The following is a 61,252-nucleotide window of genomic DNA, read 5'->3' on the forward strand; positions in this document are numbered from 1 at the left end:
TGTGGATCCTCTTGTGAGAATTCAGATGACTGCTAGTAGCAAAGGTCTTTCCACACTCCATGCATTGATATGGTCTTTCTCCTTTGTGAATCCGTAGATGGATTGTAAGAGAACGATTATAACTAAAGGTCTTTCCGCATTCCACACAATGATATGGCTTCTCTATTATGTGGATCATCTTATGAGTCTTAAGATGACTGGTACAAGTAAAGCTCTTTCCACACTCCATGCATTTATAAGGTCTTTCTCCTTTGTGATTCATTTGATGCCTTATAAAAGACTTAGAATAACTGAAGGACTTTCCACACTCCATGCATTGATATGATTTCTCTGTTCTGTGGATCTTCTTATGGGAGGCAAGATGACTACTACTACTGAAAGCCTTTCCACACTCCATGCATTTATACGGTTTTTCTCCTTTGTGATTCCTATGATGGACTATAAGAGAGCTATAATAAGAGAAGGTCTTTCCACATTCCTTGCATTGATATGGCTTGTCCCCTGTGTGGATCCTCTTATGGGAATTAAGACGACTGCTACAAGGAAAGGTCTTTCCACACTCCATGCATTGATATGGTTTCTCTCCTGTGTGGATCCTCTTATGGGAATTGAGACTACTACTGCAAGTAAAAGTCTTTCCACACACCATGCATTTATAAGGTCTTTCTCCTTTGTGATTCCTTTGATGGATTTTAAAAGAGCTATTATAGGAGAAGGTCTTTCCACATTCCATACATTGATATAACTTCTCCTCTGTATGGATAGTTTTATGCTGAATCAGAACATTTTTCCTACTAAAGGTCTTTCCGCACTCCATGCATTGATATGGCTTTTCTCCTGTGTGAATCCTCTTATGAGAATGGAGACTACTGCTATGAGTAAACATTTTTCCACACTCCATGCATTGATATCGCTTCCTTTTCCCCTTTTTCGAATGGATCACTTGGCATTCCTCCTGCCCATTATAGCCTTAAAAAAGAAAAAGAATAGGAAAAGTAGCAAGAATAGGAGAAAAATCAAATCTTTTCTTCTGAAATTTAGCCAAAGAATCATCATTATATTTTGGCTGCTTTGGTGGCAAACATGAAGATTCCAAACTAAGGTTTTAGCAAACACCCATTTCCAAATGTATTCTTACTAATTCTCATCTAACAGGATTTGATTACATCACAATGAATATAAGACACACCCCTGATCTAATCTTTGACCTGGGACTATTCCATGGTGCCACAAGCTCCTGAAGTCCATTGGACACGCTATCATGCTGGGACAACAACATACCAACCAGCTCCCCAATTTCACTGGAAGTCTCATCCACACTTGTCTGCAGAGCAGAATCTTTGAAAACCAAGTGAAATTTCTGTATGGCAGTAGCTCCTGACCCTCATTAGGCTGATGACAAACTTGGTATATAAGTGGGCACATCTCAGAGAAGGGAACATCCCACTCTGGACCCATGCAGTCTTGGTTATAGCAGCTCAGGGCCACCAGGGACCTAGAGCAGAGATTTAGGAGTGAATACTAAACCCTGGTAGGCAGAACCTTGCTCAAGAGAGGTCCATACCTAGGTGCAGCCTACCTCTCAGATTCTTGCTAATATCTTCCGTGGCATGGAAATGAATATTTTATAGTTTATGAGCAGAAAGCATTAAAATTACATTTCATTTATGGGAAAGGAGAGGCCATGCAATTTCCAAGGTTTTCTTTTAATAAATTTCATTCTTCCATAATGTCAGTTTGGCCAAATGGTTAAAGGGTCAAGCAAAAAACAAGGTCAGTGAGTACTAGTTCATCCTTAGAATGAATGCTGGCTAGGTAATTTTGGGCCAGTCTCTCTCAGCTCAACCCGTGTCACAGGGAAAACCAGCACGAGGAAGGAATTTTAAGTTTGTCCACTGCCTTTGTTATTTTCAAAAAATAAAGGCAGGATATAAATAAATAAGTGATCTTTTTAATCACTTAATCTATTTTTAAATAACATCTAAGTCCTCTACCCCATATAAGGATTCTTACCCAGAGAAAACAGATTCCTGGAATTTTCCAGCATGACTTGTCCATGGAGCACTTTTTGGTCAGCATCCAGTTGAGACCACTCCTCCTTGGAGAAATACACGGCCACTTCTTCAAAAGACACAACAGCCTAAACAAGGAAACAAGTTTTCCTTTGAGCAGATAGCCCCAATTGAAGGAGAGAGAACCAGTGAACAGAATGTGCAGAGTTCAGAATTACATCTCACTGCTTTTGACTGACACACAAGTGAAGCACATTGGAAGTATTTGGAATGCCCTTCAGTGTAGACAACTAAAATAGTTTTCTTGCTCAATTGGTAGTTTGGTCTTAAATTCATTAGTTATCAGTATTCCAATTCTTCCTAGGGTGGGCAATTCCAAATAGTGGCAAAACCCACCTGATATTTTTGCCAATGACTTACTTTATCCACTGAGGAGCAAAAATAACCCAACTCCACACCTTCATGATGGTGTTGGAAGAGGTTTGAACGGGATATCTCTATGGAGATTCTCTGTCACCAGGTCATGCTTGACTCAAAGATGCTTTTCAAAAGGGAAAAAAAGGTATTTTTTGTAATGGTATGTGAGAATGACTTGGGGAGACCAGGAGAGAAAGAGACCCAGTGATGACAACAGTCCGATCAAAGAAATCTGACTGTGGAGCAGAAGTAAAGAAAGTGTCATCCAAAGGATCCCCTCAGAGGTGAAAGGACACACTAAGCAAAATATGAATTATGAATCAGATTCGTATTGCTTAGAAACAGCAATTTATTACACTCAACTCCAGAGGAAAATGAAACCCACCCAAGATTCATGGACCTTTTCTGATGTTTCTCCTCCTTACCCGACGTAGCGGTTCAGCTAATTCTTCAGCTCCAGCACAAAGAGGAGGTGATTCTAACATTTCCAAGGAGAGCCTTCTACTCTCTGTGAGAAAGAGAAAAATGGTGGAAGCGGATTAGTTTGAGACATTCTAATGAAGAGGAGCAAAAGAATGAGTTAAATGTTATTTCTTTATGTGTGTTGAAATCTCACGTCACACAGAAAGAAATTTTCTTACCTCGAGTGGTGTCCTGACTTTGATCTTTGTGTAAAGTCTCCCTGAAAAGCAGCTTTTGAAAAGATTTAAATGAATCCTTCCTGTTTTTGGGATAATCAGTCATAGCTTCCAAGGATTTCTGGACATGATGTGAGACAAGAAACAAAGAGTATCAGTGAATTATCATACTGCACTTTTAAACCAGAAGACCCCACTGCCCATTGCTGAAATTTGAAAGAGAATGGAAAAACTGACCCAAAAACATTTTCTGGAAGAAAAATGGAACAACTGGCCTTAGGTGTGAATAACCCCAGAAAACTCTGCAAAAATTCACAAATTCAGAGAGCTCCTCTTTAGAGCTGCTAAGACTACATTCACAGACCTGCAACTCTTCTTGCATCTTTTCCGACTCCTGAGCCAGGAGGAAGCCTTCGGCCAGGGCCACCGCCTGGGAGCTGCTCTCCGCTCCACACTCCCGCACCCATTGCTCCATCTCTGGGGGAAGAACAGCCAGGAACTGCTCCAGGAGCACCAGGTCCAGCATCTGAGCCTTGGTGTGTCTTTCCGGCTGCAGCCATTGATGGCAAAGGCGGTGAAGCTGACTGCAAACATCTCGGGGATTCTTCCCCTCCTGGAACTGCACTTTTCTGAAGTCACAGCATTGAACCTCTGAACTGTTGGCTTCTTGGCTCTTCTGTCCAAGAATTGCCCTATTCTTCCGACAGCCCCAAGGGTGAGCAACTGGAGGGCCTTTTCCAACTCCTGTATCTGCTGGGTGTTGTCCCTCCATCTTTTCTCTGGTCTCTAATCCAGCTTCAAAATGGATGGATGTATCTCCCATGTTTTACTAATCAGAGGATGTCTGACCATTCAACCCACTTCCCACAGAAGATACTTCGGACTGCAAGGGAACCAGGAAAGATTTCCAACATATATATCTGAAATGGAAAACAAAAGAAACTTCCAGAAATACAGGCTGACCAACTTACCAACAAAAAACCAAATAGGAATTCCTTGCTTTATGTAAAAAGGAAAGCTATAAAGGTTTCCAATTTTTCTTTCAATAAATTTTCTTCTTCTATAAATTCAGTTTGGTGAAACAGTTAAGGCACCAGGCTAGAAACTAAGAGACTGTGAGTATAGTTCAGCCTTAGGGATGAATGTTGGCTTGGCGACTTTGGGCCAGTCTCTCTCAGGTCAACCTATGTCATAAGGTTGTTGTAGGGAAAACAGCAGGAGGAGGGAATATTGGGTTTGTCCAGTGCCTTTATTATTTTAAATATATAAAGGCAGGATATAAATAAATGATTTTTTAAAAACCACTTATTTCACTTAACCTATTTTTTTAATAACATCTAAGCCTCCCTCACTGACTCCATGACTTTTCTGCTTCTGAGCACAGATAGGGATTATTACTCAGAGCATTTCTTGTAGACTTGGGTGTCCATGCCTTCTTCCTGGCCTCCCTTATCTTATGGAGCCTTCTTTGTAGCGTTGTGGACAAAACCTTCTTTCTTATCTATTTTGACTCAACACTGGGAAGCTCTTGCTCCTGCCTTCCTTATATATGGAGCGTTAAGTTCCTAGCCAGAAGCAAGAATACAGAAGAAAGGTAGCAAGAGTTAAACTAATTTCTGACTAAAGCAAAATAGCACCAAGGTTTAACTAATTCTTATTGCTATGTCCCTTCGGAATAAACCATCTACGGATGTGGAGGATCGTGTGATCTGCTGGAAGAACCAGTTGGTGGTGAAAGGCTGGAAATCAGGAAATCAAATCCCAGTCCTTGTACACCTTATATCCAATTTCTTGCACAAGGAGTTGCAGCCTTGCATGCAAAGGCAGCAGGAGCGACTTCGGCAGGTCGATTCTCTCAGCCTAGGAAAGAGGAGGCGAGGGAACCCCTTTCTGAAAACGGGGCCACCAAATATGCAGGAAATTGTCCAGGAGTCAAGACTGATTTGAAAGTAGAAATTTGTTTTGCAAAGCCGACCTCTCTCTCCCCCCGCCACCCCACTTGCAGGTTTTCCCCCAATGAAATGGAGGGTAAATGCATCCCTCGTTTCAGCGATCCTGATTCCCCCCCGCCCCCCAGGAGCAGCGCGAGGGTCCGGAGCTTTGCTTTCCCCCCTGCCTGGCCCGTGCATGCACAGGGGCGGCAGGGGAACATGGGACCACGGGGTCTCCCTTTCCCAAAACTCCGAACCTGATGAACTTTTGCAGGTCGCCACGCGCGCCTCCAATAACAGCGTCTGGATCTCCATCCGTGTAAGATTTCCCTGCAAACTCTTGGACTTCTGTAAAAAAACTCACCTTAAGGTTCAGAGCGAAGGGGAGTCGGATCGGACACGGTAGAAAAGCCAGATGGGCTCCCAGCCTTTTCGGGGGGTGGGGTGGGGGTTGGCCCGGAGAACGCTTGTGACGGGGAAAGAAAAAGGCGCATGCTCAGTTTTCTTCGAAAGCGGGAGGGGGAGGGATCTTTGCCCGGTTCTTCCAATGGCTACCGAGGACGCCCCCTGGAGGACCCTCCGAGCGATTCCAGAGGACACGGAGGGGATCACCATGTTCCATGTGTGACTCGGATGATGGGCATTGGACTAGCAGAAAAGTGCCCTTCTAACATTGCCTGCCTAGGAAGGCCGTGTCGTCTCCAGCAGGCGACAGTTTCCAGATTTTCCTCTTTTTAATGTCTAAGAACCATCTGTGTTCTTGCCAACCTTGAGGAAATCTCTGGGGAGACTCAAAAGCAGCTTTCCTCAAGAGCAGCTTCTCTGCTGAAGGGTCTCTAGGAGGCCTCAAAAAGGAGCAAAAATCCTGTCAGAAACGGCAGGGCTGTCAAAAGACAAGAAACAAAGCCTCTCTTTGAAAGACAAGCTTCAATATTGTGGCTGTTGGCAAACTCAACCCTGGAGTGATGGAAGACATGGGGGCTGGCAGAGACCCAGGGAGGAAAGATGAGTTAGGAAAGTTAAGATTTGTATTGACTTTCTTTAGTGAGTTCAATTATTACAGCTGCCTTTTCAAAGTCATGCCTCTGAGTGGCAAAGGAGAGTTGGAAGCACCAAGAGGAAGCCCACAATAATCAAAATAATCCCGAGGAAACAATCCTGAGGAAAAAAAGACGCCCAAAAGAAATCAAGTTGCAAAATGGAGAGAAAGCTGAAACTCATAGACCTTTTAGAAATTTTACCTCAAAACAGGTGACATGATGGAGAAATGGAGAATGAAAGATTGAAATCTCATGTGTGACTGGAGAAAAGCTGGTATTACAAAATTAGGAAAGGCAAATGTTGAAAAGTAAATATAAGGCTCAAATACCACTGGTTTGAAGAGATTAGTCTGGATTTAGATATGACAGTGCAAGAACAACAAAAAGATTTATCAATAAAATAAAGAAATGGGGAAATAGAGTAAAGAAACAATTTAAAAAGAATAGAATTAACCTCTCTCTTTCCAAAAGCCTGGTTCTTTTCAGCCCATTTTCTCTGAAGAAAAAATGATATTTAGTTACAATTATTGAAGAAAACATGTACATAGAGGGGAAATAGTGGTTAAGGAGCAGTTTTTTAAAAATGACCTTAACGTCTCATTCTTGCTCTTCTTTTTTCAGCCATTTCTTTATATAGCAAGGCTCCTTCTAAATACCTCCTGTTTAATTCTGTCAGTCTTCCATTATGAAAAAATTGACATGATTACAAAACCAAAATCGGTGCCCTTTCACCTGTTTGATCCAGAACCATTAGTCAACAATATGTAAATTCATCTGGTTGTGATATTCTCTATCCCATACTATTGTATCTTAACAAGAAGTAGGTTGTGGTCAACTTGATCAAATGCCTTACTAAAGTCCAAGTATACTATGTCCATAGCGTTTCCTGATTTAATCAGTTTGTCAAAGAGTTGGCTAGTTCAATCCTGAAGTTCAGGAGAGTTTCTTTTTCAAAAAATCTCCTGTACAACCAGTACGTCATAGGTAAAGATAAAAAATGGAAAGAACTTGGTTGAAGAGGTTGTGTGCAAATTGGAGCTTCCACATGGGATAAAGACACTGATATCTCAGGGATTTCCTATTTCAGTGGATGTGGCTGTCAGCAAATGTTCAGTTCTCGGGAGGTTAGACAGAGTCAAACAACTGATTTCAGAAAGACTGCCTAGGAATTTGTTCTGCATTCTGTCTTGATGAGATTGCCATATCCTCATCTCTTGTAAAGGGCTTCTGTGAGATCCTGGAGCTGTCTGTCTCTTCTATAGAAACATTTTGCTCTAAAAGCAACAAGATTTCCACAGTTGCACAATGTTGTGAAGCATCATTCAACTTTCCTAATTTGTAACCTGTGTACAAGCTAAAGCTGGCATTGACCTCCTGTTGTATTCTCAACAGGAACTAAACTAAGAAGTAACTTTCTGATTTCCCCTCTTAGGCCTGGGGTCTTTTCCTGCTTTTTAATTTTGGGAGTTCAAGCTAATGAAGCAGATGGCTAAATATTTAAGTGTGGCAGAAAAACGTATTAGGAAGGTGGTAACTACTGTCCCAAGATGAAGAACTCAATGAATGAATTAACATCCATCATCTTCATCTATTGTACACCAATCAAGCAAGCTGTCCCTGGGTGGGCTTGAACCAGCCATACATGTGCCATGGACACCTGACAAAAGACTTGACATCAGTTTTCCTTGGCTTGAGGATTCAAGATATCTTAAGTCATAAACTACAGTTTGTTTTACAAAGGGAACATGACTGAACCAAATTTAATTTTAATTTAATTTAATAGATTTATAGGCCGCCCAATCCCGGAGGGAATGTTTTCCCGGAGAAGTGTTTTCCAACGCAGGCTGCCACAGTGAGAAAAAGACTTGACTTGTAAGAATGAGGATGTAAGCATGAACACACAATCACAAGCATAAAAATCCCCATTCGTTGTGTTTTCACTCAATTACCTCACTACCCATGATGGGTTAAAAGAGGGATCAAGACAGTGAGCCACACAGGCAGGCCTTGGTCAAGGAATGGAATTTGGATGAGAATTTCCATCATTAAGTGATACAGTCATAAAGCAAAAAAAGCTATCCCAAAAGCCAATCCCAGAGTTGGGAAGTGCCAGCATTTCACCTGCTGTCCATTAACAAAGAAGAAAAACAACAGAGGAAATCCCAGAGAAGATTTAAAGACAGACCAGTGTTTGAAAGAGTAACAATATTGTTGTATACTAGTATGGTAGAAATATAGTAGCAATAGGAGAGGGAGGGAGGGAGAGGGAGGGAGGGAGGGAGGGAGAGAGGAGGAGATTGGGGGGGGGAGAGAGTGAGAAGTTTTTTTTATAAACTAAAACCTCAATATTTAGGTTAAATTGCAGTGTGAACACTTAGCGATAAATAAGTGAGTTTGGGGTTGTAGTTTGGGTACTCGGCCTCTAAAAGGTTCGCCATCACTGGCATAGATGGACAATAATATATAGTATTATATATAGTGGTGGGATTCAGCTAGTTGGCACCCGTTCAGTAGAACTGGTAGCTTAATTTTTTGTGGAATTCAGTGAACCAGCTGAATAGCCATAACCCTTTATCATATGAATAACAAAGATTGCAAGCCAAAGTAAATTGTAGGTTTTTATTTAAAGCATCTATGCATTTCCCTTCTACAGATTCTTACTCCTTTGTAAGTGATTTTTAAGTAAAGGAATTAATCATAACCACACCCAGCAAAGATATTCCATAGAAATCCCAACGATAATGGATGGATGCATGGTTACACATTAATGGAAAGAGACTGCCTCTCCTTAAAGGAGTGTAATTAAAACTTAATATTGGAATACAGTGAAAACCAAATGAACTATTTAAAAAATCTGAATTTCAGTTTATACTGAATAATAAAATCTCATTAAAAGGTTGTCAGGAATCAACTCCCATCATATTTGTTGCTTCTTTATTGTGATTGATTGAGTTAGATTGGAGAAATGTTACTGTCAATTCTCCATGGAGGAAAGCCCCCACATTTCCACACAATAATACATGAAGCCGATCACCAATTATAGGGAGCATTTCAGTACATTTATATAATTAAAGGTGACGTAATGCATTGCTGGATCTAAGAGGTTTATAGTATGGCAGAGCACATGCTATGAAATAAATGAAACTAGCACCAAACTTTGGTTTATTTGTTTATTCCAAGTCCTTTTAGGATGCAGATAATAAAGTCGAAAAAAGGTGATCAACGTTTTTACAGAACTATAGATTTGTTGAGGCCTTTGAGGTGACTGGCTGGGTGACGTGAGTGACATCAACTTGGCCACGCCCACCCAGTCACATGACCACCAGTCATGCCTACCCAGCCGGTCATTAAGGCAGAGAACCAGTTGTAAATTATCTGAATCCTACTACTGATTATATAGTATAATAGTATATTAATAATAGTATATTATAAAGAACATTGTACAGTACAAATATACAAAAAAACCTATTATAGGAAATCAAACATAGTTCCACATTGTTTGTATGTTTACTACACTATAGATCTAGTACAAGACAAAAAAACAAAGAAAATTTTTTCACATTATGTTTCACTTTTGTATCTTGGATATTTTTTCAAAATAAAACAGCTCTGTAATCCTTGTTGGCAACAGAGAATTTAAATTGTCTAGAATCCAGTACTTTTGAGGGATGTTTCAGCTGAAGTCAATCAAACTGGGCATGGTTTAAAAATAACCTCTGAGAAAGGGACTTGTTAAACACTGTGTATGAAAACAAATCTTAGCTGCTAAAGGAAGGTAATTTGGCTTTCACAGACTGCAAGACTTTGTAAGCAACAACTAACATCCTTGGTGCAGCAAATAGACTTCTCACTGAAACCTTCCTCAGACAAGCAGGGATGGAAAAAGTAGAACAGCCAGAAAAAGGGCTCGGTCAAGATACTCGGGCCAATATCAGAACAGAAATATTGAGGCAAGAGATATCAGATAACCTCTAATAATTTCATTTTCATTTATTTGGGATTTATAGGCCGCCCTTTTCCCTGAGAGGACTCAGGGCGGCTTACATTCATAGGAAAGGGGGGGTGCAATACAGAGACATAAACAATATGTGAATAAAATAAACAGTAAAAACACAACTTTCATTCAACACTCAACACTCGGGTGGGGCGAGTTAGAAACTTATCCCCAGGCCTGACGGGATAGCCAGGTCTTAAGGGCTGTGCGGAAGGTCTGGACGGTGGTGAGGGTGAGAATCTCGACGGGGAGGTCGTTCCACAGGGTCGGAGCTGCTACTGAAAAGGCTCTCCTCCGCGTAGTCGCCAGTCGGCATTGACTGGCGGATGGAATTCGGAGGAGGCCCAATCTGTGCGATCTAATTGGTCGGAGGGAGGTAATCGGCAGGAGGCGGTCTCTCAAGTACTCAGATCCACTACCATGGAGGGCTTTATAGGTGGTAAGTAATACCCTGAAGCGCACCCGGAGATCAACAGGTAGCCAGTGCAGCTCGCGGAGGATAGGTGTTATGTGGGCGAACCGCGGTGCGCCCACGATCACTCGCGCGGCTGCATTTTGGACTAGTTGCAGTCGCCGAATGCACTTCAAGGGCAGCCCCATGTAGAGCACATTGCAGTATTCCAGCCTAGAGATCACAAGGGCTCGAGTGACTGTTGCGAGGGCCTCCCGGTTCAGGTAGGGTCGCAAATGGCGGACCAGGCGAACCTGGGCAAATGCCCCCCTGGTCACAGCCGACAAATGATGTGGGATTTTTTTAAAAAAAAAACTAAAAGATAGCTGAAGAATAATGTGTTACTTCTGTTTGATATTTTGGAATATCTGAAACAATATAATGAAGAACAATCAGGAATATTTCTACATGCAAATAAGACCTTTGAACTATTTCAACTAGGAAAAACCACAAGCAGGATTAGTGATCCACCTTGTTCTGGTTTGCACTAGAAAGGCAATTTATGGAAGCACATCTAAGGAGGAGTCCAATTTATTTGGATTATTACTCAAATGGTCCTTCAATTTACAACAGTTCATTTAGTGATTGTTCAAAGTTACACAGCACTGAAAAAAGTGACTTATTACCATTTTTCACATTTATCACCGTTGCAGAATCCCCATGATCAACTAAAAAAACTTCAAATATTTGACAACTGACTCATATTTATGACAGTTGTCGTGTCCCAGGGTTGTGTGATCACTTTCTGCGATCTTCTCACAAGCAAAGTCAATGGGGAAGTCAGAGTCACTTAACAGTTTTACTAAGTTAACAAAGGATTCACTGAACAAAGATGGCAAGAAAAGTAGTAACATGGGGCAAAAGTCACAACTATCTTGCTTAGCAACAGAAATTTAGGGATCAGTTGCAATCATAATCTGAGGACTATCTGCATTTCTATTGAAGATCTTCTCACACTTCCTTTATTGATATGGGGGTCATTATTCGATGGCAAATAAGAGTGTTACTCCTTCCAAACTCTTCCATGCATTCATATGTTTTTTCTCCCGTATGGATTCTTTTATGAGAAGTGAGATCATAGCTCCTTCTAAAGCCTTTTCCACAGTGCACAGATTTATATGGCCTCTCACCTGTGTGGACCCTTTTGTGGGAATTAAGACTAGTGCTACTAGTAAAGGTCTTTCCAGAGCCAAGGTGGCGCAGTGGTTAAAAGCAGCACTGCAGGCTACTGCTAGATCAGCAGGTCAGCGGTTCAAATCTCACCGGCTCAGGGTTGACTCAGCCTTCCATCCTTCCGAGGTGGGTAAAATGAGGACCCAGATTGTTGGGGGCAATATGCTGACTCTCTGTAAACCGCTTAGAGAGGCCTGAAAGGCCTATGAAGCGGTATATAAGTCTACTGCTATTACTGCTATTGCTATTTCCACACTCCATGCGTTGATATGGCCTTTCTCCTGTGTGGATCCTTTTATGAGTGCTAAGAGCTGAATTCCACCTAAAGCCTTTTCCACATTCAACACATTTATGTGGCCTGTCTCTTGAGTGGATTCTCTTGTGAGAATCAAGATGCCTGCTGCAACTAAAACTCTTTCCACACCCTATGCATTGATAAGGTCTTTCTGTTTTGTGATTCCTTTGATGTCTTATAAGAGAGTCATAACAACAGGTCTTTCCACATTCCATGCATTGATATGGCTTATCCTCTGTATGGATAGCTTTATGGTGAATCAGAGCATATTTCCTACCAAAGCTTTTTCCACCCAACTGTCAACTTAATAACTGAGCCTCCACAAAATCCCAAATAAAAAAATTCTTATGAACCCAACTGTCACGAGGCTTTTTTTGTTTTGCCAGCTGTGCCTATAATCTAAGACATACGGTAGGCTGACTCTTCTCTGTAAGCCTACTACGCATGTCCTTTTGCTTTCTTCTTTCTCTTTCTGTTTTGCTTGCCAGGAGGAAGTAGGCTAGGAACTTTACCAAGATGTAGTTATTAGCCAGTATGTTTGTTATTTATTTTACAATAAAAATATGTTTTTTAGAATATACCTCGGGTTTATTGCTCTTAATTGAAAAGTATACTCCAAGGAAAAACCACGGTTCAACCTCCTCTTAAACACAGGGCTCAATTTCCAACCCTCACACCAACAATAAATGGAAAGCTTACTAGTTGGTAGACTAGCATATCTGTGTGTGGAAAAATTTATGTAGTAACCTTCTCGATCAACTTTGATCAAGGACTAAAAACTTTGGATACATATATTTAAAACATGTTTTTGTTTTCTAATTCCTACTTATTTATTCAAATAATTTTGATGGCTGCTTGCGACATTAAAAACCAACTCTGTACAATAATTCAGATAATAAATGTGTCCGGTCACAAACAGCCATTGTGATGAATGACTTTCCCAATCGATTTAACAGGTAAATTAATCAATATTTGACTTTCCAGTATAGCGTTACACTGGAAGTTCTGCTAATAGATACCCATTAAGCTCCTGGCCCAAACTTCTATGGGTAGCTGAGAAATCGCAATCAACAAATCACGATTCAATGCGTGAATAATAATACCGGAAGATAAACCAGCTACGATTTGATTCAGGCTTCTCCTGGAAAGAGGTTTCTCATTTTTCCCTTAATCCTGAATGGCTCCGATTTTTCTGGCGGTCCCGATTTTCCTCCTGGAGGGTTATGATGTCTTCCCTGCCTAGTCCGTGCATGCACAAGGGCGGCAGGGGAACATGGGACAAGGGGCTCCCCACTTTCCAAGACTCCGAACTTGATGTAGCTTTGCGTGTCTCCACGCACAGTCCAGCCCGTGGAAGAAAAACTCCTCCGCACTTACTGAACTCCGGAGTCAGATCTTGATCTCCCTCCGTGAAAGGCTTCCTTGCAGCCTCTTGGACTGCTGGAAAGGCTCAGCCTAAGGCTCGTAGCAAGGGAGGGACAGAAGGAGCGGGGGAGCAGAATCGGGCAGTGTAGAAAGGGCGGAAGCGCTTTCAGTTTTCTTTGCAAAATGCCTCGCGAGGGTCTCGGACCTGGTGAAAGAGTGCATGCTCAGTCCACCCCTCAGACGGGCGAGTGGCGCCCTGCCTTTCTAATGGCTACCTGGGGAGCCCCCTGGTGGATCCTGCGTGCAACGCCACATGGACCCTGACAGACAGATGGACCTTGCCAGGGCGTATGGCAGTTCATCATGTTCCATGCAGGCCTGGGATGATGGACCTTGGAGTAGAAGGAAGGGCTCCCTCTGACATTGCCTGACTGCAGTAGGCAGTAATTTCTAGACTTTCCTTTTTTTTAATGGTCTAAGAATGATCTGTGATCTTGTGAATATTGAGAAAATCAATAGGCAAAGTAGCAATAGCTATACCACCTCAACTTATATACCACTTCACAGTGCTTTACAACACCCCATAAACAGTTTACAGAATCGGCATGTTGCCCCCAACAATCTGGGTCCTCATTTTACCGGCCTCAGAAAAATGGAAAGTTGAATCAACCTTGAGCCAGTCAGAATCGAACTCCTGGCAGTAAGCAGAATTCGCTTGCAATACTGCATTCTAACCACTGCAGCATGATGGCTCTAATGCTTCAAAAAGTATTTTTGAACATGGATTTCACTTCTCATTCTGGTCTCTTTTGTGAGAGGAATCCTTCATCCTGAAATTTTTTCACACCAAACATTGATGTATATGTGATTTTGTTCTATTGCTCTTGCTTAAATTATGTCTAATTCCCAGACAAATAGTTGTCAACGTAGAACAGTTCATCTAGAGACCATTGGAAGTTACAATGGCATTGAAAAATGTGAGTTATGACCATTTTCACACTTATGACCATTGAAGCATGGTCACATGATTTACATGTGGATGTTTGACAAGTCACACTCACATTTATGATGGTTGCAGTGTCCTGGGGTCACTTTAGCGACAAGCAAAGTCAATGGAGAAGCCAGATTCACTAACCACCACAATACTAATTTAATAATTCCACTGATTTACTTAACAAATGTGACAAGAAGAGTTGTAAAATGGGGAAAACCTCACATCAAATTTCTCACTTAGCAACATAAATTCTGGCCTCAACTGTGGTCGAAAGTTGTGAACCGCCTGTAATTCTTGGTTAAGGAATGGAATTTGGATCAGAACTTCCATCACTAAATGATGTGATCATAAAGCGTGACATCACATAAGCCAAGCCCAATGTTGGTAAGGCGCCAGCGCTTTATCTGCTGTCCATTGATATAAAAGAAACATAATAGAGGAAACTCTTCTATTTAAAGACAGACCAGAGTTTGGAAGAGTAAAAATATTGTTGTATCGTACTACAATGTACATGGTTGCACAATGAGAGCTTATGCACCGGAGACAAATTTCTTATGTGCAAAATTACACTTGGCCAAGAAAGAATGCCATTCATTCCTTAAGTATAGTAGCAACAGTTAACAATATAGTTGCAATATAAATAGTATAACATGATAATAGGTAGAAAATCCATCTATCTTCTTCTATTATTATTTTATTATATTTATTTTATATTTATTTAAAAAGGCTGTATGTATGTATGTATGTTCCAGAACGCCTAGAGCAATTTGAACCAAACTTGTTACACAGATGACTTATCATCTGGAAACAAATACTGGTAGAGTAAGTCACCCCTTGTGTGTGTGTGTGTATCTGTGTGTTCCAGCATAACTCTGGAATGCCTGGTCCATTAAGGAGTGATTGCGGCATCCTAGAGTGGCAATTGTTTGTGATGTCAGTTCCTTCGCAGCTTCCTCTGGAAAGCCAGCTGTGATGTTTGCCCTCCAGTAGACTAATAGTGAAGGGCCTGATGGATTTGGGGCAGGTGGGAGCACATGGGAGGGGGAAGGGAGAGGGCAGGGATGATGGGCATGGGAGTAGGGGGAAGAAAGGCCCCTGTGAGACAAATGGCTCCCTGTCAGACAAAGACTTTGACGTCTATAAATACCTGGGCAACGCAGGTTATCAGTTAGTAATATATAATATAGTGATAGTATAATACAGAACGTCATATAGTATCAATATACTAAATATCTAGCAAAAGAGAACAAACATAGTAAGAACTTACGTGTGATTTGTATGTATCACTTTTGGATATATTTTTTAAATAGACATCTCCACAACTCTTATAGGAGACAGGTTTAAATTGTCTAAAGTTCATACTTTTGATGGATCTTTTGAGTTAAAGTCAATCAGATGGAGTATGGTTTAAAAAGAACCCATGGCAAATTGGTGGAAAAAATGGGATCGCTTCTGACTCATGGGACTCATCAAGTACCATGTATGAAAACAAATGTTAGCTGCTAAAAAGAAGGAATTTGGCACTCACAAGCAATAAGACGTGGCAAGCAAGAGCCAACATTCTGGATGCAGAAATCAGATTCCTCATACTAGCCTTCAAAAGACAAGCAGGGATAGAAAGATAGAATAGACAGAAAAAGAGCTAGCTCCAGATACTTGGCTGAATACCAGAACAGAAATACTGAGGCATCAGCAAGAGGTATTAGATTTTTTAAACCTAAAAGATACTTGAAGAATAATGTAATCATTGTGTTTGATATTTTGGAATATTTGGAACAATGTAATGAAAAACAATTAGGAATATTTCGACATGCACAAAAGTAATTGATTATTTGAACATGGCAAAAACCACAAGCAGGATTGAGAATCCACCTTGTTCTGGTTTGCACTAGAAAGGCAATTCATGCATACATATCTAAGGTCTACAATTTATTTGGATTATTGCTCAAATGGTCCTTGCATGGGATTTTACACAATTAAAGCTAATCATCAATTTACAACAGTTCATTTAGTGATTGTTAAAAGTTACAGCAGCCCTGAAAAAAGTGACCTTTTTTCAAACTTATGACTGTTGCAGCATCCCCATGGTCATCTGATCAAATTTCAGGTGCTTGGCAACAGACTCATGTTTGACAGTTGAAGTGTTCCTGGACATGTGATCACCTTTTGAGATTTTGTGACAAGTAAAGACAATAGGGAAGCCAGATTCATTTAGATTTTAGATTTTATTTATTATTTATAGGCCGCCCTTTTCCCTGAGGGGCTCAGGGCGGCTTACAATTCATGGGAGGGGGAGTGCAAGACAAAACATAAGACAATACGTGAGTGAAAAAAAAAATAAAACGATAAAACACAACTTTCATTCAGCATTCGGGTGGGGCAGATTAGGATCCTTATCCCCAGGCCTGACGGGATAGCCAGATCTTAAGGGCTGTGCGGAAGGTCTGGACGGTGGTGAGGGTGCGAATCTCCACGGGGAGGTCGTTCCAAAGGGTCGGAGCTGCTACTGAGAAGGCTCTCCTCCGCGTAGTCACCAGTCGGCACTGACTGGCGGATGGAACTCGGAGGAGGCCTAATCTGTGCGATCTAATTGGTCGAAGGGAGGTAATTGGCAGGAGGCGGTCTCTCAATTTCACAACAGAGTTACTAAGTTACCAACAGCAATTCACTGTGGCAAAAAAAAGTCACAAAATGGGGGCAAAACTCATTGTCTCCCAGCAACAGAAATGTTGGGTTCAATTGCAGTAATACGACAAGAACTTCCTGGATTTCTGTCAAAGCACTTCTCATTACGTCCCTTTATTGATATGGCTTCTCCACTGTATGGATCCTTTTATGTGTGGTAAGAGCAGAATTCCACTTAAAGCCCTTTCCACATTCCACACATTTATACTGTTTCTCTCTTGTGTGGACCGTCTTATGGGATTTGAGACTACTGCTACAAGTAAAGGTCTTTCCACATTCTTTGCACTGATATGGCTTCTCTCCTGTGTGGATCCTCTTGTGGGAATTAAGATTACTGCCAGAAGTAAAGGTCTTTCCACACTCCATGCATTGATATGGCCTTTCTCCTGAGTGGATCCTTTTATGCGTGGTAAGAGCAGAATTCCACCTAAAGCCCTTTCCACATTCAGCACACTTATATGGCTTCTCTCCTGAGTGCATCCTCATGTGGAAATTAAGGCTAACGATACAAGTAAAGGTCTTTCCACACTCCATGCATGTATAAGGTCTTTCTCCTTTGTGATTTGTTTGATGTCTTACAAGAGAGTTATAATAACAGAAGGTCTTTCCACACTCCATGCATTGATATGGCTTATCTTCTGTATGGATAGTTTTATGGTGAATCAGAGCATATTTCCTACTAAACCTCTTTCCACACTCCATGCATTGATATGGCTTCTCTCCTGTGTGGGTCTTCTTGTGGGAATTAAGACTACCAGTACAAGTAAACAACTTTCCACACTCCTCACACTGATATGGTGTCTCTCCTGTGTGGGTCTTCTTGTGGGAATCAAGATGATTGGTAAAAGTAAAGGTCTTTCCACACTCCATGCATTGATATGGCTTCTCTTCTGTGTGAATCCTTTTGTGTGAATTAAGACTACCGGTACAAGTAAACAACTTTCCACACTCCATGCATTGATATGGTCTTTCTCCTTTGTGAATCCTTTGATGGAGTATAAGAGAACGGTTATAACTGAAGGTCTTTCCGCACTCGACACAATGATATGGTTTCTTTTCTGTGTGGATCATCTTATGTGTATTAAGATGACTGGTACAAGTAAAGCTCTTTCCACACTCCATGCATTTATAAGGTCTTTCTCCTTTGTGATTCATTTGATGCCTTATAAAAGACTTAGAATAACAGAAGGTCTTTCCACACTCCATGCATTGATACGGTTTCTCGCCTGTGTGCATCCTCTTATGGGAGGTAAGGTGACTACTCCTGCTAAAACTCTTTCCACACTCTATGCATTGATATGGCTTCTCTCCTGTGTGGATCCTGTTGTGAAAATTGAGACTACTACTACAAGTAAAGCTCTTTCCACATTCCATGCATTTATAAGGTTTCTCTCCTTTGTGATTCCTATCATGGATTATAAGAGAGTAATTATGAGAGAAGGTCTTTCCACATTCCTCGCATTGATATGGTTTCTCTCCTGTGTGGATCCTCTTATGGGAATTGAGAGTACTGCTGCAAGTAAAGGTCTTTCCACACTCCTTGCATTGATATGGCTTCTCTCCTGTGTGAATCCTCATATGGGAATTGAGACTACTGCTACAAGTAAAGCTTTTTCCACACTTCATGCATTTATAAGGTCTTTCTCCTTTGTGATTCCTTTGATGGACTAGAAGGGAGCTATAATAAGAGAAGGTCTTTCCGCATTCCATGCATTGATGTAACTTCCCCTCTGTATGGATAGATTTATGCTGAATCAGAGCTCTTTTCCTGCTAAAGGCCTTTGCACACTCCATGCATTGATATCGCTTTCCTTTCCCCTCTTTCAAAAGGATTGCTTGGCATTCCTTCTTGCAATTCCTATTCTCCTGCCCATTATAGCCTTAAAAAAAGAAAAAGGAAAACTGTAGCAAGAATAGGAGAACAATCAAAACCTTTTCTTCTGAAATTTAGCCAAAGAATCATAAATATGTAGAGTTTGGCTGCTTTGGTGGCAACATGAAGATTCCAAACTAAGATTTTAGCAAGGATCCATTTCCAAAGTTTATCCCTACTGATTCTCATCTAAAAGGATGGGATCACATCAGAATGAAGGTACGACACAACCCAGATCTAATCTTTGACCTGGGACTATTCCATGGTGCCACAAAGTCCTGAAGTCCATTGGACACACTATCATGCTGGGTCAACAGCATACCTACCAGCTCCCCAACTTCATTGGAAGTCTCATCCCCCACCCGTCTACAAAGCAGAATCATTGAAAGCCCAGGGGAATTACTCGATGACAATAGCTCCCCACCCTCAATTAGGCGGATGCCAAATTTGGTACACAAATGGGCACATCTCAGAGAAGGGAACATCCCACTCAGGACCCATCCAGTCTTGGTTATAGCAGCTCAGGGCCATCGTGGTCCTAGAGCAGAGATTCAGGAATGAATACCAACCCTGGAAGGCAAGACCTTGGTAAAGAGAGGCCCATCCATAGGTATAGCTTATCTCTCAGATTCTTGCTAATATCTTCTGTGGAATGGAAATGAATATTTTGTAATTGATGAGCAAAAAGCATTAAAAAGCACATTTCATTTGTGTAAAAAGAGAGGCTATGCAGTTTGCAAAGGTTTCTTTCAATACATTTCATTCTTCCATAATGTCACTGGTTAAAGGATCAGGCTAGAAACTAGGTCAGTGAGTTTTAGTTCATCCTTAGGATGAATGCTGGCTAGGTAACTTTCGGCCAGTCTATCTCAGCTCAACCCACGTCACAGGATTTCTGTTGTAGAGAAAACCAGCACGAGGAAGAAATATTGAGTTTGTCCACTGCCTTTGTTATTTCTAAAAAATAAAGGCAGGATATAAATAAATAAGTGATCTTTTAAATCACTTATTTCACTTAATCTATTTTTTTTAATAACATCTAAGTCTTCCACCCCATGATTTTTCTGTGTTTCTGAGCAGAGATTGGGATTCTTACCCAGAGAAAACAGATTCCTGGAATTCTCCAGCATGACTTCTTCGTGGAGAGCTTTTTGGTCAGCATCCAGTTGAGACCACTCCTCCTCGGAGAAATACACGGCCACTTCCTCAAAAGACGCAACATCCTAAACAAGGAAACAAGTTTTCCTTTTAACAGATAATCCCAAGAATAATTTGACAGTTTTCTTCTACCAATTCAAGGAGAGAGATCCAGTAAACAAAATGGGCATCTTGTGCAGAGTTCAAAATGAGATCTCACTGCTTTTGATCTTCTGGCACGAATGAAACACATTGGATTATGTTGGAAGTATTTGGAATGCCCTTCAGTGTAGCCAATTCAAATAGTTTTCTTGGTCATTTGGTAGTTTGGTCTTAAATTCATTAGTTATCAGTGGCTCCAATTCTTTCTAGGGTGGGCAATTCCAAATAGTGGCAAAACCCACCTGATATTTTTGCCATTGACTTACTTTATCCACTGAGGGGCAAAAGTAAGCCAACTCCACACCTTCATGATGGTGTTGGAAGTGCTTGTAACAGGATATCTCTATGGAGATTCTCTGTCACCAGGTCACGGTTGTCCGAAAGATGCTCTTCAAAAGGCAAATAAAAAGTATTTTTTTGTAATGGTATGTGAGAATGACCCAGGAAGATCAGGGGAGGAAGAGGCCTGATGCTGACAACAGCCTGGTCAAACTAATCTGTGAAGCAGGAGGGGTGGAGAAAGTGCCTCACAAAGGATCCCTAAGAAGGGAAAGACACGCTAAGCTAAATATGAACTTTGGATCTAATATTAGATCCGTATTGCTTAGAAACAGCAGTTTATTGCAAAAAACTCTAGAACAAAATGAAATCCATCCAAGATTCATGGACCTTATCTGATGTTTCATCCTTACCTGAATTAGCGGTTCAGACAATTCTTCAGCTCCACCACAAAGAGGAGGTGATTCTAAAATTTCCAAGGACGTCTTTCTACTCTCTGTGAGAAAGAGAAAAATGGTGGAAGCAGATTAGTTAGAGACCTTCCAATCAAGAGGAGCAAAATAATTAGTTAAATGTTATTTCTTTGTGTGAATTGAGATCTCACATCACACAGAAATATCTTTTTTTACCTGGAGTGGTGTCCTGACTTTGATCTTTCTGTAAGGTCTCTCTGAAGAGCAGCTCTTGAGAAGATCTGAATGAATCTTTCCTTCCCTTGGAATACTCACTCATAGCTTCCAAGGACTTCTGGAGATGATGTGATATGAGAAACAAAGGAAGAGTGCTAAGGAATTATCATACAGCACCTTTAAACTAGCAAACCCCAATGTCTATTTAAGAAAGTTGAAAGAGAATGGAAGAATTGCCCAAAACACATGGAACAACTGTTCATAGGAATTAATAATCCCAGAAAACTCTTACCAAAAAGAATTTGACAAATTCAGAGAGATTTCTTTAGAGTGGAAATGATTACATTCTCACACCTGCATCTTTTCCGACTCCTGGGCCAGGAGGAAACCTTCGGCCAGGTCCACCGCCTGGGAACTGGTTCTTGCTCCACACTCCTGCACCCATTTCTCCATCTCTGGGGGAAGGACAGCCAGGAACTGCTCCAGGAGCACCAAGTCTAGCATCTGAGCCTTTGTGTGTTTTTCTGGCTGCAGCCATTGACAGCAAAGACGGTGAAGCTGACTGCAAACATCTCGGGGACTCTTCCCCTCCTGGAAATGCATTTTTCTGAAGTGACAACATCGAACCTCTGAATTGTTGGCTTCCTCTTCTTGGCTCTTCTGCCCAGAACTTGCCCCATTTTCCCCACAGTTCTGAGGCTGAGTAGCTGGAGGGCCTTTTCCAATTCCTGCATCTGCTGGATGTTGTCCCTCCATCTTCTCTCTGTTCTCTAATCCAGCTCCAAAATAGATGGATGGATCTCTGAAGTTTTACTAATCAGAAGACGTCTAGCCAAAACTCCTAAAGGCCATTCAGCCCTCTTCCCACACAAGATACTTTGGATTCCAAGGGAACCAGGAAAGATTTCCAATTTATATATCTGAAATGGAAAACAAAATAAACTTCCAATAATACAGGTTGATCAACTTAATAACTGAGCATCCACAAAATCCCAAATAAAATTTATTTTATTTTTTTTATTTTTATTTTATTTTATTAGGATTTATAGGCCGCCCTTTTCCCTGAGGGGACTCAGGGCGGCTTACAATCATAGGGAAGGGGGTGAAATGCAAAAACAAACAATATGTGAATAAAATAAAATGATAAAAACACAACTTGCATTCAACACTCAACACTCGGGCGGCGTGAAATTGGAAACCTATCCCCAGGCCTGTTGGGATAGCCAGGTCTTAAGGGCTGTGCGGAAGGCCTGGACGGTGGTGAGGGTGCGTATCTCGACGGGGAGGTCGTTCCACAGGGTCGGAGCTGCAACAGAAAAGGCTCTCCTCCGTGTAGTCGCCAGTCGGCATTGACTGGCGGATGGAATTCGGAGGAGGCCCAGTCTGTGCGATCTAATGGTCGAAGGGAGGTAATCGGCAGAAGGCGGTCTCTCAAAATTCTTATGAACCCAACAATATCTGGAAAGCTTACTAGTTGGTAGACTAGCATATCTGCGTGTGGAAAAAATTCTGTAGTAACCTTCTCGATCAATTATGATCAAGGACTAAGAACGTTGGATACATATTTTTAAAACAATATTCGACTTTCCAGTATAGTTACACTGGAAGTTCCGCCACTAGATACCCATTAACCTCCTGGCCCAAACCTCTATGGGTAGTTGAGAAATCGCAATCGACAAATCACGATTCAATGCGTGAATAATAATACCGGAAGATAAACCAGCTACGATTTGATTCAGGCTTCTTCTGGAAAGAGGTTTCTCATTTTTCCCTTAATCCTGAATGGCTCCGATTTTTCTGGCGGTCCCGATTTTCCTCTTGGAGGCTTTTGATGTCTTCCCTGCCTAGTCCGTGCATGCACAGGGGCGGAAGGGGAACATGGGACAAGGGGCTCTCCACTTTCCAGGACTCCGAACTTGATGAAGTTTTGCGTGTCTCCACGCACGGTCCAGCCCGTGGAAGAAAAACTCCTCCGCACTTACTGAACTCCGGAGTCAGATCTTGATCTCCCTCCGTGCAAGGCTTCCTTGCAGCCTCTTGGACTGCTGGAAAGGCTCAGCCTAAGGCTCGTAGCGCCGGAGGGGCGTGCAGGGTGTAGAATCGGGCAGTGTAGAAAGGGCGGACGCGCTTGCAGTCTTCTTTGCAAAATGCCCCGCGAGGGTCTCGGACCTAGTGAAAGAGCGCATGCTCAGTCCACCCCTGAAGCCGTGAGGCCTTTCCAACGGCTTCCTGGGGAGTCCCCTGGTGGATCCTGCGTGCAACGCCACATGGACCCTGACAGACAGACCCTGTCAGGGCGTAAGACCGATGGTCATGTTCCATGCGCGCCTGGGATGATGGGCATTAGAGTAGAAGGAAAGGCTCCCTCTGACATTGCCTGACTGCAGCAGGTAGGAATTTCTAGACTTTCCTTTTTTTCCAAATGTCTGTCATCTTGTGAATATTGAGAGAATCTCTGTGGAGGCTCAAAAGGAACAGGAGCCTCCCTTTGAAACCCGGGTTGTGTCATGTGGCTGTTGGCAAAGTCAGGCTTGAAGTGAGGGAAGATAAGAGGGCTGGCAGAGTCACAGGAAGGTTTAAGAAGTTCATTTAGTGACGGTCCAAATTTGCAATGGCACTGAAAAAAAGTGACTTATTACTGTTTTTCACAGTTACCACCTTTGTAGCATCCCCATGATCGTCTGGTTAAAATTCTGACGCTTGTCAACTGAGTTATATTTATGACAGCTCCAATGTCCAGGGACATGCCATCACCTTTTGCGGCCTTCTGACAAAGAAAATCCAGAAAACAAGTTTCAAAATGGAGAGAAAGCTGAAACTCAGCTGAAGTTTTACAAATTTTACCTCAGAACAAGGCGCCATGATGAATGGGAGAATGCAGTCTGATAGGTGACTGGAGGAAAAGTGGAATTACAAAATGCAGGAAGGCAAATCTTGCAAAGTACAGATAAAAGTTCCAATTCCATGAGGTAAAAAAGAAAAATGACTGAAAACCTGAAGTATTCTTCCCCCTCCCAATCCTTCCAAAAGTTTTCCTGTGTTTTTAATTTTTAATTCACTAGAAAAAACGTAAAAATGTCTCATGGACAACCATACCAATGATATTTAATTTTCCTTATATCTAAAATTAATTTTGTCCCATTATTAACTTATAACAGTTCGTCTACTGACTGTTCGAAGTTACAACGGTACTGATAAAGTGACTTACGATCATTTTTTACACTTATGACTGTTGAAACATGGTCACGTGATTTACAAGTGGATGTGTGACAAGTGACTCACATTTATGACAGTTGCAGTGTCCCGAGGTCACATGATCAGCTTTTGTGATCTTCTGATAAGCAAAGTCAATGGCGAAGCCAGATTCACTTAACAACCACATTACTAGTAATTCATTTAACAAACATGGCAATACTTCCGGGACCTTCAGAAGCCTCATCTGCAAGTTCTGCGGTCAGCTCCGACCTCTCCCTGTTGGAAGGTTCAATTTCGGACCATAGCCACCCTAAAGGGATGGTGAAGTAAGATGGGACAGGCTGGCAGGTTGAGGAGAACCCCATCTTTCCTCCCTGACTGGGAAAACCCCCTCATCTGAAGATGAGGAGCAGCTACCACCAAAATGGTCCCATGAAACCGGGGAGAGTCTGAATATCTGAATACCCAAGACTGTGCGGGATTGGAGAAAGTGAATGGAGTATGATCTGGCTGAGAAAATACTTTTTATTGGAAGTTGACCCCAAAAATCCAAGGGGGAAGCATATTTAAAGCTATTTGTTGAAGGTACGAATGAGCACACAGGAAAAATATTGGAGAATTGAAGAAGGAAAAAATGTGCTTTTTAAATAATAAATAGAAACTTGGTTCCTCAAAGCTAAAAGACATGGTATTGAGAGCATTTTAAAATGCTGGAATTAAAGTCCCAAATTTCTCTTTACAAACATTGCTCAATTACTGGATTCATAATTTAAAAATAATTTGAATAATTGAAAGAATAATTGAAATCAGAACTGTTAACAATATCGCAGAGATAGGAGCAGACAGAAGTGAGAGTACCATCTGCTGATGAAAAGGAAATGTGCAAACTTGGAAATAGCTATTCAAAAAGACTGGAAATATTGGTTAGATACACACCTACTCTAAGCAGTGATGGCTAACCTTTTTGCCACTGTGTGCAAAAGCAGAGGGGAACGCAGGGGGTCGTGCATGTGCATGCCCACACCCATAATTCTATGCACCCTCCCCCCATGCATGCATGCACGATCCCCCTCCTGGGCATGCATGAATGACCCCCTTCACTCCCCCTGCTTTTGATGCATGATGGCAGGGTGGACCCATTTTTCACCCTCCCCAGGTTCCAGAGGCTTGAGAGGGTAAAAATGACCTCTCCTGCCCCACCAGAGGTCAGAAACAACCTGTTTTCTGACTTCGGGTTTACATATTGGGTTGTTTTTCTCCCTCCGAAGGCTTTAGGGAAGCCTCCTGAAACCTCCAGAGTGCGAAAAACAGCTGAAAATGAAGGCCAAAATCAGGTGGCCAGCGCAACACCTCATGTGCCCCAAGAAATGGCTCCGCATGGTACCTGTAGCACACGTGGCATAGGTTCGCCATCTCAGCACTAGATATTTGATTATTAACTAAAGACTTCAGTTAAGAGCCCCTGAACATCATTGAATATTCTTGAACATATAAAGTAATTTGAAGAGACGTGGATAACCTCCTGGTGAATTTAAATTGTTTGGACTGACTATTGATCAGACATTTAAAATTGTGACTTGAACGTTTGACTTTTTGAATTAATGAACTCTGGACAGTGAACTAAAAAAGAGATTGAATAAACACAGAGACAACATAAGACGGAAGTGAGACCCTAAACAGAATGGAGCTTTTTCAATATTTTGAGAAAATATTTGATTGTATAGATCAAAAATTGGGAAATTTAATACAAATAATGGACTATGATCAGGATAAGGAAGAAAGAATGAAGCTACCAGAAGAAACAGAGGGGAAACTGGAGAGAAATCAGCAAGAGGATAATAAGGAGGAGATGTTGCCAAAAACCAATTGATTAAGGAACTAAAAAAGGAAGGAATGGAAAAGACCTAAAAAGGGAATTTATTTATTTATTAAATTTTGTATGCCGCCCACTCTCAAAAGAGACTCAGGGCGGCTTACAATAAAAAATGGGAGAATGGGAGAAACAGGAGGGGGACTGGAGAAAAGAGATAGGAGGTGGAATGGAGAGTTCTGGAATTAGACAGTGGGAAAGGGTAGAGTTGGGAGGAAAAGTTAGATTGCATAGTCAAATAAAGGTAATAAAAGACCCAAGAGACAAATATGGTAGGAAAACTAAAAGAAAACAAGATTAAATGTTGGATGCAGGTAAGAGATGAAGGATAAGGGGAAATAGAGTAAAAGAATATTTTTATGAATATATTTCAATAATGTGTATCAATATCAGAACTATATAGGTTGGATTATTATTTTAGCAGTGTGATAGGTATCAGAATAATATTGTAATATACATGGATATGAGGAATGGAAAAAATAGATTTTGAATGACTGTAATACTAAATATCTATAAAAATATGAAATATATATACACACATACATGTATACATATACATATACATACATACACACACACATACATGTGAATTAATAATAGAATTATATGGATTGAAGAACTGGAAAGAATATGAATAGAAATACCCTAAAGGTATAAATGATCGTGATTGATACTAAAACTGTATAAGGAGATATTGAAAAATGGAATAATAAAGGATGGAACTTTGATTTAACTAAGGAAATATAAAAAACAAAATAGGTGGAAAACAAGTCTTTGAATATTATAGTGATATGAAAGAGGTGAAAGTTAAAATAGGGATAGAAAATAGTGGGGGAAAATAATTATATATTAGTATGTTAAGATATACAAAAGGACAGAAAGATGGTTCAGAAAGGGCGGGCGATAATAAAAGACATGTATAAATAATATGAAATAATGGAAATGAAAGGTAATATTTAGGAATAATAAGACTATGTTTATGTGTATTGAAATGTATGTTACCCAGTTACCATACCATTCACGCAGTGATATGTACAAACAATATAAAAATTTGATTGAAAAAATAAGTGGCAAGAAGAGTCATAAAATGGGGACAACCTCATTTATAAAATTTCTCAATTAGTAACATAAATTCTGGGCTCAATTGTGGTCGAAAGTTGTGGACCACCTGTAGTCCTTGGTTAAGGAATAGAATTTGGATCAGAACTTCCATCGCTAAGTGATGTGGTCCTAAAGTGTGATATCGAATAAGCCACACTCAATGTTGGTCAGGTGCCAGCGCTTTACCTGCTGTCCATTTATAAAGAAGAAAAACAACAGAGGAAATCCCAGAGAGGAATTGAAGACAGTCCAGGGTCTCAATGGGCCAACCTCCCGACTGACCCAGTAGGAAAACTCCACATGGTGAGGAAACAAACCAGGTTTATTAAGCTGGACTCTGACACACACAATGAATTAAACAGCAGCAAAACAGTCAGTTAGCAGTCTGTTAGCAGTGTGTTAGATTCAAAGTCAACACTGGGAGCTTCTGTCTCCCAGAGTTCCTAAGTAGGTGAGCCGCGCCTCCTCTAAGCTCCGGCCTCGCTGCAGTGGCTGTCGTGTGTTGAAGCTCTGGCCCAGCTGATCGTCAGGCCGGAACAGCTGTTCCTCACGCCACCCTGCCTCTGCACCCCAAAGCTGATCCTTCTGCTGTCTTTGCTGCCACTGAGGCCATTGTGCCGATTGTGGCTAGAAGCGGCCGTCTTTGCCACGTCTCCCCTCCATCACTGCTGCAGCTGGCAACCCATCACAGGTGCTTCATAGCCACTATGCTGGCAGTCCTGACATCCTAACCATGTTCCATCCCACCCTGCTGTGGCAAGCCCAGGACACGGCACAGGGTTTATAAGAGTAATATTATTATTGTATATTAATACAGAGTACATCACTTGTATGTACATTGAGAGCTTATACACTGGAAATAAAATCCTTGTGTGTCCCATCACACTTGGCAAATAAAAAATTCCATTCCACAACTATAGTAGCAATAGTTAACAATATACTTGCAGTAAAAATAGTATAATATAGCATTGATGGACAATTGTATACGATATAGTAATAGTATATTAAAAAGAACATCATATAGTATCAATATACTAAATATTTAGCATAAGAGAACGAACATAGGAAGAACTTAAACATGGCTTCTTTCCTACGTGGATCCTTTTATAGAAATTAAGATTACTGCTATAACTAGAGCTCTTTCCACACTCCATGTATTTATAAGGTGTTTCTCCTTTGTGATTCCTTTGATATTTTATAAGAGTCATAATAACATAATGTCTTTCTACACACCACGCATTGATATGGCTTCCCCTCTTTATGGATAGTTTTATGGTGAATCACAGCATTTTTCCTAATAAACTTTTTCTGCACGCCATGCATTAATATGATTTCTCCACTGTGTGCATCTCCTTGTGGGAGTTATGACTATTGCTGCAAGTAAAGGCCTTTCCACACTCCATGTATTTCTAAAGTCTTCCTTCTAGGTGAATCCTTTGATGTTTTATAAGAGAACGATTATAACCAAAGGTCTTTCCGCATTGCACACAATGATATGGCTTTTCTTTTCTGTGGATGACCTTATGGCCATTAAGATGACTGGTACAAGTAAAGGTCTTTCCACACTCCATGCATTTATAAGGTCTTTCTCCTTTGTGATTCCTTTGATGAATTGTAAGCGATGTAGAATAACAGAAGGTCTTTCCACACTCCATGCATTCATATGGTTTCTCCCCTGTGTGGATCCTGTTATGGGAGGCAAGATCACTACTCTTCCTAAAACGCTTTCCGCACTCCATGCATTGATATGGTTTCTCCCCTGTGTGGATCCTTTTATGGATGGTAAGAACAGAATTCAACCTAAAGCTCTTTCCACATTCCACACATGTATATGGCTTCTCTCCTGTATGAATCGTCTTGTGGAAATTAAGCTTATTCCTACGAGTAAAGATTGTTCCACACTCCATGCATGGATAGAATTGTCCTCCTTTGTGATTCATTTCATGAGTTTTAAGTGAGTTATTATTACAGAAGGTCTTTCCACACTCCCTGCATTTATAAGGTTTTTCTCCTGTGAGATTCCTTTGATGTCTTATAAGAGTGTAATGATAACAGAAGGTCTTTCCACACTCCATGCATTGATAAGGGTTCTCCTCTGTGTGGATTCTCTTGTGGGAATTAAGATTACTCCTACCACTAAAGGTCTTTCCACACTCCATGCATTTATAAAGTTGTTCTCCTTTGTGTTTCATTTCATGAGTTCTAAGAGAGCGATTGTTACAGAAGGTCTTTCCACATTCCCCACATGTGTAAGGTTCTTCTCCTTTGAAATTCCTTTGATGTCTTATAAGAGAGTAATGATAACAGAAGGTCTTTCCACACACCCTGCAGGTATATGGCTTCTCTTCTGAATGTGTCTTTTTATGGGAAATGAGATGATCGGATTTATTAAAACTCTTTCCAGACTCCATGCATTGATATGGTCTTTCTCCTGTATCAATGTTTGTATGGTTAGAAAGCCAAAAGACCAGGGGAAAGCCTTTATTAATTCCACTTTGTGATTGCTTTGATTCATCACTGTTCGATTGCATCTGATATGCAAATCTCCCGTTTTCCTTTTTCAGATGGATGGCTTGGCATTCCTGTGTGCCATTCTTATTCTCTTGCACATTAAAGCCTTGGAAAAGAAAAATGAAAGCTGTAGCAAGAACTGGAAAACAAACACAGTCTTCTGAAATTTTGCCAACAAATCATCAATATATTTTTGCCGTTTTGTTGGCAAATATTAAGATTCCAAAGTAAGATTATAGCAAAGACCCATTCCCAAGTGTATCCCTACTGATCCTCATATAAGCAGGACAGGATCATATCACAATGAATCTAAGACCCAACCCAGATCTAATACTTGACTTGGGACAGTTCCATGGTGCCATTAGAATAATCCCATTCCTGAAGTCCATTGGACACTGTCATGCTGGGTAAGCCACATACCTGCCAGCTCTCCAACTTCACTGGAAGTCTCATTTCCAGTTTGTCTGCAGAGCAAAATCTTTGAAAGCCAAGGAGAATTTCTGGATGGCAGTATCTCCCCACCCTCAATTAGGCTGATGACAAACGTGGTATACAAGTGGGCATACCTCAGAGAAGGGAACATCAACACTTGGGACCCATCCAGTCTTACTTATATCAACTCAGCCCCATGGGGAGCCAGTGACCAGGGTCAGGGGTGAATACCGAACCCTGGTAGGCAGAACCTTGCTCAAGAGTGAACACACCATCTCTATCTGTAGTCTGTCCCTCAGATTCTCATTAATATCTGCTATGACCTGGAAATGAATATTTTGTATTTTAAGGGAAGACAGCATTTTTTAAAAAAAATTCCTTTATGTAAAAACGGAGGCAATGCAGTTTTCCAATGTTTCTTTCAATAAATTTCCTTGTTCCATAAATTCAGTTTGGTGAAATAATTAAAGCACCAGGCTAGTAACTAAGAGACTGTGAATATAGTTCAGCCTTAGGGATGAATGTTTGCTGGGGGACTTTGAGCTAGTCTCCCTCAGCTCAACCAATGACATAAGCAGGAGGAAGGAATATTGAGTATGTCTGCTTATTTAGATATAAATACATAAGTGTTTTTATCAGAAATAATATCTAAGCCCCCCACCCCATGACTTCTCTATATTTCTGAGCAAGACAGAGTTCTTACCCAGAGAAAACAGATTTCTGGAATTCTCCAGCATGACTTCTCCATGGAGCGCTCTTTGGTCAGGATCCAGCTGAGACCACTCCTCCTTGGAGAAATACACGGCCACGTCCTCAAAAGAAACAACATCCTGAAAAAGCAAAGACATTTTCCTTTTAATAGATAACCCAAAGTATAATTTGACAGTTTTCTTTCATCAGTTCAAAGAGAGAGATCCTGTGAACAAAATGGGCATCTTCTGCAGAATTCAGAATGAAGTCTTTGTTTTGGCTGATGGCACAAGTGAAGCACATTTGATTTAAGTTACAAATAGCTGGAATGCCAAATTAGTAGTTGGGTCTTAAATCCACTAGTTATTAGTGGCTTCAATTCTTCCTAGGGTGGGCATTGTGAAATAGTGGCGAAACACATTTTTGCCAATGGCTTACTTTATCCACTGAGGGGCAAATCCGATGGCGAAGCAGGAGAGGTGGAGAAAGCGTCTCACAAAGGATCCCCTCCGAAGGGAGAGATAGGCCAGGCTGCATATCAGTTTTGAATGACCAGATGTCAGCTTCGCATTGCTTAGAAACAGCAATTTATTACAATAAACTCTAGAACAAAATGAAGTCCATCCAAGATACATGGACCTTTTCTGATCTTTCTCCTTCTTACCTGAAGTAGTGGTTCAGCCAATCTTTCAGCCCCATCAAAAGGAGGAGGTGATTCTAAAATTTCCAAGAACCGCTTTCTACTCTCTGCAAGGGAAAAATGGAGGAAGCAGATTTGTTATAAAGAGAGAGAAGTTCCATTCAAGAGGAGCAAAACAATCAGCTAAATGTTGAAAGCTCACATCACAGCACAGTTTGACCTGGGGAAGAGAGGAGGGCCATTATGGTTGAACCAAAGCTGTGACAAGTGAAACGGAGAAGAAGGAAGAAAAGGTCCTGTAACAGTGTGGTTGACCCGGGTGAACATTTTCTAATTTTTGCCCTGGAATTTCCCCTAAAACACCCTTTGTAAAGTGGGACTCAATTGAGGTGGTGGTACCCCAAAGAATAGCAGAGACCAAAACCTGGAGCTGCTGACATATGCAGAAAAGAAAAAAGAAAATATAGAAAGAAGCAACCTTAAAAGATAAAGGATAGACAGGATTGGCTAGTTCTCAGCAATTTAAAGCAAACAGATTTGCTTCATGTTTCAGAACCAGTGAGTTAATATTACGAGGAAGGGGTTATGTGAGGATTGTGCTAATCACAAAGACTTTCGGCTTTTTGCCACTAAAAGATGCCACTAAACTCCTTCTGAAATAAGGTAATTCAGTCTATGTCTCACTCCCAGGTATTTGAATATCTGCAATGATGCAATCTCGCCCAGGTTTTTATATGAATAGTTCAGTCCGGCAAATGCTTTTATAGAAGCTGCATTAGCTTTGGGGTCCTGAATATTTTTGCCTTAAATCCTGATGAGAGCAGGTCACGAAAGGTGTCTCTGGGAGGCACACAACAGTGAGATAAAACTATATAAAAACTATAGATGTAAAACATAAAAATCCATATCAATAAATAAATTGCCCACGTCCACCCAGGCACATGACCGCCTAGCCACACCCATCCAGCCAGTTTGCTCCCTCTACAATCTGAGGGAGCATGAATTGGCCCCCTGTTTAAAAAGTTTGAGGACCCCTGTCTTAAGAAATCAAAATATAAAAGAGGATACACAGAAAGACATTCCTGAAGTGAGGAAAAAACCACTGAAGGATGTATTGAAGGCTCCACAAAGTGAAGATCCCAATGGAGGAGCATGGGAGATGTTTCAAGGAGTCAATAAGAGTTGAAATACGACAATGGGCAAGAGATAAGGGATAGATATGGAATACTTCCTAATACAGGAGTTGTTTTATTAAAAATTAGTATAGAGGTAGAAACTAGAAATGGGGAAGATATTACTATGTATATTCTTATATAACATTACATAACTATTATGAAAAGATTAGAAGTCTAAAGTGGACCTTGCGTGTTTTATCAATGGTTAGATAATAGAAGCAAAAGTTAGAAACTAAAAGATTAAGAGAATGATTAATCAAATAATGAAAATTTATTAGTATGGAGCAGAAAATATTACTATCAATATATGAATACAATGACAGTTATGATTATTACTGACATTATTAATAATTCTTAAAAGGTAGCCAATCAACACACTGGTCACATAGATACAGAACTTTTATGTAATTTTAGGAAGAAATTATAGATAAAAACAACAACTTGTATATAATAATAATTTTAAAAAAAAGAAATCTCACATCACACAGAAAGAGCTTTTCTTACCTGGTGTAGTGTTGTGACTTTGATCTTTGTGTAAAGTCTTCCTGAAGAGCAGCTCTTGAGAAGATCTGAATGACTCTTTCCTCCCCTTGGGATATTCAATCAAAGTTTCCAAGGATTTCTGGACATGATGTGGTACAAGAAACAAAGGAAGAGCACAGAGGTAGAAATGAATTATTATACTGAACTTTCAAACTTGCAGACCCCAATGTCCATTTGTGAAACTCAAAAGAGAATGGAAGAATTGCCCCAAACACATCCTCTGGAAGAAAAATTAAACAACTATCCATAGGAATTAATAATTCCACAAAAATTCTTATCAAAAAGAAATTGACAAATTCAGAGAGATTCTCTTTAGAGCTGAAATGATTACATTCTCACACCTGCATCTTTTCCAACTCCTGTGCCAGGAGGAAGCCTTCGGCCAGGGCCACCGCCTGGGAACTGGTTTGTGCTCCACACTCCCGCACCCATTGCTCCATCTCTGGGGGAAGGACAGCCAGGAACTGCTCCAGGAGTACCAAGTCCAGCATCTGAGCTTTGGTGTGTCTTTCCGGCTGCAGCCATTGATGGCAAAGGCGGTGAAGCTGATTGCAAACATCTCGGGGACTCTTCCCCTCCTGGAACTGCACTTTTCTGAAGTGACAGCATTGAACCTCTGAATTGTTGGCTTCCTCTTCTTGGCTCTTCTGCCCAGGACTTGCCCCATTCTTCCCACAGCTCCAAGGCTGAATAACTGGAGGGCTTTTTCCAACTCCTGCATCTGCTGGGCATTGTCCCTCCATCCTCTCTCTGGTCTCTAATCCAGCTCCAAATTGGATGGATGTATCTCCCATGTTTTACTAATCAGAAGACGTCTAGCCAAAACTCCTAAAGGACATTCAGCCCTTTTCCCACACAAGATACTTCGGACTGCAAGGGAACCAGGAAAGATTTCCAACTTAAAAATCTGAAATGGAAAAAGAAAGTTCCAGAAATACAGGCTGACCAACTTAACAACTGAGCATCCACAAAAACCCAAATAAGAAATTCTTATGAACCCAACAGTATCTGGAAAAAAAGGGGGGGCGGAATCTTAATAGGTAGATTAACATCTGGGTATGAAAAAAGTTATTTAATAACCACCTGGCTCAACTTCTATCAAGAACTAAAAACTTTGGTAAATTTAAAGCAGGTTTTTGATTTCTAATTCCTACTTATTCAAATAATTTTACCACTGCTTAAAATCTATTTAATAGGTAAATCAATCAATATTTGAATTTCCAGTATAGCTTTAGATAACAGAACCCCAGTAACCTCTTGACCCAAACTGCTATGGGTAGCTGAGAAATCACTGCCGAGGTGGCGCAGTGGTTAAATGCAGCACTGCAGGTTACTTCAGCTGACTGCAGTTCTGCAGTTCGGCTGTTCAAATCTCACCGGCTCAGGGTTGACTCAGCCTTCCATCCTTCCGAGGTGGGTAAAATGAGGACCCGGATTGTTGTTGGGGGCAATATGCTGACTCTGTAAACTGCTTAGAGAGGGCTGAAAGCCCTATGAAGTGGTATATAAGTCTAACTGCTATTGCTATTGCTAATTGTCTGTGTTTCCCCCCCTCCAAACTAGTATTGAATAAAAAATAATCAAAGTTACTAATTACTATCAAACTTAAAATATTGACCACAATGTAAATAAAATGGTGATATGAAGAATTAATATTATTACAAGTGTTACTACAACTGTTATTACACTATTACAGAAGTTAAAATCGATAGGAAGGTAATGGAGAATTACAAAGGCTAAACATGAATGATGCAGAGGCTGTATAACTATTTTATGTTGTTATGTTTGTCTTGGTTTTTCTTGTGTGTGTGTGTGTGTGTGTGTGTGTGTGTGTGTGATGTTTTTCTGTTTTTTAAAGATGAAAATGCTCAATAAAAACAATTTTTTAAAAAGAGAAAAATCACAATCAACAAACAAATAATACCCGAATCAATAAACTAGCTAGGACCTAACATTCTGAGCAGCTGGATGGTAGATTCTGATTTCTTCCCTGCTTCATCTGTGATGAAAAAAATCAATTGCAACCATCTGGCTCACTTCTATCGAGAACTAAAAACTTTGGATACATAAATTTAAAGCATGTTTTTGATTTCTAATTCCTACTTATTCAAATAATTTTACCGCTGCTCAGCATCGATTTAATAGGTAAATCAATCAATATTTATAGATTTTGATAACAGAACCCCAGTAACCTCTTGACCCAAACCGCTATGGGTAGTAGCTGAGAAATCGCAATCAACAAACAAATAATACCCGAATCAATAAACCAGCTACGACCCGGAAAGAGGTCTCACACTTTTGGCCAAATCCTGAATGCCTCCGACTTTTCTGACGGTTCCGATTTTCCTCCTGGAGGCAACGTAGCGGGACTATACCTTTTGGTGTCTTCCCTGTCTGGCCCGTGCATGCACAGGGGCGGCAGGGGAACATGGGACAAGGGGCTCCCCACTTTCCAGGATTCTGAACTTAATGAAGTTTGGCGTATCTCCACGCAGCGGTCCAGCCCGTGGAAGAAAAACTCCCCTCCCAGCTCCCCCCCCCCCACTTACCCAGGTCTTGGTCTCCCTCCGTGCAAGGCTTCCTTGCAGCCTCTTGGACTGCTGGAAAGGCTCGGCCTAAGGCCCGTAGCGAGGGAGGGGCGGAGGGGGAGGTAAGCAGAATCGGGGACCGTAGAAAGGGCGGACGCGCTTGCAGTCTTCTTTGCAAAACGCCCCGCGAGGGTCTCGGACCTGGTGAAAGAGCGCATGCTCAGTTCCCTCCTGAAACCGTGAGGCCTTTCTAATGGCTTCCTGGGGAGCCCCCTGGTGGATCCTGCGTGCAACGCCACATGGACCCTGACAGGCATGATAAGACCCTGTCAGGGCATAAGACAGATGGTCATGTTCCATGCGGGCCTGGCAGAATGGGCATTGGAGTAGAAGGAAAGGCTCCCTCTGACATTGCCTGACCGCAGCAGGCAGGAATTTCTAGACTTTCCTTTTTTTCCAAATGTTTAAGAATGATCTGTCATCTTGCGAATATTGAGAGAATCTCTGTGGAGGCTCAAAAGAAACAGGAGCCTCCCTTTGAAGCCCGGGTTGTGTCATGTGGCTGTTGGCAAAGTCAGCCCTGAAGTGAGAGGGAAGATAAGAGGGCTGGCAGAGTCACAGGACGGGAAGTGAAGGCTTAGGACACGGGTGTCAAACTCAAAGGCACAAGGGCCTGTGATGAGGTCAGATCTGGACCGCACTGTAAACTAAGGAGCTGGCCTGCGTCGCCTCACCCCGGCCCATGACAGAGAATATTTACTACTAAAGCTCTTTCCACACTCCTTATATTGATATGGTTTCTCTCCTGTGTGGATCCTTTTGTGGGAGGTAAGAGCAGAATTCCACTTAAAGCCCTTTCCACATTCCACACATTTATATGGCTTCTCTTCTGTGTGAATCCTCTTGTGGGAATTAAGATCACTGGTACAAGTAAAGGTCTTTCCACACTCCATGCATTGATACACTTCTTTCCTGTGTGGATCCTCTTGTTCCTTGTGGGATTTGGATGATGGGCATTGGACTAGCAGAAAAGTGCCCCTCTAATATTGCCTGTCTAGAAAGGCGGTGTCGTCTCCAGCAGGCAGCAGTTTCCAACATTGAGGAAATCTCTGTGGAGACTCAAAAGCTGCTTTCCTCAAGAGCTGCTGCTGAAGGGTCTGTAGGAGGCCTCAAAAAGGAGCAAAAATCCTGTCAGAAACGACTCAGTGAGGAAAGAGATGAGTTAGGAAAGTTAAGATTTGTATTGACTTTCTTTAGTGAGTTCAATTATTACAGCTGCCTTTTCAAATTCATGCCTCTGAGTGGCAAATGATGGTTGGAAGCACCAAGAGGAAGCCCACAATAATAAAAATAATCCTGAAATCCTGAGGGGGGAAAAAGACGCCCAAAAGAAATCAAGTTCCAAAATTGAGAGAAAGCTGAAACTCATAGACCTTTTAGAAATTTTACCTGAAAAGAAGGTGACAAGATGGAGAAATGGAGAATGGAAGATTGAAATTTCATGTGTTACTGGAGAAAAGGCAGAATTACAAAACTAGGAAAGGGAAATATTGAAAATTAAATATAAGGCTCAAATAACATGAGGAGGGGGAAAAAGACAACAATAGTTTCATTTAAGTATTCAATTGGGAATACAGTGCAGGAAATATGAGTAGGAACCTTAAGACCTTTGGAGTAAAAGAAGGCACATTTTTTTCTAGCCAAAAAAAATGAAGACTTCACTGGTTTGAAGAGATCAGTCTGGATTTGGGTGAGACAGTGCAAGAACAATAAAAAGATTTACGTATCTACATTAATAAAATAAATGTGGGAATAGAATAGAGAAACAATTTAAAAAGAATAGAATTAACATCTCTCTTGCCAAAAGCCTGATTCTTTTCAGACCATTTTCTCTCAAGAAAAAATGATATTTTGTTACAATTATTGAAAGAAAACATGTAAATAGAGGGGAAATAGTGGTTAAGGAATAATTTTAAAAGAATGGCCTTAACTTCTCATTCTTGCTCTTCTTTTTTCAGCCCATTTCTTTATATAGCAAGGCTCCTTCTAAATACCTCCTGTCTAATTCTGTCAGTCTTCTATTACGAAAAAATTGACATGAATACAAAACCAAAATTGGTGCCCTTTCATCTGTTTGATCCAGAACCATCAGTCAACAATATGTAGATGAGGACTCAATCATCCAGGCCAAAAGTATCTATAAAGATTAAATTGTGGCAATGATTTAAATCTTGGCATCAGTGAACAATGTTTGAATAGGTTCAAAGTAGCCTGATCCTCTGAGAATCCCCCCCCCCCAGCACAAACCCTTCCATTTTTTCATATTTTTTCCATTGGTAGAAAACAAAATTGAATAGTCTCACGAAGAACCATACCAGTGCTATTTAATGAACTTTAGTTTAAATCTATTTTAAACTATTACCTAATCCTTGTCATATCTTAGAAAGGCAAAAAAAGGTGTTTTTGAACATGCATTTGATGGGCTTCCTCTCATTCTGGCTGTGAAGTTTCCAAAAGATGACCTAATTAATTTATGAGCCTTGAGACAAAGTTCAAAAGAAATCTAGTCATTTATTAGGAAAAACATGCATTCTGTCTTGATGAGATTGCCAAATCCTCACATCTTGTAAAGGGCTTCTGCGAGATCCTAGAGCTGTCTATATCCTCTGTAGAAATATTTTGCTCTAAAAAGAACAAGATTCCCACTGTTGCAGCATCATTCAGCTTACCTAAGTTGTAACTTGTATAAAAGCTGAGGGTGGCATTGACCTGACCTTGCATTGTTAACAGGAACTAAACTGAGAAGTAACTTTCGGATTTCCCCTCTTAGGTTTGGGGTCTGTTCCTGCTTTTTAGTTTTGGGAGTTAAAGCTAATGAAGCAGATGACTAAATATTTAAGTCTGGCAGAAAAACGTATTAGGAAAGTGTCAACTACAGTCCCAAGATGAAGAACTCAATGGATTAACATCCATCATCTTCGTCTATTGTTACACTAATCAAGCAGGTATCCCTGAGTAGGCTTGAATCATCATCTTTCTGGTTAACAACCATACACGTTAATCCTTTGCGCCAGTCTCGACACGTTTGACATCAGTTTTCCTTGGCTTGAGAATTCAAAGTACTTTAAGCCATAAAATATAGTTTGTTTCTCCCCGCCGCCTCCATTATCAGATATATAAAATGAAACCTTGGGCTATAAAGGAGACTCCCAGCCCCACTCGAGTTGTTGCGGCTGTTGTGAAGTTTCTTTTAATCTGTTTTTTGGATTTTGTTTTTGTCTTGTTTGTTTTCTTTGTATTGCCTCTATTCCCTATTGGTTTGTTAGCCGCCCTGAGTCCCTTTGGGAATAGGGCGGCATACAAGTTTAATAAACTGAAACTGAACTGAACTAGATTGGATGCCCTACTTGGCTCAGTTGATCTTTAGCTGGTAGCTGTGAACTGTCAACCTAAGGGAGATCAGGTCACAAAAAGGGTTAACATTTAATATTGTTAGCCCTCAGGAATATCTGTGGGTGCCCTTTCCTCAGTTAAGTGGCCAAATTATGAAGTTGATGGACTGCCAATTGATAGAGGTCATAGGTCATAGAAAAAGACCTCATACACAGTTCACTTCTACAGTAGGAGTGATGGTCAAGAGGCCAACTGTCCTGGCTGGAAAGGAGCATGCCATTTTGCAGGTAGGGGAACAAGAATAAACCATGGCTATCAGGATTGTATGGATGGCTATGTTCCAGCCCTTTCGTTTCTTCAAAAGATGGGTTGTGTTTCCAGTTCCTATAGGTTCAAAGTCAAAGCACATAATAATAGCTATGTATCCTGAACTTCCTAGTCATGGTAAAGAAGGCAGATAGAGAAATTGGAATGTTTCTCAACTCCTCTCTAAAGTTCAGCTGCTAGACAAGGTCCCAAGACAGCCTCAGATGCAGGCTGTCTACTAAAGCTGTCTTCTCTGGCCCTCTGCCTATGGACAGAATACATCCTTGAGCAAGTTCTGCAAAGCCATTTCAGTGGTCTAGAGTCATCATGGAAGAGTCCCAATCTTGGCTCCTGCGTCTGAGTCCTGGCTTTTATAGATTTTCCTATTTGTTTTACAAAGTGAACATGGCTGAACCAAATGTTTTCCACGCAGGCAGCCCCAGTGAGAAAAAGACTTTACTGTACAAATAAGGATGTAAACATGTGCACACCATCACAAGCATAAAAATCCCCATTTGTTGTGTTTTCACTCAACTACCTCAGTGCCCATGATGGGTTTAAAAGAGGGATCAAATAGTGAGCTACACAGGTAGTCCTTGGTTAAGGAATGGAATTTGGATGAGAATTTCCATCACTAAGTGATACAGTTGTAAAGCGTAACATCATGTTAGCCAATCCCAGTGTTGGGGAGGTGCCAGCGCTTTACCTGCTGTCCATTAATAAAGAAGAAAAACAACAGAGGAAATCCCAGAGAGGATTTAAAGACAGATCAGGCTTTATAAGAGTAAAAATATTGTTGTATACTAGTAGAAATATAGTAGCAACAGTTAACAATATACTGTCCAAGATGGACAATAATATATCATATTATATAGTATACATCAGTGATGGCTAACCTTTTTGTCCTTGTGTGCTGAAGGTTTGTGCACATACGCGCAACAGCAAGTGCACGCGTGCCCACACCCATAATACAATGCACATGTACACCCCCGTACCCTTCCTGCGCATGCACACAACACCCCCCTGAAGTCTCCCGGGACCAAAAATGGGGTGCGGGGTGGGCACATACACCACGCTCCCCCCTGTGCAGGCCTAGACTGTTACAGGAGTTATATTGGCCTTGTATGCAGCTTTATTCCTCTCTGTCATTCATCTCCATTGTTCAGTGATGCATTTCCTGCCTCTTTAGGATTTACCTTTATCTGCTCCTGTGAGGCACTTCCTGTTCCTGTTGCATATATATCGATGGCTTGTTTAATGGAAAACAAAGAGGAATATTTCTACATGCAAAGGCGGCCTTTGAACTATTTGAACTTGGAAAAACAACAAGCAGGATTAGGGATCCACATTGTTCTGGTTTGCACCAGAAAGGCAATTTAGAGATGCAAATCTAAGGAGGACTCCAATTTGGAATAGAATAGAATTCTTTATTTGCCAAGTGTGATTGGACACACAAGAAATGCTCTCAGCATTCATAAATAGAATAAAATACATTCATCAAGAATAAAAAGATATATTGGTTGCAGAGCCAAACCAGACAGTTATGGAGGTGCAGATGACAGACTCAATAATTCCTCTGTAGAACTGAATCAGTAGCTCTTTGGGCCGTTTGAGCTTTCTGAGTTGGCGCAGAAAGAACATTCTTTGTTGATGACATTTTTGACATTAGGTGTCCATTTTAAGTCTTGGGATATGATAGAATCTAGAAACTTGAAGTTCTCTACTGTTGATACTGTGTTATCTAGTATTGTTAAGAGGTGGTGGTATAGGTGGTTTTCTTCTGAAATCCACATTTCTACGGTTTTGAGTGTATTTAGTTCAAGATTGTTCTGGTTGCACCACAAGGCTAGTTGTTTAACCTTCTGTCTGTATGCAGATTTATTGTTGTCTTGAATGAGACCACGGTTGTATCATCTGCAAACTTCAGTATTTTAACAAATGGATCCTTTGAGATGCAGTCATTGGTGTATAGAGAGAAGTGGAGTGAGCACACAGCCCTGGGGGGCTCCTGTGCTAATTGTGCAGGAATCTGATGAGATTTCTCCTGCTGCTTCCTGTCTATTAGTATTAATTTGTTTGGATTATTACTCAAATAGTCCTTGCATGAGATTTTAGACAATTATAGGTAGTCCACAATTTACAACAGTTAATTTAGTGATTGTTCAAAGATACACACCACTGAAAAAAGTGACTTATCATCAATTTTTAAACTTATCGCTGTTGCAGAATCCCCATGGTCACCTGATGGTTGACAACTCACCATATTTATGACAGTTGCAGTGTCCCAGGGTTGTGTGATCACTTTCTACGACCTTCTGACCAGCAAAGCCAATGGGGAAACCAGAATCACTTAACAGTTTTGCTAAGTTACCTACAGGATTCACTTAACAAATTTGTCAAGAAAAGTAGTAAAATGGGGTAAAATTCACTAAACAACTATCTTGCCTAGCAACAGAAATTTTGGGATCAATTGCAGTTATAAACTGAGGCCTTCCTGTATTTCTATTGAAGCTCTTCTCACACTTCCTTTATTGATATGGTTTCTCTCGTGTTGATCCTTCTATGGCAAGTAAGAGCATTACTCCTTCCAAGACTCTTACCACACTCCATGCATTCATATGGCTTTCCCCTCCATATGGATCCTCTTATGGGAAGTGAGGTCACAACTCCTTCTAAAGCCTTCTCCACAGTGTACACATTTAAATGGCCTCTTATCTGTGTGGATCCTTTTGTGGGAATTAAGACTACTGCTTCTAGTAAGGATCTTTCCAAACTCTATGCATTGATATGGTCTTTCTCCTGTGTGGATCCTTTTGTGGGAAGTAAGATTACTGCTGCAAGTAAAAGTCTTTCCACACTCCACGCTTTCATGCGATCTTTTGCCTGTGTGGATCCTTTTCTGGGAGGTAAGATTAATGCTACAAGTAAAGGTTTTTCCACACTCCATGCATTGATATGGCTTCTCCTCTGTATGGATGCTTTTATGGTAAATCAGAGCATATTTACTACTCAAGTTCTTTCCATATTCCATGCATTGAAATGGCTTCACTCATGTGTGGATCCTCTTGTGAGAATTAAGACTATTGCTACAAGTAAAGGTCTTTCCACACTCCATGCATTTATATGGCTTCTCTCCTGTGTGGATCCTCTTGTGGCAGTTAAGACGACTGATACGAGTAAAAGTCTTTCCACACTCCATGCATTTATATGGCTTCTCTCCTGTGTGGATCCCCTTGTGGGAATTAAGACTACTGCTACAAGTAAAGGTCTTTCCACACTCCATGCATTTATATGGCTTCTCTCCTGTATGGATCCTCTTGTGGGAATTAAGACTACTGCTAAAAGTAAAGGTCTTTCCACACTCCATGCATTTATATGGCTTCTCTCCTGTGTGGATCCTCTTGTGGGAATTAAGATGACTGCTACGAGTAAAGGTCTTTCCACATTCCATGCATTTATATGGCTTCTCTCCTGTGTGGATCCTCTTGTGGGAATTAAGACTACTGCTACAAGTAAAGGTCTTTCCACATACCATGCATTGATATGGCTTCTCTCCTGTGTGGATTCTTTTGTGGGAATTAAGATTACTGCTATAAGTAAAGGTCTTTCCACACTCCATGCATTTAAAAGGTCTTTCTCCTTTGTGACTTCTTTGATGTCTTATAAGAGAATGATTATAACAGAAGGTCTTTCCACACTCCATGCATTGATATGGTTTCTCTCCTGGGTGGATCCTCTTTTGCGAATTAAGATGATTTCTAGGAGTAAAGCTCTTTCCAGGCTCCTTACACTGATATGGCTTCTGTCCTGGGTGGATCCTCTTGTGGGAATTAAGATTAATGCTACAAGTAAAGGTCTCTCCACACTCTGTGCATTTATAAGGTCTTTCTCCTTTGTGACTCCTCTGATGTCTTACAAGAGAGTAATAATAACAGAAGGTTTTTCTGCACTCCATACATTGATACGCCTTCTCCACTGTATGGATAGTTTTATGGTGAGTCAGAGCATATTTTGTACTAAATCTCTTTTCACACTCCATGCACTGATATGGTTTCTTGCCTGTGTGGATCCTCTTATGAGAATTAAGATTATCCTTATGAATAAAGTTCTTTCTACACTCCATGCATTTGTAAAGTTGTTCTCCCTTGTGATTCCTTTCGCAAGTTCTAAGAAAGTCATTATTACAGAAGGTCTTTCCAAACTCTTTGCAGGTATATGGTTTGTCTTCTGAATGTGTCTTTTCATGAGAAATAAGATGATCAGATTTATTAAAGCTCTTTCCAGATTCCATGCATTGATATGGTCTTTCTCCCGTATCGACGTTTCTATGGTTAGGAAGCCAACTGACCTGAGGAAAGCCTTTTTTAATTCCACTTTGTGATTGCTTTAGTTCATCACTCTTTAATTGCATTTGATCTGCAAATTTCCTCTTTTCCTTTTTCAGATGGATGGCTTGGCATTCCTCATTGCAATTCTTATTCTCTTGCCCACTAAAGCCTTGAAAAATGAAAATAAAATATAGCTTGAAAAGGGAACAATGAAAACTTTTCTTCTGAATTTCAGCCAAATAATCATTAATATATTTTGGCTGCTTTGTTGGCAAACAAGAAGATTTCAAACTAAGATTTTTGCAAGAACCCATTTCCAAGTGTATCCCTACTGAATCTCATATAACAGGATTGGATCACGCCACTATGAATCTAAGACACAACCCTGATCTAATCTTTGACCTGGGACTATTCCATGGTGCCACAAACTCCTAAGGACAATTGGTATCATAATGGGTGAACAACATATCTACCAGCTGCCCAACTTCATTGGAAGTCTCATCCCCACTTGTCTGCATAGCAGAGTCTTTGAAAGCTAAGGGGAAATTTCTGGATAGCAATAGCTCCCCACCCTCAATTAGGCTGATGCCAAAGTTTGTACACAAGTGGGCACATCTCAGAGAAGGGACATCCTACTCAGGACCCCCCCACTCTTGGTTATAGCAGCTCAGGCTATTTTGGGAACCAGTGACAACATTCAGGTATAAATAGCGAACCCTGGTAGGCAGAACCTTTCTCAAGAGATGACATCATCCCTATGTGTAGTCTGTCCCTGAGATTCTCACTCATATCTTCTATGGCATGAAATGTTGTATTTTATGTGCAGAAAGCATTATAGAAACCAATTCCTTTATGTAAAAAGGAATGTTATGCAGTTTTCCATTTTTTCACCAATTCAATTTGGTGAAACAGTTAACGCAACTGGGTGACTGTGAGTACTGGTTCAGCCTTAAACCTGAAGGCTGGCTGGGTGACTTTGGGTTAGTCTCTCTCAGCTCAACCCATGGCACAGGATTGTTGTTCTTGGGAAAACAGCAGGAGGAAGGAATATTGAGTTTGTCCACTACCATTATTATTATTTACAAAAAATAAAGGCAGGATATAAATAAGTGATGTTTTATAGGAGCTAGCATCTAAGCCCCCCCCCCCCCAATAATTTCTCTATGTTGCTCAGCACAGACAGGGTTCTTACCCAGAGAAGACAGATTCCTGGAATTCTCCAGCATGACTTCTCCATGGAGAACTTTTTGGGCAGGGTCCAGCTGAGACCACTCCTCCTTGGAGAAATACACAGCCACGTCCTCAAAAGAAATGATATCCTGAACAAGGAAACAATTTTCCCTGTTAACAGATAATCCCACACATAATTTGACATTTTTCTTCCACCAATTCAAGGAGAAATTCAGAAAAAAAAATGGACATCTTGTGCAAAATTCAGAATGAGATCACTCATAATAGTATATGTCTATGGAGATTCTCAGTCACCAGGTCACAGTTGTCCCAAAGATTCTTTTGAAAAGACAGAAAAGAATATTTTTTTGTAATGGTATGTGAGAATAACCCTGGGAGACAGAAGGAAGAGCCCTGATGCTGACAACAATCTAGTCGATGAAATCTGATGGCGAAGCAGGAGAGGTGGAGAAAGTGTCTCACAAAGGATCCCCTCAGAAGGGAGAGATAGGTCAGGTGCATCTCAGTTTAGAATGACCCGATGTCAGATTCATATTGCTTAGAAGCAACAATTTATTACAATAAACTCTAGAACAAAAATGAAATCCAACCAAGATTCATGGACCTTTTCTGATATTTTTCCTCCTTACCTGAAGTAGTGGTTGAGCCAATCCTTCAGTCCCACCACGAAGAGGAGGATATTCTAAAATTTCCAAGGACGGCTTTCTACTTTCTGTAAGGGAAAAATGGAGGAAGCAGATTTGTTATAGAGAGATTCCAATCAAGAGGAGCAAAAGAATCAGCTAAATGTTGAAGTCACATCACACAGAAAGAGCTTTTTTTACCCGGTTTGGTGTCGTGACTTTGAACTTTGTGTAAATTCTCCCTGAAGATAAGCTCTTGGGAATACCTGAATGAATCTTTCCTCCCCTTGGGATACTGAGTTATAGCTTCCAAGGATTTCTGGAGATGATGTGATACGAGAAACAAAGAGAGTATTAGTGAATTATCATACTGCACTTTTAAACGAGAAGACCCTTCTTTGCATTACTAAAATTCGAAACAGAATCGAAAAATTGACCCAAAAACATTTTTTGGAAGAAAAATGGAACAACTGGCCTTAATCCCAGAAAACTCTGCAAAAATTCCCAAATTCAAAGAGCTCCTCTTTAGAGCTGCTAACTCTAAATTCTCATACCTGCAACTCTTCTTGCATCTTTTCCTTCTCCTCGTTCAGCAAGTAGCCTTCGGCCAGGGCCACTGCCTGGGAACTGGTCTCTACTCCACACTCCCGTACCCATTGCTCCATCTCTGGGGGAAGGACAGCCAGGAACTGATCCAGGAGCACCAGGTCCAGCATCTGAGCCTTTGTGTGTCTTTCTGGCTGTAGCCATTGACAGCAAAGGCGGTGAAGCTGACTGCAAACATCTCGGGGACTCTTCCCCTCCTGGAACTGCACTTTTCTGAAGTGGCCATATTGGATCTCTGAACAGTTGTCTTCTTCTTCTTGGCTCTTCTGCCCATGGCTTGCCCCATTCTTCCTACAGCTCCAAGGCTGAGTAGTTGGAGGATCTTTTCCAACTCCTGCATCTGCTGGGCCTTGTCCCTCCATCTTGTCTCTGGTCTCTAATCCAGCTCCAAAATAGATGGATGAATCTCTCCAAGTGTTACTAATCAGAAGAGATCTGGCCAAACACAGTCCTCTTTCAACATAAGGTAGTCTGGACTCCAGAGGAACCAGGAAAGATGTCCAACTTATATATCTGAAATGGAAAACACAGCGTGTTCAATATGGTCTAGTGACAAATCTGAATACTGAGCAACCTCTTCCTCCCCCCCCCCCCCCTCAAGAAATCCAGCAATATCTGTAAGGAGGGATTATCTTATTGGGAACATTGATTACGGGGGATCTGGGGGTTTAGCCACACAGGTATTTCCCCTGCCAGAGACACCCCCCCCCTTCTTGTTTGAGACATGCACCAGGCACAGCGTGGTACAGAAAACAAACAGAAGTGGTGCTTAATTCTATTACTAGGAGAAACAAAGCAATTCTTAGATAAGAGAAAGAGCAGTTAAACTAATTCTACTGATTCTATTATTATGTCCCACTAATTCTACCTATTCTGTCATTATTATTATGTCCCTTCAACACAATCGGAATCATAAATCTCAAACAGCAATTGAGATGAGAACCCCATCAACCTCCTGACCAAACTCCTGGGGAAACTGCAGAAGACAGAATTAAAAAACCGTCCTAGGGCATATAGAACCAATGAAGAAACCAGCCATACATTCACATGATGCGGAGGATCGTGTGAGGTGCTGGAAGAACCAGTTGGTGTTGAGAAGCTGGAAACCAGGAAATCGAGTTCCAGTCCTTGCACACCTTATATGCACACGGAGTTGCAGCCTTGCATGCAAAGGCTGCAGGAGCGACTTCGGCAGGTCGCTTCTCTCAGCCCAGGAAAGAGGAGGAGAGGGAACCCCTTCTGAAAACGGGGCCACCAAATATGTAGGAAATTGTCCAGGAGTCAAGACTGATTTGAAAGTAGAAATTTGTTTTGCAAAGCCGACCTCTCTCTCTCATTTTCCACAATGAAATGGAGGGTAAATGCATCCCTCGTTTCTGCGATCCTGATCCCCCCCCCCCCCGAGCAGCGCGATGGTCCGGAGCTTTGCTTTCTCCCCTGGCTGGCCCGTGCATGCACAGGGGCGGCAGGGGAACATGGGACCACGGGGTCTCCCTTTCCCATAGCTTCGAACCTGATGAACGTTTGCAGGTCGCCACGCGCGCCTCCAATAACAGCGTCTGGATCTCCATTCGTGTAAGATTTTCCTGCAAACTCTTGGACTTCTGGGGGAAAACTCAGCTTAAGGCTCAGAGAAAAGGGGAAGCGGTTCGGGCACGGTATAAAAGCCGGCTACGCTCCCAGCCTTTTCGGCGGGGTGGGGGGTGGGGTGATGGCCCGGAGAACGGTTGTAACGGAGAAAGAAAAAGGCGCATGCTCAGTTTTCTTCCAAAGCGGGAGGGGGAGGGTGTGCTGCTCGGCTCTTCCAACGACTACCGAGGGCGCCCCCGGAGGATCCTGAGAGCGGAGGACACGGCGGCCATCACCATGTTCCTTGCGGGATTTGGATGATGGGCATTGGACTAGCAGAAAAGTGCCCCTCTAACATTCCTGCCTAGAAAGGCAAACAGTTCTAAATGAACTGTTGTAAATTGTAGACTATCTATAATTGTCTAAAATCTCATCCAAGGACCACTTGAGTAATACTCCCAACAGTGGTGGGTTTCAAAAATTGTTCCAACCTACTCTGTGGGTGTGGCCTCCTTTGTGGGAGTGGCTTGCCACCCATGTGACCAGATGGGAGTGGCTTGCCACCCATGTGACCTGATATGAAGATGCCGACACTTGTCAGAACCACCTTAAATTACCTCACACACAGCACTGGCATTTCTAAGAATATAATGTAAACTTGTTTTTTAAAAGGCATCTTTGGTTTGCGTTAAAACAACTTCAACACATGCAATGTTCTGATTGCACCACAAACGCAGTAGTCATCCTTACCTTTCACAGAGGCACTGAGTTTTATAAATATGAGCATGATAGTATAGAATAATCATATCCAAGGACCAGTGGTGGGTTTCAAAAATTTTTGGAACCTCTTCTGTAGGTGTGGCCTGATTTCCGGGTCCACTGGTGGAACCTCTTCTAACCGGTTTGGTAGATTTGACAAATCGGTTCTACCAAATAGGTGCGAACTGGTAGGAACCCACCTCTGCACTCCAAATAAATTAGTTGTGCATCCATAAATTGCCTTTCTAGTGCAAACCAGAACAAAGTGGATCCCTAATCCTGCTTGTTGTTTTTCCAAGATTAAATAGTTCAGAAGCCTTCTTGGCATGTAGAAATATTCCTGACTGTATTTCATTATATTGTTTCAAATGTTCCAAAACATCAAACAAAAGTATCACATTATTCTTTAACTATCTTTTAGGTTTAAAAACATTCCACAACATTATTAGAAGTTATCTGATACCTCTTGCCTCAATGTTTCTGTTCTGATATTAACCCAAGTATCTTGACTGAGCCCTTATTCTGGCTGTTCTACTTTTGCCATCCCTGCTTGTCTGAGGGAAGCGTCAGTGAGAAGACTGATGGCTGCATCCAGGATTTTGGCTGTCGCTTGCATCTGATAATGAGCGGGAAAGAACAAACTATATTTTATGACTTAAGACAGAGGTGTGAAATTCAAGGTCCACAAGCCAGATGTGCCCTGTGGGATGCTTAGATCTAGCTCGCTGGGCTGCCTGGAAACAGCAAAGGACCGACCCGCGGTGCCTCTGCCAGCAACAACAGAGCTCAGGAGGGCTGCACAATTGAACTAGCCAACTCTTTGGCAAACTAATTAAATTAAGACCAGTGAAACGCTATGGACATAGTATATTTGGACTTTCATAAGGCATTTGACCAGGTTGACGACAACCATCTTTTGAAGATACAGTAAACTAGGCAATATCACAAGCAGATGGACTTGTAACTGCCTCACCAATGGCACTCAATTTGTAGTCCTCAATGGAATGACATCTACATGTTTTCAGGTAAAATTTCTACAGCCTTCTCTCCATTTTGCAACTTGATTTCTTTTGGGCGTCTTTTTTTCCTCAGGATTGTTTCCTATTTTTACTATTGTGGGTTTCCTCTTGCCGCTTCCAACTCTCCTTGACTGCACCTTCTTTTCCTCCAAAGGTCTTAAGGTTCCTACTCATATTTCCTGCAGTGTATTCCCAATTGAACACTTAAATAAAACTATTTTTTTTTGCCTCATGGTATTTGAGCCTTATATTTACTTTTCAACATTTGCCTTTCCTAGTTTTGTAATTCCATCTTTTCTCCAGTCACACATGAGATTTCAATCTTCCATTCTCCATTTCTCCATCATGTCACCTGTTTTGAGGTAAAATTTCTAAAAGGTCTATGAGTTTCAGCTTTCTCTCCATTTTGCAACTTGATTTCTTTTGAGCATTTTTTCCCCCTCAGGATTGTTTCCTATTTTTTACTATTGTGGGCTTCCTCTTGGTGCTTCCAACTCTCCTTTTGGTCTTTCCGGCATGAGTGGTGACCTCTCTTATTCCATCTGAAGATCCCAAAAGACGCTGTGCAACTTCGCACTTGTTTTGGTTCTCTGATTGTTTTGGTTCTCTGATTGTAACTGTATCAATGAACTGATTCAATGGTTCTGGTTGTTTTGGTTCTCTGATTGTTTTGGTTCTCTGATTGTTTTGGTTCTCTGATTGTAACTGTATCAATGAACTGATTCAATGAGAACGATGCTAAATGAAAGAATAACAACAATGGAAATAATTCAGGCAGTTAAGAAACAAAAAAATAATAAAACTCCTGGTCTAAATGGACTTCCCACAGAATTGTACAAAATCATACAAGAAGCGCTAGAACCTTTACTGTTAGAGGTCTACAATGATGCACTATTAGGGAAAAGCTGTGGGAAAGAAATTATAAATTGACAATGTCAGCAGCATATAGAGAAAACTTATATAAAATTTCTATAGATGGCACCTACTGCCAGCAAGACTAGCAAAAATGTCCCCCAACAGATCACCAGAATATTGGAAATGCAAACCGAAACAGGGAACATACTACCATATGTGGTGGACCTGTTCTTTGGTAAAAAAGTACTGGATAAAGATAAAAAAGTGGCTAGAGGAAATGGTAAAACAGAAAACATTTAAAATCAGAGCTCTTTTTATTAGGCATGTTGACAGGGAAATATAATAAAACGATCCAATACTTAATGCTACATGTAATAGCAACGGCTAGAATTGTATGTGCTCAAAATTGGAAAAATGGAAATATAAATGGTAATAAAGAAAATATTACACTGTGGTGAGATGGACAGGTGGACAATGGAAATTAAAGACAAAGGAGAGAGAGAATACTATTTAATTTGGGATATATGGTACAATAGGTTAGAGAGTAGATGCAAAGCAAAGATTTGAAAATTAACAATGAAAGACGATTAACGAACTAGAAATTAGAAATAAATATAAGTATAATGAGAGATAAAATATTTATTGTAAATAATATTATGGTAGGATGTTATAAAATGTATATAGAATGATAATTATGTAGAGAATTGTGTTAGAAATATGGAAACAATAGCTACAAACATGATACTGTATACCATGTTTCCCCGAAAATGCAACCTGTCCTGAAACTAAGGCCTTGCCACATTTTTTGCGTGGGCAAAAATATAAGGCCCTCCATGAAAATAAGGCCCCTGGACAACCCCCTTTCCAGCCAGGCAGAGTGCCATTCACTGACCTAGGGGGTATCCATAAGACGCCAAGACACGTGGCACTCTGCCTGCCCCCCAGCTCCCGCAGCTTGGCACAGTCAGGATACCCCCCAGGTCAGTGCATGGAGCTCTGCCCGGCTGGAGAGGGTGGTTGCGCGAGCGCCTGTTCCACCCCCAGTTCACATGCCTCCCAGCCTCACCATGCCCTGGCCCAGCTCCCTCTGCAGGGCCAGGATGCCGCTGCCACTGCGCTCTGAGCATAACTTCTCCGGCTTCCAAACTCCGGAACTCGGCTTCTGATTCTTCCAGCAGCGGCCACTGTAGGAGTGCGCTCTATGGTTGTGGGCCCTATGGCACCCGACCCAGATGGGCAGAGCTCCATGCACTGCCCTAGGGGGTATCCCAAATGTGCCAAGCCGTGGGAGCTGAGGACCGGGCAGAGAGGCACGTGGCTTGGCGCCTCAGTGAATGGCGCTCTGCCAGGCTGGAGAGGGGGTTTGCCGGGCAGCTGCTCGTGAGCATGGTCACCTCATGGTTGCTTCATCCCTGAGGCTGTGCCCAGCTCTTCGGGAGCCCGCTCGCAAGGGGGCAACTGCCCGGCAACCCCAAAACAATAAGCCCTCCCCTAATAATACAGCCCAAGCCATATTTTGTGGGTCAAAAGAAAATAAGATCCTGTCTAATATTAGGAGATATAATAGTATATATATAATGTTAAAAAAAGTTGATATATACCGGTATATCACTGTTGCAAAGTTGAAACTGTGATGTAAAACAAAGAAAACTATATAATAAAAATACTTAAAAAAAATAAATTAATGACTCTGGGCAGCTAACAGCAGTTCAAAATAGCAAGTGGTGGCAGCAAAAATGGGAAGAATCCTAAAGAAACAATCTTGCTTGAAAAATGGGCATCAAAAGGAAACAAGTTACAAAATGGAGAGAAAATTCAAACTCATGGAAGTTTTATAAGTTTTATCTCAAAACAAGGTGCCATGATGGAGAGATGAATGGGAGAATAATGTCTCATAGGTGGAGGAAAGGTGGAATTACAAAATGCAGGAAGGGAAATCTTGAGAAGTACACATAAAGTTCAAATTCCATGAGGCAAAAAAAAAAGGTTTCATTTCAGTTTTTCAGTAGGGAAGACAGTTCAGGAAATATCAATAGGAACTTGAAAGACAATGTCAGTCATCCAAAACTAAGTGTCAATCTTCTTCTAGCCAAAAGAGCTGAACACTTGCAAGGTTTGAAGAGATTAGTGTGGATTTGAAGGTGGCACTGCAAGTACAACAAGGAGATTTATCTACATTAGTGAAAGAAAAACCAGAGAAGTAGAGCTAAGAAGCGATTTAAAAAGAATAGAATTAACTCCTCTCTCTAGCACAAAGCCTGGTTCTTTTGAGCCTACTCCATAAACTGTTTACAGAATCGGCATATTTCCTCCAATAATCTGGATCCTCATTTTATAGGTCTCAGAAGAATGGAAGGTTCAATTCTGGTCAGAATTGAACGTCTGGCAATCAGCAGAATTAGCTTGCAATACTGCATTCTCTGCACCACTTTGGCTCTAATGCTTCAAAAAGTGTCTTTTAACAGAGATTTCACTTCTAATTCTTGTTTCTTTCGTGAGACAAATTCATCATTCTAAAATTATTTACATACGATACGTTGATATATATGTGAGAATGGTCTCTTGCTTTTGGTTGAATTATGTTGAATTCCCAGAAAGATAGTCTACAACTTAGAACAGTTTGTCTACTACTAAGTTAGGACAGTACTGAAAAAAGGGTTTTACGACCATTTTTCACACTTATGACTGTTCAAACATGGTCACATGAACCAGAAGACCAGAATCAGAAGCAAAATAAATGGAAAAGCCAGATTCACTTAACAACAGTGTTACTAACTTAAAAACTGCAATGATTAACTTAACAAATGTAGCCAAAAGAGTTGTAAAATGGAGCACAACTAACACAACAAGTGTTTTGCTTAGCAATTGGAATTTTGGGCTCAACTGCAGTCATAAACCTGTGTTTCTATTGAACTCGCCCTTTATTAATATCTTTTCTCCTGCGTGTGGATGCTTCAATGGTTAGTAAAGAAAGTTACTCCTAGCAAAGGTCTTGCCACTCTCCATGGTTCCCCCCCCCCCAATGGATTTTTTCATGGGAAGTGAGATCAAAACTCTTTTTAAAACCCTCTCCACATTGCACACACATATATATGGCTTTGCTCCTGCATGGATCCTTCAATGGGAATTCAGATTACTACTACAATGAAAAGTATTTTCACATTCCATCCATTGCTATGGCTTCTCACCTGGGTGGATCTTCTTGTGAGAATTAAGATGATGGCTATTATTAAAGCTCTTTCCACACTCCTTACATTGATATGATTTCTCTCCTGTGTGGATCCTTTTGTGGTAGATAAGACCAGCTTTCCACTTAAAGGCATTTCCACATTCCACACATTTATATGGCTTCTCTCCTGTGTGGATCCTTTGGTGGGAATTAAGATTACTGTTACAACTGAAGCTCTTTCCACACTCCAGGCATTTATGTGGTTTTTTTCCTTTGTGATTCCTTTGATGTTTTAGAAGAGATTCAAAAAGAGAGACACTCTTTCCACATTCCATGCATTGATATGGTTTCTCTTCTGTGTGAATCCTTTTGTGGGAGGTAAGAGCAGAATTCCACTTAAAGCCCTTTCCACATGCCACACATTTATATGGCTTCTCTCCTGTATGTATCCTTTTGTGGGAAGTAAGATTATTGTTATAAGTAAAGGTCTTTCCACACTCCATGCATTGATATGGCTTCTTCTCTGCATGGGTGCTTTTATGGTAAATCAGACCATATTTACTACTCAATCTCTTTCCACATTCCATGCATTGATATGGCTTTTCTCCTGTGTGGATCCTCTTGTGGGAATCAAGGTGACTGTTATAAGCAAAGGTCTTTCCACACTCCATGCATTCATACAGTTTCTCTCCTGTGTGGATCCTCTTGTGGGAATTAAGACTATTGCTACAAGTAAAGGTCTTTCCACACTCCATGCATTTATATGGCTTCTCTCCTGTGTGGATCCTCTTGTGGGAATTAAAGCGACTGATACGAGGAAAGGTCTTTCCACACTCCATGCATTTAAAAGGCTTGTCTCCTGTGTGGATCAAGTTGTGGGAATTAAGACTACTGCTACAAATAAAGGTCTTTCCACACTCCATGCATTTAAAAGGCTTCTCTCCAGTGTGGATCCTCTTGTGGGAATAAAGACTACTGCTACAAGTAAAGGTCTTTCCACACTCCATGCATCGATATGGCTTCTCTCCTGTGTGGATCCTCTTGTGGGAATTAAGACTACTGCTACAAGTAAAGGTCTTTCCACACTCCATGCATTGATATGGTTTCTCTCCTGTGTGGATCATTTTGTGGGAGGTAAGAGCAGAATTCCACTTAAAGCCCTTTCCACATTCCCCACATTGAAATGCCTTCTCTTCCATGTGATTCCTCTTATGGGAATTAAGATCACTGGTACAAGAAAAGGTCTTTCCACAGTCCATGCATTGATATGGTTTCTCTCCTGTGTGGATCCTCTTGTGAGAATTAAGATTAATGCTACAAGTAAAGGTCTCTCCACACTCTGTGCATTTATAAGGTTTTTCTCCTTTGTGATTTCTTTGATGTCTTATAAGAGAGTAATAATAACAGAAGGTTTTTCTGCACTCCATACATTGATACGCCTTCTCTTCCGTATGGATAGTTTTGTGGTGAATCAGAGCATATTTCGTACTAAAGCTCTTCCCACACTCCATGCACTGATATGGTTTCTCACCTGTGTGGATCCTCTTATGAGAATTAAGATTACCCTTATTAATAAAGTTCTTCCCACACTCCATGCATTTGTAAAGTTGTTCTCCTTTGTGATTCCTTTCGTGAGTTCTAAGAGAGTCATTATTACAGAAGGTCTTTCCACACACCCTGCAGGTATATGATTTCCTGTCTGAATGTGTCTTTTCTTGAGAAATAAGATGATCGGATTTATTAAAGCTCTTTCCAGACTCCATGCATTGATATGGTTTTTTCCCCATATCGATGTTTCTACAGTTAGGAAGCCAACTGACCTGAGGAAAGCCTTTTTTAATTCCACTTTGTGATTGCTTTGTTTCATCACTCTTTGATTGCATCTGATCTGCAAATTTCCTCTTTTCCTTTTTCAGATAGAAGGCTTGGCATTCCTCATTGCAATTCTTCTTCTCTTGCCCATTAAAGCCTTCAAAAAGAAAATTGAAAATGAAATGTAGCTAGAAAAGGGAACAATCAAACCTCTTCTTCTGAAATTCAGCCACAGAATCATTAATATATTTTGGTTGCTTCGTTGTCAAACATGAACTAAGTTTTAGGAAGAATCCATTTCCAAGTATATCCCTATTGATCCTTATATAACAGGATTGAGTGACATCACAATGAATCTAAGACACAATCCTGATCTAATCTGTGACATGGAACTATTCCATGGTGCCACAAACCCGTGAGGACAACTGGACACAGTACCATACTGGGACAACAACATCATCCCTATGTGTAGTCTGTCCACAGATTCTCATTTAAATCTTCTGTGGCATGAAATGTTGTATTTTATGAGAGAAAGTATTAAAAAAACCAATTCCTTTATGTAAAAAGGAATGCTATGCAGTTTTCCAATTTTTGTTTCAATAAATTTCCTCCCTCTATAAATTCAGTTTGGTGAAACAGTTAACACACCAGACTAGTTACTGGGTGACTGTGAGTACTCATGTAGCATTAGGCTGGCTGGGTGATTTTGGGCCAGTCTCTCTCAGCTCATCCATTTCACAAGGTGGTTGTTGTAGGGAAAAAACAGCTGGAGGAAGGAATATTGGGTTTCTCTGCTATATTTATTATTTACAAAAAATAAAGGCAGGATATAAATAAATAAGTGATGTTTTATCAGAACTAACATCTAAGCCCCCCACCCCATAATTTCTCAACGTTGCTCAGCACAGACAGGGCTCTTACCCAGAGAAGACAGATTCCTGGAATTCTCCAGCATGACTTCCCCATGGAGAGCTTTTTGGGAAGGATCCAACTGAGACCACTCCTCCTTGGAGAAATACACAGCCACGTCCTCAAAAGACACAACACCCTGAACAAGGAAACAATTTCCCCTATTATTAACAGATAATCCCAAACATAATTTGGCAGTTTTCTTCCACCAATTCAAGGAGATATTCAGAGAACAAAATGGGCATCTTGTGCAAAATTCAGAATGAGATCACTTATAATAGTATATGTCTACAGAGATTCTCAGTCATCAGGCCACGGTTGTCTCAAAGATTATTTTGAAAAGGCAGAAAAGAGTAAATTTTTTTTGTAATGGTATGTGAAAATAATCCTGGGAGACAGAAGGAAGAGCCCCGATGCTGACAACAAACTAGTCGATGAAATCTGATGGCGAAGCAGGAGAGGTGGAGAAAGCGTCTCACAAAGGATCCCCTCAGAAGGGAGAGATAGGTCAGGTGCATCTCAGTTTAGAATGACCCGATGTCAGATTCGTATTGCTTAGAAGCAACAATTTATTACAATAAACTCTAGAACAAAAATGAAATTCAACCAAGATTCATGGACCTTTTCTGATCTTCTTCTTACCTGAAGTAGTGGTTGAGCCAATCCTTCAGCCTCACCACAAAGAGGAGGAGATTCTAAAATTATCAAGGACAGCTTTCTACTCTCTGTAAGGGAAAAATGGACGAAGCAGATTTGTTATAACGAGACAGGTTCCAATCAAGAGGAGCAAAAGAATCAGCTAAATGTTGGAGTCACATCACATAGAAAAAGATTTTCTTACCTGGCTTAGTATTGTGGCTTTGATCTTCGTGTAAGGTCTCTCTGAAGAGCAGCTCTTGAGAAGAGATGAATGAATCTTTTCTCCCCTTGGGACACTCAGTCATAGCTTCCAAGGATTTCTGGAGATGATGTGATACGAGAAACAAAGAAAGAGTATTATTGAATTATCATACTGCACCTTTAAACCAGAAGACCCCACTGTCCATTGCTGAAACTCGAAACAGAATGGAAAAATTGTCCCAAAAACATTTTCTGGAAGAAAATGTTAACAAGCCCAGAAAACTCTGCAAAAAAGGATTCACAAATTCAGAGAGCTGCTCTTTAGAACTGTTAATATTCTCACACCTGCAATTCTTCTTGCATCTTTTCCTCCTCCTGGGTCAGCAAGAAGCCTTCAGCCAGGGCCACGGCCTGGGAACTGGTCTCCACTCCACACTCCCGCACCCATTTCTCCATCTCTGGGGGAAGGACAGCCAGGAATTGCTCCAGGAGCACCAGGTCCAGCATCTGAACCTTGGTGTGTCTTTCCGGCTGCAGCCATTCACAACAAAGGCGGTGAAGCTGACTGCAAACATCTCGGGGAGTCTTCCCCTCCTGGAACTCCACTTTTCTGAAGTCACAGGATTGGACCTCTGAAGTGTTGGCTTCCTCTTCTTGGCTCTTCTGCCCAGAACTTGCCCCGTTCTTCCTATAGCTCCATGGATGAGTAGCTAGATGGCCTTCTCCAACTCCTGCATCTGCTGGGCTTTGTCCCTCCATCTTCTCTTTGGTCTCTAATCCAGATGGATCTCCCCAAGTATTCTAATCAGAAGAGGCCTGGCCAAATCACCTCAAGGCCATTCAGTTCTCTTTCCCCACAAAATACTCTGGACTCAGGGGAACCAGGAAAGATTTCCAACTTATATATCTGAAATGTAAAACATACCATGTTCAATATGATGAGGTGACAAATCTGAATACTGAGCAACTTCTTCCTCCTCCTGCCCCCCAAAAAAAGAAAGAAAAAGAAATCCAGCAATATCTGTAAGGAGGGGGCATCTTATTGGGAAGACTGACTACAGGGGGTTGGGGGCTTAGCCACACAGGCATTTGCCTGGCCAGGGACACACCCTGCTTCTTGTTTGAGACATGCACCAGACACAGGGTGGTACAGAGAAACAAGCAGAAGTGGTGCTTAATTTTATTAGTGGCAGAAGCAAATCAATTCTTGTATAAGCGAAAGAGAAGTTAAACTAATTCTCCTGATTCTATTATTATGCCCCATTAATTATACACTATATTGCCAAAAGTATTCACTCACCTGCCTTTACTCGCATAGGAACCTACAGTATTTAACCTGTGATTGTGTCTTCCTGACTGAATTGCTGTATTTTTCCCCCTTTAGATTCATTGTTCCAAATTCAAGTTCCAAGTTTAATAAAATTTGTATGCCGCCCACTCCCATTGGGACTCTGGGGGGCTCACAACAGTGAGCTCACAGTGTTGAGTCACTGACACTGCATTAGTGCCCATAATGCGGCTAGATATTTCCTTAGTCTACTCCATGCTTCATTCATTTTTATTATCCTACAGATGCATATCAGTTATAACGTGACTTCTCCAAATTAATGACTTTTTTCATTATTCTTTGTGCTAATTATAGTTAGTCTGGATTTTATCAGACTGATTGTCATTTATCTGTTCTGTATTAATATGAGTTATTGGGTAGAGAATTTGTAACAACATCCATTAGACTTCAGTCAGCAGAGATCTGGAGCATAGGGCATGTTCATATGGGAATGCATGGGGCAGGCAGAGGTTGAGGGGAGCAGGTAGCCCTGCAAGTAGCTCGTTTCTATAGTATCTAAAGCTTTAAAGGCAATAACCAGGAAACTTGAATTGCACCTGAACATCTATTGGGAGCCAATATAAGTTCATATGCGAGTAAAGGCAGGTGAGCGAATACTTTTGGCAATGTAGTGTACTTATTCTATTATTATTATTATGTCCCTTCTACACAATCGGAATCATAAATCTCTTTCTTCATGTCAGAATAACCCCGAGGGATTAACCCTTTTGGTATGAAATTACCAAGAGGCAGCTGAACAATAATATAGAGCCATTTATAATCTTTTACAAAAGGGACCTCCATGCTCATATGGCAGAGCCAAGGAGGACATCTTCCATTGAAATACATGATAGTTATACACATTTTCAGAAGCTCGGCCTTGTTATTGCCATCCTAATGGCTAAATTCTGCTTGTGTAAGGGTCCTCTTCCCGTAACTTCCATCCTATCTGTTTTACTCATTTCAAGTAATCTCCATCCCTTTTGACGTATTCTCCATCCTGTTGGGCAGCTGCCCCTATAGTCAGCATTGTTACTTAAAGGAAGACTACAGGAAGCCTAACCCGCCAGCTATTATTAACCAGTTGTCTGAAACAAACTTGTTATTGTAAGTACTGAGAACATTCTTACATAATGTCTTACTTAATATTCCAATAAAGCGTCTGGAGGCTAAACATGGTATTACCACTGCTCTATCTTTTATAGGGATAATTCTTCGCACAGTTGGCAAACAACAATTGAGACGAGAACCCCATCAATCTCCTGGCCCAAAGTCTTCCTGGAAACCAGGAAACCGAGTCCCAGTCCTTGCACAACTTATATGCAATTCCTTGCACACGGAGTTGCAGCCTTGCATGCAAAAGCAGCAGGAGCGACTTCGGCAGGTCGATTCTCTCAGCCTAGAAAAAAGGAGGAGAGGGAATCCCTTTCTGAAAACGGGAGCCACTAAATATGCAGGAAATTGTCCAGGAGTCAAGACTGATCTGAAAGTAGAAATTAGTTTTGCAAAGCCGACCTCCATCCGTGTAAGATTTCCCTGCAAACTGTTGGACTTCTGAGAAAAAACTCACCTTAAGGCTCAGAGGGAAGAGGAACCGGATCGGACACGATAGAAAACTCAGATGCGATCCCAGCCCTTTTCGGGGGAGGGTGGGGGGAATGCCCCGGAGAACGCTTGTGACGGGAAAGAAAGAGGCGCATGCTCAGTTTTCTTGGGAAGCAGGAGGGGGAGGGATCTTTGCCAGGCTCTTCCAACGGCTATCGAGGACGCCCACTGCAAGATCCTCCAAGCGGTGCCAGACGAGACGGAGGGCGTCATGTTCCATGTGTGACTCGGATGATGGGCGTTGGACTAGAAGAAAAATGCCCCTCTAACATTGCCTGCCTAGAAAGGCTGTGTCGTCTCCAGCAGTTTCCAAATTTTCCTCTTTTTAATGTCTAAGAACCATCTCTGGTCTTTCCAACGTTGAGGAAATCTTTGTGGAGAATCAAAATTCTGGCTTATTTTGTGAGAGAGGAATTCTTCATCATGAAGTTTTTTCCACACAGGATACATTGATATCTATATCTATATCTATATCTAATCTAATATCTATCTATCTATCTATCTATCTATCTATCTATCTATCTATCTATCTATCTATCTATCTATCTATCTATCTATCTATGATGAGTTTCCCACATAATAATAATAATAATAGGCCTTTTACCAAATAAATTTCCTTGATTTGTTAATATGATGATCTCAAATCCAAGAGCCGCTTCTCCTGACTTCTGTCTGTCAGAAACTGAAGTTATTTTCTGAAGTAGTTTTTCTTAATTTCATATTATTTTATTCAGGTTTTTTTGTAAATCAATCAACCAAAGATCTCCCTTCTTGCTTGATGTTTGCAATGTCAGCACACGGAAGTCACTTTCATTCTCATGAATCTAACTTGGCAGAAAGAGAAAGAGACAGACTAAACTCTATGTGGTTTTATGGAACTTCAATGCTCTTCGGACTTATAAGCTAATGTGTATTCCTCATTATGGAAATTTCAGTCCTCTAGAACTTTGCAACAATCTGGAGAAGTTGGCAAAACTGAACGTGCCCGATGTCATCAGAAGTGCCCACAGTCACTTTGTGGAGTGAGATGGGCAGCATATAAAGTATGTTGAACTACAAATGACCCAACTCCATTGTAGCCACATACGTCACACTGTCAGATCATCCAACCCACCGCATGGGGTCGCCGGTGGCATTTGTATAGTTCCCCGTAGTGTCTCTGATGGAGACTTCATGGTTAT

The 61,252-nt window shown here is 41.1% G+C and overlaps 3 protein-coding genes and 1 pseudogene across 5 annotated transcripts in view; all 4 read right to left on the reverse strand.

Moving 5' to 3' along the window:
• The window catches only part of LOC106546165 (uncharacterized), a 21,015-nt gene extending 929 nt beyond the window's left edge, over positions 1–20,086 (reverse strand). Inside the window, exons 1-9 of the mRNA XM_087708053.1 lie at positions 19,965–20,086; positions 17,112–18,875; positions 11,913–12,198; positions 11,491–11,624; positions 3,432–3,883; positions 3,071–3,188; positions 2,855–2,937; positions 2,014–2,140; positions 1–969 (exon numbers count right to left, since the gene is read on the reverse strand). The exon at positions 1–969 is cut by the window's left edge and continues 929 nt beyond it. Coding sequence (XP_087564179.1) covers positions 1–969; positions 2,014–2,140; positions 2,855–2,937; positions 3,071–3,188; positions 3,432–3,883; positions 11,491–11,624; positions 11,913–12,198; positions 17,112–18,875; positions 19,965–19,998 — 3,967 coding nt within the window. The 5' untranslated portion in view covers positions 19,999–20,086. The remainder of the gene's footprint in view (positions 970–2,013; positions 2,141–2,854; positions 2,938–3,070; positions 3,189–3,431; positions 3,884–11,490; positions 11,625–11,912; positions 12,199–17,111; positions 18,876–19,964) is intronic.
• A 7,246-nt stretch (positions 20,087–27,332) lies between these two features.
• LOC106546160 (uncharacterized) lies at positions 27,333–35,947 on the reverse strand. The gene is made up of 6 exons (XM_087711474.1): positions 35,782–35,947; positions 33,574–34,139; positions 33,194–33,311; positions 31,539–31,621; positions 30,888–31,014; positions 27,333–29,858 (listed from the first exon to the last, which is right to left on the reverse strand). Exons 2-6 carry the CDS (start codon positions 34,024–34,026, stop codon positions 28,651–28,653), a joined length of 1,989 nt encoding a protein of 662 aa, XP_087567600.1. The 5' UTR covers positions 34,027–34,139; positions 35,782–35,947; the 3' UTR covers positions 27,333–28,650.
• A 4,918-nt stretch (positions 35,948–40,865) lies between these two features.
• On the reverse strand, positions 40,866–46,569 carry LOC148047423 (uncharacterized; annotated as a pseudogene). Its single transcript, XR_015695834.1, has 5 exons — positions 46,156–46,569; positions 45,803–45,920; positions 45,608–45,690; positions 44,980–45,106; positions 40,866–43,956 (listed from the first exon to the last, which is right to left on the reverse strand). The product of XR_015695834.1 is annotated as an uncharacterized LOC148047423 (transcript).
• A 5,395-nt stretch (positions 46,570–51,964) lies between these two features.
• LOC148047424 (uncharacterized) lies at positions 51,965–60,377 on the reverse strand. 2 transcript variants are annotated; one of them, XM_087711388.1, is made up of 7 exons: positions 60,037–60,377; positions 57,485–58,046; positions 57,141–57,258; positions 56,942–57,024; positions 56,312–56,438; positions 53,598–55,547; positions 51,965–52,556 (listed from the first exon to the last, which is right to left on the reverse strand). In XM_087711388.1, exons 2-7 carry the CDS (start codon positions 57,896–57,898, stop codon positions 52,534–52,536), a joined length of 2,715 nt encoding a protein of 904 aa, XP_087567514.1. In that variant the 5' UTR covers positions 57,899–58,046; positions 60,037–60,377; the 3' UTR covers positions 51,965–52,533. The 2 variants fall into 2 exon arrangements, with proteins under 2 accessions (XP_087567514.1, XP_087567515.1); XM_087711389.1 differs by lacking the exon at positions 51,965–52,556 and having other exon boundaries at positions 53,584–55,547.
• Positions 60,378–61,252: the final 875 nt, after the last annotated feature.

The sequence above is a fragment of the Thamnophis sirtalis genome, unplaced genomic scaffold (assembly GCF_051295495.1).
Source record: "Thamnophis sirtalis isolate CommonGarterSnake01/CBP01778 unplaced genomic scaffold, rThaSir2_p1.2 scaffold_3, whole genome shotgun sequence".
NCBI classification, from domain to species: Eukaryota; Metazoa; Chordata; class Lepidosauria; order Squamata; family Natricidae; genus Thamnophis; species Thamnophis sirtalis.

Coding starts and splice junctions, on each gene's coding strand:
- LOC148047424 (XM_087711388.1), bottom strand. CDS start 57,898: ATGGAGGGACAAAGCCCAGCAGATGCAGGAGTTGGAGAAGGCCATCTA. Junction 57,025..57,140: donor AAGCCACAATACTAAGCCAG/GTAAGAAAATCT, acceptor TTTCCCTTACAG/AGAGTAGAAAGCTGTCCTTG. Junction 56,439..56,941: donor TGGCTCAACCACTACTTCAG/GTAAGAAGAAGA, acceptor TTCCTTGTTCAG/GGTGTTGTGTCTTTTGAGGA.
- LOC106546160 (XM_087711474.1), bottom strand. CDS start 34,026: ATGGGAGATACATCCATCCAATTTGGAGCTGGATTAGAGACCAGAGAG. Junction 33,312..33,573: donor AGGAGTTGGAAAAGATGCAG/GTGTGAGAATGT, acceptor CATCATGTCCAG/AAATCCTTGGAAACTTTGAT. Junction 31,622..33,193: donor AAGTCACAACACTACACCAG/GTAAGAAAAGCT, acceptor TTTCCCTTGCAG/AGAGTAGAAAGCGGTTCTTG.